Genomic DNA, 72,089 nt, shown 5'->3' on the forward strand with positions numbered 1-72,089 from the left:
CTGACCGTCTGCCTTGTGTGTAGAAGAACGCTTAGCCAACACCCACCCGCTGCGAAGTAATAGCGTGTGAACCCCAATGCCTGGAAAAGACACGCACCGCACCCCACAAAAAGCACATACAGAGCAATGGAAATCCATGTGGGATCTTCAAGCCCTGCCAGGGCAACGCCCGTGCACGATACATCACAGATGCGCTTACGCGCTAAGGGCCTTTGGTCCAATGGAATCGCATGCGGGTGCTGGCGTGCTCATGCGCAAAGGGCCTTTCCTCGAATTACATGCTGACGTGCAATTTTTTCACGTGCCAAATCACTCTGTATCAAGCTTGCCTGCTGCCCACGTGCCCTGCTAATTGATGAATGCACATCAGCCAGGGGTGCAGTTGCTGTGACCACCCCTGCCGGAACTGAAGACTGCCGACTGGGATACCATTGCTCCACAGCCCAGCCCCAGGACCCAGTTGCCCACCCACACCTGCCTCTGAGGTTGCCATGTCGGGCACTCCACCATCTGGCACCACTGGCAACCCCCAGCCAGAGAGGCAGAGGGCTACCAGCTTCACTGCCACCCAAGTTGGTGTCCTAGTGGAGCAAGTCCTGGGCAGTATGATGCCCCGGCGCCTCTTGAAGGCAGCGGATGCTAAGGGGCGACAGGGCCACCTGTCGGAACATCAAATGAGGGTCCTGGAATGCATATCCCCAGCGCTCCACGTCCAGGTCCTTGAGAGGCAGACCCGTCTGGAGTCGAGCGGTAAGTGTACATGCATACTGATTGTAAGCTGTGCGTGTGGTGGTGTGCCAGTAGTGTGCAGGTTGCACATGTGGTTTTGTAGGGCCATGTATGGATGTGTATGTACAGGGCCGTGAGGCTAACACATGCAAGTCCTCTCATGTGTGAGACACATGGATGGTTCATGTGTGTGTAAGCTTTCATGCCAAATGCAGATGTGTGAGCACACATGTTTGAATGACTGTGTATGTAAGTTGGCATGGTTGTGGTGTCACACATGGATATCGGTTCCAGCTGCATGTATCTGCACCGTGTCCATGTGCATGTGTGTGTATTTCACAAGGGTGCAACAGTGATGCAACATGGATGCTTGGGACACTGATAGGTAGAAGACTGATTGCCAGATGTGACATGGATGCCGATCTCATCACTGCGACACTTGGTGGAGGTGTACACATGCATGTAAGTGTGGTGGCTTGTGTGCATGTCTAGTGCACTCCCTGTGTTTCATGTGATGTCTGGCTCACCTTTGGCTGCTCATGCTGTTGTATGTGTATGGATGGTGCTGGCTGTTGCCATATGGCTGTGTAATTGCTCATGTGTGTGAGTTGACATGCCATGTGTGTTGGGGATTGTGATGCCATGTCTGAAGTTTGACACTGCCACTCATGTGCAACTGCATGTGTGTATCAGTCCATTGTACAGTGTCCTGATGTCTGTCTCCTATCTCTCCCTGTCTGCAGTGTCAACTGATGAAGAGGGCGGAGAGGGTGCTATGGAGCACAGCGATGGGGATCACACCACCAGCCGGAGATGCAAGGCCCGGCTCCCCTCCCAGGTTGTGATCTCATCAGGGAGTGAGGAGTCCGGTGCCGCGTCCCAGGATGCAGCTGCCGAGGGTAGGTCCAAGAGGCGGAGGTCAGAGTTGGATTCCTCAGCAGCAGAAGGGGCAGCTGAGACCCCACAGGGTCCAACGAAGGAAGATGGTACGGAGCCATCCAGGTTGGTGGGGGGTTTGGTGGAGGAGGAGGCCACGCAAGGGACAGAGAGGTCTGGAGGTGGGGATTCCTCTGGTGCCAGTGGTGCAGTGCAGGGGCAGAGACAGGAAGCAGCACAGGCCACGGCGGAGGTGCCTGTGTGTAATCCTGTCCCCGATCCTGTGACTGCATCATCCCGCACCAGCAAGGATGCCTACGTCCAGACCCGTTTTCAGGGAGGGGATCCGCTTACAACAACTGCCCTTCCTCTCCCTGCAGACGTGGCTATCCGGGACCCGGGTTGAGCCTGTCTTGGGTGGGGTGGCGTTGCATCAACGGGCCATGCGAGGTGATCTGCAGTCTTTACATGGGGAGACTGCACGTCATCTCGAATGGCTCGTTTGTTTGTTTGTTTGTTTGTTTATTTATTTATTGTGCGCACCAGACCCTAGGGTAGCAGGGCGCAAGAGAACAAGGAGGTTTACAGCTTACTGGGCCAGGTCACCCAGGCCGGATTCCTCCATTTGCTGAACCTTGCTTCGACCCCCTCCTCACCTGAACCCCCTATGCGGCAGTCGTCCTCCTTGCCATCTTCTCACCCATGTATCACCTGGGTACCCTGTGGAGCTGCCTCTGACCGTACGGCCAGGCTGGTGGCAGACACATCCCTGCAAAAGTCGTGAGTCGGACGTCCAGCAGGGGAAGCCACCGCAACAACTGCACCCCTGCCGGAGAAGGATGTGCAGGCAGCAGGAGCCAGGGCACGGGCACAGGCACAGCAGCAGCAGCAACAAGATGGGAGCCATGATGGCTCTGGGCCTTCGACATCGGAGGGGCAGGCATCGGCCGGAGGGCAGGAGGACCCACACGGGAAGTGTCGTCTGTGTGGCAGGGGTTGGGCCATGCAATAGATGCGGAGCGGCAGCGGGCGGAAGAGTCACGGCTCACGATGGTCAGGGCGGAGAACTCCATGCAAAGGGCTCTGAGGCGGGCCGAGTGCCCCGAGGCAATTCGCAGGGACCTGGAGGTCCGGATGTCATTGTCTCTGCGGACCCTCAGGGCCTTTAGAAGAGGACCGCCTCCAGGACATCGAGCAGGAGTTTGATGATGCCCTGGCCCGGGAAATCAGGATATGAGCCGTCAGACTAGCCTGCTGCCATTGTATATAGTTAATTAGTGTTAGGTTTCCTTTTTGTTTTCATTTCATTTGGGGCGCTTGGACAATGCCCCACCTTTTTGTATATAGTTGTTCATTAGGTAGGGTTTTTGTAGGTTTCCTTTCAATGGTTGGGCTCATGGACCCTGGATTTGTACTTTGTATATAGTTCAACACTGGATTTCACTTCATTTAAGTTTCTTTTTTACCATGGATCAATGGATGTCTTATTTTTACACTTTGGATTTGGTTGGACGGACAGACTCTTTGGACCCATTTGCTTTTGGATTGATTTGGATTCTGCGTTCACACATTTTTTAAAATATTTTGGACATGCAGCTTTTTCTTTATTATTTCCATTATTGTGTGATTATTTTTATTCATTTGGTTAATTATTGAATACACATTTATTATATACTTTACTGATGTGGTCTTATTTCATTTGTTTTGTGCATGTCACAATGTTGATCTTTTCACAGTCATGTGTCACCATTGCGTGGGTCTGAGGTACATTGATTCATGGCCATGCTGGTTATGTATTTTCTATCATGACTTTGGAAATTCAATGTGGGGTGTTTGGACTGGGGTGGGATTTGGGTGGCCATGAGGGGCATGGGTCTTGAGTGTGATGACCTGTCGGGGGGGACATGTGTTGGGGCCTGCTGGCAGGTGCCCTTGACTGCTGGGGTGTGGGGGTACATGGGGACATATGTGGGACATGTGTGGGGGCCTGCTGGCAGGTGCCCTGCACTGCTGGGGGGTGGGGGTGCTGGGGGACATGTGTGGGAGCCTGCTGGCAGGTGCCCCTGACAGCTGGGGGGTGGGGGTGCAGGGGGACATGTGTGGGACATGAGTGGGGGCCTGCTGGCAGGTGCCCCTGACTGCTGGGGGGTGGGGGTGCAGGGGGACATGTGTGGGGCATGAGTGGGGGACTGCTGGCAGGTGCCCTGCACTGCTGCGGGGTGGGGGTGCTGGGAGACATGAGTGGGGGCCTGCTTGCTGGTGCCCTGCACTGCTGGGGGGTGGGGGTGCTGGGGGTCATGTGTGGGGGCCTGCTGGCAGGTGCCCCTGACTGCTGGGGGATGGGGTGCAGGGGGACAAGTGTGGGGACCTGTGGCAGGTGCCCCTGACTGCTGGGGGGTGGAGGTGCAGGGGGACATGTGTGGGACATGAGTGGGGGCCTGCTGGTAGGTACCTCTGACTGCTGGGGGGTGGGGGTGCAGGGGGACATGTGTGGGGCCTGCTGTAAGGTGTCCCTGACTGCTGGGGGGTGAGGGTGCTGGGGAACATGTGTGAGGGCCTGCTGGCAGGTGCCCTGCACTGCTGGGGGGTGGGGTGCTGGGGGACATGTGTGGGGGGCCTGCTGGCAGGTGCCCCTGACTGCTGGGGGGTGGGGGTGCTGGGGGACATGAGTGGGGACCTGCTGGCAGGTGCCCTGCACTGCACGGGGGTGGGGGTGCTGGAGGACATGAGTGGGGGCCTGCTGGCAGGTGCCCTGCACTGCTGGGGGGTGAGGGTGCTGGGGGACATGTGTGGGGGCCTGCTGGCAGGTGTCCCTGACTGCTGGGGGGTGGGGGTGCTGGGGGTCATGCGTTGGTGATCATTAGTGCAAAGTGACATGTGGCTTGGCTGGGGGGCATGCCCATGGTGGATGGGCTGCCTGCGGGACATGACCAGGGGTGCAGGGTAGTCCCCTGTGGTGTGGGCTGCCTGCAGGGGCCGTGGAGGGTGTAGAGGGAACACCTGGGAGGACCCACACTGCCAATTCACGTGTAGGACTCCCCGGCACCCCCGAAATACACGTACCCCACTGAAATCGCGTGTGAGACTTCCCGCAAACCCCAGGAATACACGTACCCCACTCGCACAGGGCCAATCGCATGTGAAAGTCCACGCGTACCCCAGAAATACAAATACCACACTCGCACAGGCCCTTTCGCGCTTGAAACTTCCCGCGCACCCCAGGAATACACGTACCTGGATCCAGTCGCGTATGAAACTCCACGCGAACCGTAGTTATATACGTACCCCACTCGCCCAAGGCCTATCACATGTGAAACTTCATGCGAACCCCAGAAATACACGTTCCCCACTCGCACAGGGCCAATCGAGTGTGAAACTTGACGCGAACACCAGAAATACACGTACCCGGATCCAATCGCGTGTGAGACTTCACGCGAACCCCAGTTATACAAGTACCCCGCTCGCCCAAGGCCTATCGTGTGTGAAACTTGACGCGAACCCCAGAAATACACGTTCTCCACTCGCACAGGGCCAATTGCGTGTGAAACTTCATGCAAACCCCAGAAATACACGTACCCGGACCCAATCACGTGTGAGACTTCACGCGAACACCAGTTATACAAGTACCCCGCTCGCCCAAGGCCTATCGCATGTGAAACTTCCCGCGCACCCCCGAAATACACGCACACGCTATTTTTCACACAGCGGGTGTCCGTGTTTGTCGCGTACCCCTTTGCACGTCATTTGTCCTAGAGGGACACAGTATGGGACATTGATCATAGCTGTATGTACGTGCTTTTTGTTAGCGCACATTTTTTTCATGCGCAGGGACGCTACCGCCTGCCTTTGTGTGGCGGACGTGTTTAGGCCTGTGCGCATCTTTGCCCGTGCACTGGTTTGCCCTATTCGATTCCATGAATACGTGTTGTAGGCGAGCGTGTGGGCATCCCGCGCACTTGCCTCCTGTACTTCCCCCGTGACGCCCACATTTTCACGCATTGTTCCCCATTCCGCGTGGCACGCCCATGTTACGCCTACTTTTGTTGTGTGCGCCGTGCTATGTGCGCTTTCGCTGTGCGCTTAGCGCACGCTGTTTGAAGGCGTGTGCGCCAGCGTGCGCCGAACAGGATTTCAACGCACATCCATGGATTTCCACGCGCACGGACTTCCATGAATCGCTGAGCGCGGGTTTTGCTGCGATTTTCGCACTGGCACTGCGATTTGCGCGCTTTCGCACGCTTGCGCTGAAAATTTCAGTGCACATTAATTGCATGAATCGGCCTATTAATATCTTTAAAAACGGTTTCATCTCTCATTAGAAGTAACAAAGCGCAGTCTTGAATAATGAATACCACTTTGGGATAATCTATTAATTTTGTTAAATGAAAGAGTGAAGCTTAGCGATATATGGGCTAAGTGCAAGGCAATGTGATCTTTAGCATTCATTAATTGCAATAAATATAATCCTTTAGATCTGTTTATTAATTGTCAAACTTTGTTGGAAGCTATGTTTCATGTCAGAACATTATTCCTTAAATATTGTACTCAAGATTTTCATTTCTGCTGGAATCATGGCCTGTTAAGAATGATGGTTGTGTGTGGGAAATAAAAGCTATTGGGATCAAGCCCTCCTTACGATAACTTTCTCACAATCTGATTGGAAAAAGTGTCTTTCAGGAACAGCTCAAGGTCCCTCCCTTTCACATAATCCTAGACAAATAAATTGGGTGTTCCTAATTGTTTAGAACTCCTTATAAATTGTTCAGCAGTAGATGCAATATTCTGCAAAATATTGGTGCTTTAAATTTTGATGGTTCTCCAACCTATGTTATTTGTAATTCCAATCTAATAAATGACAAGAGGACTGGACAATTATGTGTTAGGTTTCACCAATTAGTTACTATCTTTAAACCTAAGTCCTACACTTTTCTACATCATTCTTCACAGATCAATCTCTTTAATTTTAGGCATCAGATCCATCACTATAATATGTTAGGATGCCAAAATAACAAATGTTCTCTATTGGTGGAATTCCGTAACCAGAAAGTCCCCTTTTAAGTTATTTTTTGGCTGTTTGAAAACCTATTCAGAAATAAGTACATTCTGGAAACATTCCCAGTACTTCTGCGTAATCTCTCAAATCATAATATGTGAATACGTTTTATTGAGGTGCTGATATGACATCCTTTATACATAGTGTAGGACTTCTTGAGTTATGTTTGATGTTATGTTGATTGCTGAGAGATTCTGTTTGGTAGTTCCTTTGTTTGCCATTCATTAAAAGTGAGTTAGATCCTAGAAATAGGGACAGGCGACTAGAATGGGTAATAGGCAGAGGAATGGAAACTAGCATGAGGAAAAGGGAAGTGGCACTAGGGGCAAGAAGAGAGATGAGCAAGAGGGACCAAGATGCAGGACTGGGATGAGAAAGAGGAAGAGAGATAAGAAAGTCTAAGTAGATTGTCTAGTTTGGGGAAAGGGAAGTGGCATGAGGAAAATTGACTAATATGAGATAGAGAAAAAGGGAATAAGTTCAGGATATGATATGATATGATGTGGCATTTATAACGCGCCTATACACAAGTGTTTCAAGGCACAATGAGGCAAGGGAGAGGGAACAGAGGGGAGACAGAGACAGCGATCCTACTAAGCCAGGTGTCATTCGGATCGTGCAAGTGCAAGGGAAGGGGCAGGGAAAAGTGCAGTACATGGGAAGAAATGTAAATAACAATAAGTAAAAATACAGCCTGCTAGTGGCAAGTGCAAAGATAAGTGCAGACATCAGGTGGTAGTGGCACTGTTAGGGATACAGAAAACTCTTTGTTGCTCTACTTTGTGGGATGGGTTGGATAATTGTCATAGGCCCTCATTACGACCCTGGCGGAAATGGAAAAACGATGGCGGAAATGCAATACCGCCATCGAATAGCGCTCGGTGCGATTATGACCCGTCACCGCAAAGTACGATGCCATTAGCGACACCGCAGTGAACGCCAACGCTAACTGCACCAAGTACGCGCGCGCGCGCCATGCCAAACCGCAATTACCACCATGGCGCAACGGTACGCGAATTCTGACCCCAGCGGACATGCACCTAACGCCATCAAGCACGGCGGAAAGTACCATTCCGCCATGGTGAGAAGTACGGCATCGCGAACCAACCGTAAACGGCCCTACTGAGTGCCTGTACACCGCTCCCTGGCCACATTGTACAACTCCCCGTAGGTGCAATGAAGCCACACAATGCAACCAGTGAAATGTACAAGTCATCCATGCCTGCCAACGAACAAATGAATCTCAAGAGGGGCCAATGGAAGCTGCAGGGCACAGATGGCACGAATACAGAAGCCACACAAATGGACATGACCTCAGTCACCCTCCAAGAAACGCACGCAAACACAGGCACCTGTGACCAGCCATATTCTGATAATCACATCATACCACCAATCCAACTGGCTGACCGGCATCTGTTACACAAAAGCCATTCCCCCGCCCCTGAGCATCACATCACCAAAACAGTCACATTGGCAGCCCTCATCCCTGACCTCACTGGGCTTCGTAGGCAAACGCGCCCAGCACAGTACCACGCAACTATACTCCGAAGCTGGAACCCAATGCAGATCTCCTCACAATACATCGCTCCCCAAATAGGAATATGACACATCACCTGCAAAGAAGAACGCTACACGGTTCATATCAGAATAGGAATAAATGCACAACAAATTCACCAAGCCCATACAGCCATCAGGCCATGAACTCCAAAATACATTTCATCATTGTGGGCTGCATCCGCAAGAAATGACCAGCTACTTCTTGTGTGACGCCCTGTACCCTCATGGCACACAGGGGCTACATTCTCGTACGAAAAGGCAACATGGAAGCGCCTCGACCCGCAGGGCCGTCCCAATAGGGAGGCACTAGTCCAGCTGAAAGGCCGAAATGTTGCTCCTAGCCACTAGTACAGCGTAAGGGCATGTGGCCCATTGGCGATCGTCCCATAAGATCGTAATGCTACTCCACTGATTAACACGAAGCAGCAGGTGTCGGGAGTAAAATCCATCTGCAGGAGTGGCATACAGATGGCAGTGGCAAAAGGGGAGGAGATACCTGTCACCCAAACGAAATGAAAAAGAATAGTATGGCCATCAGAACTACATTTGAATTACCCACTTCAATGATCACACCAAATCCACAGCCATATGCATGCTAGCCCACTCCAAAGGATCATCACCAACCAAAAACCACTAGCGAATCATAACTATCTATATCGAGGTGAAAACACTATCACAAACGCCTGCTTCCATACTCACATGACATGTGAAACTTCCATTGAGTCTGTGCGTAATGCAGCCTGCAAAATCCACTGTGCCCCAGCCCGTAATTCCAGTGTTGTGAAGCAACATGTAATTGGGAACGTCCGGCCTTATCGCCCACTTCGCTATTGCGCATCCCATACTATTCATATCAATCATTGCATCCTCGCCATGGCCCCTGTCCCAAGGACATTGAACAATAGAACGTTATATTCGCAGTCAGACCTGTGGCCATCTCCTCGCCGCTAGCTGAAAACCGAAAGCGCCGCCCTTCGAATTCCTCATTTGCAACATCACGTCGAAAAGGCATCTGTGGCCGCTTGAAATCACAAAATAATCCATCTAGTGCGGCTGTGTGTGAAAATGGCAACTGGCTACACTCACAAATGGGACGCCCCGCCCGTCGGTGAACCGCGGTACAGAGCTGCATGAGGGTCCACCGTCAATCGAGTACTACATTCCACTGACCCTTCACAGGTTTGTTCCCGACAGCGAATATAGTATGTGAAACAATGGGAGCATAGCAGAATTAACATATGAAGCGATATCTCACTGCCATCGGGATGAAATACATGATTGTAATAGCAAGATGCCATGCGTCGATTTGCAGCGTTGTGTGCGGGACGTGCTCGCCCAAAGGGGATTGCAGCTTGCACAGGTGGAATGAATCACCACAGGTGGAGGCTATACAGCTTGGAAACACATAAATTGCACACCCAAACCCCTCCCACAACCACACCCACTCCAAAATGCTGCCGGCAGGACTTGCGATGTTGGCCCTGGGGGACCTGATAGCACTGCAAGTACTCCAACTTCAAGAAGAAGACGAACACCAACTACTACAACAACCGGCCGCACAGAGGAGACGCAGGAGGAGGAGGATGGCAAGGCAGGGCCAGCAAGGCCCACCAGCACAGCCACTACCACCACGCAGGCATCCCGCAATCCCACGCCTCCGAGCACATCCGTCCAACCTCACTGATGAGCAGATCCACACCCTCTACCGTTTGGACCGGGACACCATAACCGCCATTGTGGACATGACACACGCTGACCTTGTCAGCATGATAGATAGCCCAACCGCCATCCCACCCCTACTGAAGGTGGTGTCTGTACTCCACTTCCTGGCCACAGGCACCTACCAGCACACAGTCGGACAGTTGCATGGCATATCACAGCCACTGTTCTCACGGACACTATTGCAAGTGCTCGATGCCCTCCTGAAGCACGCAGACGACTACATCTCTCTACCACGCTCGGAGCAGGAAATTACCAACACAAAAGTGGGATTCCATGCACTTGCCGGCATACCGGGTTGCATTGGTGCCATCGACTGCACCCATGTGGAATTGGTTGTCCCACATGCCATGGAGGCCCAGTACCGCAACCGAAAACAATATCATTCTCTTAATGTACAAATGGTGTGTGACTAAAACGGGATCATTACACATTGTTGTGCCCGATTTCCTGGATCAACCCATGATTCCATGGTCTTACGGAACTCTACAATACCACGCTACATGGAGCGACATGCAGGGAACAGATCCTGGCTACTCGGTGAGTCTCATTTCATGCATGATAATGTGGGGTATGTGATGCGGCAATGACCTGCCAGGAAGGGGGGGGGTGCTTACGTAGCAATGTCATTCCTCAAACATCCTTTATTGTCCACATACAGGTGATGCCGGGTATCCACTGAAGAGATGGCTCCTTACACCACTCCGGAACCCACAGGACCAGCATGAGGAGGACTACAACCATGCCCACTCACTTCCCCGTGTAGTCATAGAACAGGCATTCGGCCTACTGAAGGCTCGTTTCCGCTGCCTCAGCAGGTCTGGCGGGGCACTCCTGTACCGCCATGAGAAGGTTGCTAAAATGGTCATGGCATGTGTCATGCTACACAACATGTGCATACGTAGAAATGTGCCCATGCCCCCTGACGCAGAACTGCAACCACCAGATTATGGTCATGATGTGGGTGGGGATGTGGCAGAACCTGAAGGAGTCCGCGAGGCACAGGAGGGCCGTGAAATTCGTCAGATTATCATAGATTCATGCTTCTAGCACTCACGCCTGGTGGTTGATACATGGACACGGGAGTTGTGGCACTGTGTGTGTCCGGAACATGCACAATATGGACTGTACGCCTATGATGGCCTCGTACACAAAGATCAATGTCCACACTTCTCATTGGATGATTGTGAAATGTTTATAGCATATGTGAAATTGTGTTACACACCCCATCGACCCGCCACCCAAGTGAGCCCAACACACCCCCTCCACCCTCCTACCTCCCCCCCGAACACCAGTGTCCAAAGATGCTCATTGTCAGTGGGCAGTCGCTATTGCAAGCCCCCTCTCCGGGTATCAGGGGCACCCCTGCCTGTGGAGCGCAGGTTCCTCCCAGATCTACGTTGGGGGCTGCCCTGGACGGAACTTGCAACGGATGATGTCTCTGCCTGCTCACGTCCATGCATGTCCCTAAGGGTTTGTGAGAGCTCAGTGAGCACACGGCGCACAGCGGCAAGTTCAGCACATACGTCTTTGGACGTCGCATGCAGTTCCCCCCTCAGGCTCTCGGTGCTTCTCTCCATTTGTACTCTCAGGCTCTCGTTGCTTCTCTCCATTTGTTCTCTCAGGCTCTCGGTGCTTCTCTCCATTTCTGCCCTTAGTGTCTCTGTACATGTTTCTATGGCTGCCTTGGTACCCCCACATTCATCAGCATGCTCCTTGAGGAGCGTGGCCAGTTGCTGCTGTTGCTCGATCACCTGGTCGAGGGACTGTTGCCTCTGCTGGGCCATGGCCATTTGCGGTGGTGTCACAGAGGGGCTGATCACCTGATGTTGCCTTGCCACAGGGCTTGTGGGGGATGGCCAGTCGTCGTCTTGTGAGTGCCCCTGCGTGGTATCCTCATGTTGTACGGGATGAAACAAACAGGGGGATTGAGACAGGTCATGGATGGATCGTACATCGACATCACCGTTTTCTGTGTCGGAGCATGCTGCCATTAATGCAGTGTCACCTATGGTGCTGCTGCCACCAGAAGCAGTGCCTTCTGTGGCATCCATTGGGGGGGCCTGTGGTGGTGGTGGTGTTGTGGCCATGCTGGCTGCTGGGGTGCCTGTTGAAGTCCCCTCCTGTGTGCTGCCACTTGATTTGTGCTGCAGCCGTGTCTTGATGCGTGCAGCTGAGGTGGAGGGTCTTTGGCCGTTGGTCTTGGCCCTCTTTGCAGGTGTGCTGGTAGGGGTGTCCTGGAGCTCGTCGTTTGAATCGGACCCTGTGGTGGAGTAAAGGAGGGCGAGCGTTATTAATGGGTCTGTGGAAATTGGAATGGCAATGTATCACATGCATTGGGGTGGTACCTGAGGGTGATTTGGGTCAGGGCCTTGGAGGTAGTTTCATTTTTGTGTGGATTGAGGGTGCAGTTGTATTGCAGCCTGCAGTTAGGGGGTGCCTGCTGCACGTGTAGAGGGTGTTTTTAGGAATTTTAATTATTTATTTATTTAATTTGACTTTTAATGTCCGCTATCAGGCCAATGTAAGTGGACGTTCTCCTGGACATGTGTTTCTGTTGCACTATGTGGACACATGGTACTTCACATGATTGGACATTGTGGTTTTAGCATAGTTTTATTTGGGCCACCTACCTGATTCTTCGGATGTCTGCACTCCTTTCTCCATCCCTCCGACTCCCTCTATGGTCTCCATTCCAATGGTGGAGGCACAGATTTCTTCCCAGGGGGTCAGCTTGATGGGTGATTCCGATCCTCCCCCGGTAGCTGTGGCAATGTTTCGGTTTGCAGAAAGTATGCTACGGACGCGGATCCGCAGGTCGTCCCATCGCTTTCTGCATTGCTGTGGGTTGCGGGGTGCGGTCCCCACCGCACTTACCCGCTGTGCCACCAGGGCCCATATGGCCTTCTTGTTCGCAAGTGCCGTCCTGGTCATTTGCGTCGAGAAGACGACGGCAGCATTCTCCTGGAGGGTCTCTGTGAGCACCGTGAGTTCCTCACGTGAGAAGTGGACCTGCCGCTTGCGGTCGCACGCTTTTTTTGCTACTTTTCCCATTGTTTTGGTTTCACTAGGGTGGATGTCGGGTTGGGATGTCTCTCAGGGTAGTATTTTTAATGGTTGTGTGAATGTTCTGATTTTATAGGTGTACGGCGTGCTGTTTCCCGTTCCGGGACCATGTTTTTGCTTCCGTTTCCGTATATTTACGGTCACCGTATTTTCCGATTGCCGCTCTTTGCGGTGACCGCTATGTCCGGTGGCGGTATTGCACCTAGGTCGCCGTACGACGGCGGTGAGGGGCGTTTTGGGGACATTTCCGCCATCGCGGACTTTGCACTTCCGCCATGGCGTGGTGCTCGTGCCCGATGGATCGGAATGAGCCGCACTTTGCTCCGTCGTGCAATGGCGGAAACGCTATTTACGCTATGGCGGTCCGGTCGGTCGATTTCCGCAAGGGTCGTAATGAGGGCCATAGTGTTTAATGGAAGGTTTGTGGATGTTTGATGGTTATGAGTCTGTGTGACGATATGGAGTGTTTTAGTGAGTTATGAAGGGGTCTGTTTTGTTGTGTACTTGGAATGTGAAAGGGTTAAACTGTGTGCGGAAGAGAAATAAGATGCTAGCTAAACTTTGGAGGGAGAAAATTGATGTGGCGTTTTTACAAGAAACACATTTAGTTGATGGATCTGGTGATTCGCTGACCAATTCGAGATATACGAAGGTTTTCTTGAATTGCTACTCCTCTAACTCCCGGGGTGTTGGAATATTGTTGAAGAAAGGTTTGAATGCATGTGTTGAAAAAGTGAGTATGGATGGCGAGGGGCGCATCATTCTTATTGATCTTAAATGTGAGGGCTTGCTATTGACTGTGGTATCTGTGTATGGGCCTTGTGCGAGGAGGGGTCTTTTTTGAATCACTGAAGAGAATGCTTGGCGATATGGGAGGTGAAATTATTGTTTTAGGGGGATATTTTAATTGTGTGATTGATCCCAAGATGGATAGGTCTTCAATGTGCAAATTTACTGGACAGAAATCGAGTAAGGAGTTTCAGGACTTCTTAGATGTATGTGACTTAGTGGATACCTGGAGACATTTTCATTGGGGGGATAGAGCGTTCTCGTTTTATTCGCCAGTACATCATTCTTATTCTAGGCTTGATTACATATTGATGTCGGATAGACTGATTGAGAATGTACGGGAGATGACTATGGGGGAACGACACATTTCGGATCACTCAATGGTAGTGACCAAGTTGATGTTACTTGCGGAGAGGCAGGGTCCTAGTAGATGGAAGTTGAAGCCTGTTGTGTTAAACAACCAGGATGCTGTGGCCGCATTAATGAATTTCATACCTAGTTTCTTTGCTGTGAATGAGGGTACGGCGGACAACATGGTGGTGTGGGATGCTTTTAAAGCTTCTGTTAGAGGGGAACTAATGAACTGGACTGCAAAGGTACGTAGGGGAGGTGAAGCCAGATTGGTGGAACTTGAAAGAGAACTTGTAGGCTTACAACAGAGTTATGCTTTGTCAAGAGATGAGACTATAAAACTTAAAATCTTGGATGCCAAAGCTTTACTCAAAAATCAGTTGGATTCACAAGTTGAGAAGGGATTGTATTTCGTGAAGCAAAAGTACTGGGAGCAGGGGGATAAAGCAGGGAGGTTGTTGGCAAGTCGATTGAGGAGTTATTCGGAGAGGATGTATGTTCAAAAAATTGTTAATGAGTCTGGAAATTTAGAGATCAAGAAGAGTAAAATTGGGGAATGTTTTTGCTCTTTTTATGCTAAATTGTATGCAGATGATATTGCACCACTAATAGGTGATTTTGGCAGGTTGTTTGGGAAGGTTGAACTCCCAGTGCTTTCTGAGGAAGGTAGATGTTTCATGGAGGCGCCGATTACTGTCTTGGAGGTTTTGTCGGTGATTGGGGAATTGAATATAGGTAAATCTCCAGGGATGGATGGGTTGATGGTGGAATGTTATCAAAAATGTAGTGAGGTGCTGGCACCGAGTTTGTGTGAATTATATAACTGTTTTTTAAGGGAGGGGAGGTTGTGTGATTCCATGAAAGAGGCAATCATCACGGTGGTCCCAAAATCAGGAAAAGATGTAACCAGCCGATTTCTTTACTTAATGTAGACCTGAAAATCTTTACGAAAGTGCTGACAGTAAGGCTTAAAAAATAAATGGGTGATTTGGTGGAGCGTTCTCAGACGAGTTTCATGGAACGAAGGTATGGGTATGATAATCTTCGGACACTGTTGGATATTTTGAGTCTGCCGGACTCAGAGATTAAGGATGTTTTATTGATTTTTTTGGACACCGAGAAGGCCTTTGATAGGGTGAATTGGGGCTTTCTGAATTATACACTGTCAAGGTTTGGTTTTGGTCCCATCTTTATTAAGGCTGTTCGAGCTCTTCAGAATGAGATATTGGCGAAGGTGTGGATGAATGAGGGGGTTTTCAGCATCGTTTTCATTGTTTAGAGGTACTCGCCAAGGTTGCCCTTTGTCGCCGCTGTTATTTAATTTGGTGTTGGAGCCCTTGTTGGTGTATATACGTCAGATGGGATGTATCAGAGGGTTTGCGGTGGGTGATGGGGAAGTAAAGGCACTGGTTTATGCGGATGATGTGGTGATCGTCTTAAATGACCCTGTTGTTGGAGGTCCTGTGTTAAGGGGAGGTCTTTGATGAAGTGGGTAGGTTATCCGGGTACATGATCAATTGGGATAAGACGGTGGTATTTCCGGTGAGGGCTTCGCCGGGTTGTGAACAGCTGTTGGGGTGGGACTGTAAATGGGAATATTCTAGTGTGAAGTATTTGGGGATTTATATTACTCATGGCTTTGGAAAGTTGGTAAGTTTTAATGTTGATAAAAGCATTGAGGTTCTTAAGCGGGATATTATGAGATGGGGACGTGTAAATCTGACTCTTTGGGGCAAAGTCAATGCTATTAAAATGATTTTGCCGCTGAAGATTCTATATGTTGTTCAATCTCTGCCTTTACGTTTTACAAAGGGAGCATTGGTACGTATAGATAGATTGTTTCCGGATTTTTTTGTGGGGATTTGGGAAGAGGGCCAGGGTCCACCGGTTCATTATGGTCAAGAGTGTTAAGGATGGAGGATTTGGGTATCCGATTTTGGGAAATTATTGTAGTGGTTTCTTGTTGAAGAAGTGTCTTGTTACTCTGCTTTTGCTCTGCACCGGATGCCGTGGTGGGTACAAATTGAGATGCAGCGGTTTTTGCCTTATGATATTGAATGTTTATTTTCTTTTGGGAAGTTGCCTAAGAAGGTATAGTGTTTGAAGTCTGTGTTGGCTACTAAAGAGGCGTTGTCATTGTGGATTGTTGGTAGTGGTCAGGGATTGTATCTTTATGAGGAGGCCTCACTTTGGCATAATCCTGGTCTGCTGTTGGATAATAAGGTGCTGTCTTGGAAGAGTTGGATTCAGAGAGGAGTTTTGACTATTGGAGATGTGTGGAATGAAGCTGGGGTGGTGACTTATGAGAGTTTAGTGGAGAAATTTGTTTTGGGGAACATGGAATTGAGGAGATATAATATTTTGGTAGCTTTACTTGTTGAGCGGAGAGAGATGTTGGATGCTCCATTTCTGAAAAAGCCGGAAAACTTTGGTATTTTGGAGATGAGATTTCAGAGAGTGTCTACGTTTACGCAGTTTATGCTTCCGGATAGGCAATGGTTGGATTTGTGGGAAAAATTGAGGTTGTCATGGACAGAAGAGTTGGGCAGAGAACTAACATTGGGAGAATAGGATAGGATTTTGAGAGTGCCGACGACAACCAAGGTGGATTTGCAACTGCGCTGCATCCATCAAAGGATAGTGGGCAGAGTTTATTGGACTCCAGCGCCTATGTGCAAATTGGGTTTTGTTGATGATGCTTTGTGTTGGGGTTGTGGGAAAGAACAGGGTACACTGTAGCATATGTTATGGCATTGTGAAAGGGTGGTAGGCTTTTGGAGGGAGGTTCTTGACAGGATTGACCAGATTTGGAAGATTGCCTACCTGCACAATCCCTTAGCAGTTATATTTTTGTCTTATGGTGATGGGAGTAATGTGAGTTGGGTGACGCTGTGTGCAGTGCGTAAAGTTTTGTTGGTGGCAGCTAAACAGGTGTTGAAGGTTTGGAAGACACGGAAAAAGCCGATGGTGGAGGAGTGGATTTTGGATGTTAGAGCTTTGTTGAGGTTTGAAAAGACGATGTTTTGTAAACAGGATAAGGCAGACCTTTATGTTGAAATGTGGGAGGATTTTGATGACCTTTATGGATAAGGCTGGGTTGTGTTATGGAGTGGAGTGCAATAGTTTATTTTCATATTCTTAGAGGTGGAGGGCTTTGTGGTGTTTGTGTGGTTGTTTGTGTGGTCTTTTTTGTATGTTATTTGTTTGATACATTTGATTTGGTTTTTATTGTTTTTTAGGTTTGGTATGGTGGGATACAGGGTTATGATATATCAAATTCTGTTGTATTGTTTCCCACTATTGTATGTTATGCAGTTCAATGATTATGGATGATGTTACTGTTGTTTGTTACCTATTGTTGTAAATTAGAAATAAAGAGTTTAGGGATACAGAAAACAGTCCCCCAGTGCGGGCGTTGCCAGGGATGCACTGGCAGGAGGAGGGGACCTGGGCCTGAGATCAGAGGGTGGCCAGGTAACCAGTGTAGATTCAGTTTCAGCCAGGAAGTCAGCAGGGGAGAGGAGGAGAAGGAACTGGACACGATTCTCCTCAAGTTTCAGGGAGGCTGTACCAGAGGGAGGCCTCAGTCGAAGAAAGAGATCTACCACCAACTCGTTGCTTGAAGAAGCGACTGACCCTGAGGGCGTTGGAGGCAGATGAGCGAAGAGCTCGAGAAGGGAGATATTTAGGAAGTGAGAGTTGAAGGTATTGAGGCCCCGGGTCCCAGAAGGCCTTGTGGGCAATGCAGAGGGCTTTGAACTTAATCCTCGCAGCCACTGATAGCCAGTGCAGAGATTTCAGTCCTGAAGAGATGCACTCCCTGGGCCTGAGGCCAAGGACAAGTCTTGCAGTCTTACCAGGTTATGTTGAGTGGAGGTGGAAAATATAGAGGAACTGAAGCAGGAGCAAGTCGAAACAACAAGAACAAGGATAACACAAAAAACAAGGAAGGTTAGTAAGGGATTCTTAGCTCAGGCGGCACTAGGGGTAAACTAGATCCAGGATGAGGGATGTGGAAGGGGGACAAAAATTAGGAAGAGGAACAAGGAAAAGCAAGGGGGTTAAGGAAAAGGGAATATGACTAGGTAGAGGTTCTAGGAAGAGTGACTCATTTGGAGAAGGGGAAGTGGGATGAGGAATAGAGACTAGTATGAGGCAGAGGAAAACGGAAAATGATGAGGGATGTGAGATGTGGAAAGGGCAATGATGATAAAGAGGGAAAAGGAAGAGGGAGTTGAAGAAAGGCTGGATCATGGGACAAAGATGAGGGACTAGAAAGAGGGACTTGAACCATACGGCAGAAAAGGTATTAGGGAGAGGTACATGGAAGAGTGAGTATATCGACAATAAGGGATAAGGAAGGGGGACTTGGATAAGGAAGAGGACTAGGTTGAGGGCCTAGGAAAGGGACTAGAAAGAGGTACTTGGATAAAGGAAAGGGACTTATATTAGGATGAGGCCCTAGGAAAATAAGATACACTAGAATGAGGGGAAAGAAGGCCTTGGCCAAGAGATTAGGGTAGGGAGGAGGATGATGGACTTGGAAGAGGGTCTAGGATAAAAGACAAGGAAGAGGTGCTAGGAAAAGGTAGTGGGACTTGGATGAAGGACCTGGGACAGGTCGAGGGAGAGACAGACATGGCAGAAAGCCTATTTTTTTAAAATTCATTTTTAATTAGGATTGTATTGGTAAAACTACCATTAACCCAACTAGTAAAAAACTTAATTATAATAAACACATTACAATCCATTAACAAACATAAGATTAATCACTCACCTACATACATTTAAGCATACATTTTCTACATTGTCATCAAAATATCACAATCTACATTTTTTTAAAATAGCTTTTTCTCAATTATCTCCCTAATGTAGTAAATCGCATAACTCAGCTTCGTATTTTCTGCTGAATAGACCGTGGCCCAGAATGTATCTGTCTGTATACACAGCAAACTATTCACAATTTGATAATATCCTTTGTTATAAATTATATCTCATTTGGGACATGTTAATAAGTGGTGTGTGGTCTCAATCTCACATTCACATAAACAGCATGTTCTCTTTGCATGGGGAAGTTCTTAGCCAAGCACCATGTCATTCTGATTAGAGTAATTGTCCGAATCACATCATATCACTGGTCGGTATGGTGTTTTCAGCCAAAATCCGACCTTTTACCTTTTGATGCTCAACTTTATTTTGTTTTTCCATATTGTGCTGGTCCTGGACATTACTCATGGGTTGAGTTCCACTTTGGGCTGGCAATTTCTGTGCTATTTCTCCGTTGTTTGGCGCATCTGGCTTTTCCATGATTCGCGGCACCGCTGCGTCTGCAGATTGAGGGTCTAGCGTTGTTGACAAATCTGGGATGACTCTGCTTTTATGATCGAATTTTCTTTGTTTTGCCGGGGGTAGCAAGTCAGTCTCTGCTGCGAGCATTTCTGCGTCAGAGATTTCGTCGCACATGGTAGTTTTTGCTTGTGGCTGAATTTCAAAAAAATCAGTCAACATTCGCAAAGAATGATTTTTCCGAAGTTTTGTATATGTTAAATTTTTGATCGTGCCGCTTCTGATAGCTTGTTGTTTTCTAGCTTGTGGTAGCTTTTTTTTGATGCTTTTTGTGCATTTGTCTCTCGATCTCTTTTTACAATTGTGAGCATTTCATAGTTTGTTGACTGCACAGGTGCTTGTTTGCAGTTCTGGCAGTGACCCTATCTGATCTGACGGGACTTGTGCATTGTCGGCGTCACTGTGGGCGTGAACTTGAGCCCTCGTGTTGTGTGTTGGTACTGAAATAGACTTGTCTTCTTTATTTCGCTGCGGCTTTGTGCGCTCAAGACTGGATTCGTTACACTCATCACTGGTTGACGAGGACTCTGTTCTCCAGTTCGACTGTGTAAGAGCATTACTGCTCGTGCCCAGTGCAGCAATAGAGTCTATGTCGCGCTTCTTGGCGTGTGCAGGGTCGCAGGTAAGACCGGGAGACTGCGACTCGGCCAGTTTCACTGCTCCGTGTGTTGCCACAGAAAGCGCTTTGATTCGTGTAATCTCAGCTGTGACCTGGTTCTCCCCCCCCCGGTCGTTTCCTTAGCCACCCCTGAGCATGCTAAATCAATGGGGATGGCACTCAGTTTACCGTTTTTTGGGGGGGTGGTGGAGCTGGTGTTGGCATCCCCCACTCTTGTAGACTGGGTGTGCATGGGGTATGAGGACGTGGGATGTGCTTTATAACAGGCCTTATGTCCTCATTGATTTGGCACTCTTCCCCTTGTTTGGAGCTTCGCAAGCGCATGTCTTCATCCATACGCAGCGCTGGAGATGCGGAATAGAGATCAATTACTTACGCCGTGTCTACTTACCACGTGCGTCTAAATCTGTAGAATGTCTTTGTGGTTCACGGTTCCCACTGCGATGTTAAATGGGCAGTTGCTGCAGCTCCTCTGTTGACAAGTATGTATACCTCTGCTGTACCGTTATAATATATTCTGATGACGCAGGGTATGGTGCGCTTTGTATTCAGGCCAGGATCAATGAGGTTACCCCTCCGCAGACTCCCAGTCACTGGTCACGCCGTCAGCGCCGGACAGCCGTTGAACAGCCGGCGCCCTTTGCACCTGTCGGGCTTAGCGCCGCAAGGGTAGTGGCCTCGGTGTTTTCTAGCAGCAAAAAGTCACGTGCCAGGTCACGTGACCAACCCAGCTCCACCTCCTCCAGGAAGCACGTGAGACAGCTGGTGAGAGCCCTTCGGTGGCTCGCAGTGCAAGCATTCAGGTTTACCACTCGTCGCAATGAGATACACCGCTCTGCTGGTGGCCTCGGTGTTTTCTAGCAGCAAAAAGTCACGTGCCAGGTCACGTGACCAACCCAGCTCCGCCTCCTCCAGGAAGCGCGTGAGGCAGCTGGTGAGAGCCCTTCGGTGGCTCGCAGTGCAAGCGTTCAGGTTTACCACTCGTCGCAATGAGATACACCGCTCTGCTGGTGGCCTCGGTGTTTTCTAGCAGCAAAAATCACGTGCCAGGTCACGTGACCAACCCAGCTCCGCCTCCTCCAGGAAGCGCGTGAGACAGCTGGTGAGAGCCCTTCGGTGGCTCGCAGTGCAAGCGTTCAGGTTTACCATTCGTCGCAATGAGATACACCGCTCTGCTGGTGGCCTCTGTGTTTTCTAGCAGCAAAAAGTCACGTGCCAGGTCACGTGACCAACCCAGCTCCGCCTCCTCCAGGAAGCGCGTGAGACAGCTGGTGAGAGCCCTTCGGTGGCTCGCAGTGCAAGCGTTCAGGTTTACCACTCGTCGCAATGAGATACACCACTCTGCTGGTGGCCTCAGTGTTTTCTAGCAGCAAAAAGTCACGTGCCAGGTCACGTGACCAACCCAGCTCCGCCTCCTCCAGGAAGCGCGTGAGACAGCTGGTGAGAGCCCTTCGGTGGCTCGCAGTGCAAGCGTTCAGGTTTACCACTCGTCGCAATGAGATACACCGCTCTGCTGGTGGCCTCAGTGTTTTCTAGCAGCAAAAAGTCACGTGCCAGGTCACGTGACCAACCCAGCTCCGCCTCCTCCAGGAAGCGTGTGAGACAGCTGGTGAGAGCCCTTCGGTGGCTCGCAGTGCAAGCGTTCAGGTTTACCACTCGTCGCAATGAGATACACCGCTCTGCTGGTGGCCTCGGTGTTTTCTAGCAGCAGAAAGTCACGTGCCAGGTCACGTGACCAACCCAGCTCCGCCTCCTCCAGGAAGCGCGTGAGACAGCTGGTGAGAGCCCTTCGGTGGCTCGCAGTGCAAGCGTTCAGGTTTACCACTCGTCGCAATGAGATACACCGCTCTGCTGGTGGCCTCAGTGTTTTCTAGCAGCAAAAAGTCACGTGCCAGGTCACGTGACCAACCCAGCTCCGCCTCCTCCAGGAAGCACGTGAGACAGCTGGTGAGAGCTCTTCGGTAGCTCGCAGTGCAAGCGTTTAGGTTTACCACTCGTCGCAATGAGATACACCGCTCTGCTGGTGGCCTCGGTGTTTTCTAGCAGCAAAAAGTCACGTGCCAGGTCACGTGACCAACCCAGCTCCGCCTCCTCCAGGAAGCGCGTGAGACAGCTGGTGAGAGCCCTTCGGTGGCTCGCAGTGCAAGCGTTCAGGTTTACCACTCGTCGCAATGAGATACACCGCTCTGCTGGTGGCCTCGGTGTTTTCTAGCAGCAAAAAGTCACGTGCCAGGTCACATGACCAACCCAGCTCCGCCTCCTCCAGGAAGCGCGTGAGACAGCTGGTGAGAGCCCTTCGGTGGCTTGCAGTGCAAGCGTTCAGGTTTACCACTCGTCGCAATGAGATACACTGCTCTGCTGGTGGCCTCGGTGTTTTCTAGCAGCAAAAAGTCACGTGCCAGGTCACGTGACCAACCCAGCTCCGCCTCCTCCAGGAAGCGAGTGAGACAGCTGGTGAGAGCCCTTCGGTGGCTCGCAGTGCAAGCGTTCAGGTTTACCACTCATCGCAATGAGATACACCGCTCTGCTGGTGGCCTCGGTGTTTTCTAGCAGCAAAAAGTCACGTGCCAGGTCACGTGACCAACCCAGCTCCGCCTCCTCCAGGAAGCGTGTGAGACAGCTGGTGAGAGCCCTTCGGTGGCTCGCAGTGCAAGCGTTCAGGTTTACCACTCGTCGCAATGAGATACACCGCTCTGCTGGTGGCCTCGGTGTTTTCTAGCAGCAAAAAGTCACATGCCAGGTCACGTGACCAACCCAGCTCCGCCTCCTCCAGGAAGCGCGTGAGACAGCTGGTGAGAGCCCTTCGGTGGCTCGCAGTGCAAACGTTCAGGTTTACCACTCGTCGCAATGAGATACACCGCTCTGCTGGTGGCCTCGGTGTTTTCTAGCAGCAAAATGTCACGTGCCAGGTCACGTGACCAACCCAGCTCCGCCTCCTCCAGGAAGCGCGTGAGACAGCTGGTGAGAGCCCTTCGGTGGCTCGCAGTGCAAGCTCTCAGGTTTACCACTCGTCGCAATGAGATACCTGTTACTCTGTTTATTCTCTTTGTTGCCGGAGGGATACAGAATTAATATGTCGTACGATGGCTCCGTACAACCTATTGTTGCCTCCAATTCATTGCATTTACCCTTCATGGCAATGTTATTCATGTTCTCTTTAACTGTAATTTATTTATTTGCATTTTTAAAGCGCACAACTGCCCTAGGGCATTGTGGCGCTGTTACAGAGAGCTCACTTGTCATGGCATAGTATTGACGTTGACATAAGTACAATATTGAAGAAACAGTAAAGAGGATTAGTTAAAGACATTGCTCATATTCCAAGGTTACATGGGAGCAGTGTAGAAGGAAGGAAAGCTCATTTGAATAAGGTGGTCTTCAATGCCTTTCTGAAGGACAGGAGCAATGTTTCAGACCTCAATTTAGGTGGTAGTGAGTTCCAAGATTTTCGTGCTAGGACTTCAAAACTCGACCAACCCGCCTTGGTTCTGTTGCAGGTAGGAATTGAGAGTGTGTGTACATGTCTCGTGTTGGTCTGCGTGTTATAGCGACCTTAGGTGGTATGTCCTGGACTCGAATGCAGTCAATGCCTATTGTCGTAAACTCTTGGGAATTACCCATGACTAATTCAGATATTATTGGAGATGTGAAATGTATTATAGCTCAGTTGGCTTAATTCATTGTTGCAGGGATTTCAACTTGTATCAGGTCACCAGAGGCAATACATTGTATTTGTTTAGAATTGTGGAGAATTTGCACTACATGTTGATGGTTCAAAAATGGGCTAATATCACTGGCATATAGTTCTGTTATTTGAATTTTGTTGCCAACTGCATTATTTTTGGCCACTTTTAGCACTGAGGTTTCACGTGACACTGCTATTGCAGTTTCAAGAAAGTTGTGATCCTGCTTTGTTCAGGGCAGTGGTGGGTGTGCACTATATTTTTCTTCTGCCACCACTACAATGCCTTTTACTGTTGCATTTGCATGTAATTTGCTACAGCCACATTTTTTGAACGAACAACTAGTGTCTGCTGTTTTCCTGTTATTTAGTGTGCTAGCGCCTGCACAGTTGATATAATTTCTTAATTGCGGCATAATAGGAATAGTGCAATTAGCAAGCTCTTATCCACTCACGACCTTGAGTCAGCATGGATTTATAGACAATTCTCTTATTAAACAGCTGCGCCCAGACACTTGAAAGGTCCTGTCATTTGGTCATCAAGGAGAAGTTGGGATTAAAGTCCCTTCGTTGGCCCGCAGCGGACTGCTGCAGACGGCTAAACTCTCTGGCAAACTCTGTGGCGCTCCACGCTGCAGCGGGGTGTTTGAACGAAACCCTGCGTTGTCCTGGAAACAGTGTAACAACTGTGAAAAGACTGCAAGTACGGTCCAAGAAACACCAGGGACTGCTGCAGATTGCTAAACTGCTGGAAAAATCTGCAGCGCTCTGTGTCACAGCAGGGTATTTGAATTAAATCCTGCCTCTTCCTAGACACAGTGTAACAACTGTGAAAAGGCTGCAGGTTCAGCCCAAGCAACACAGGGGACTGCTGTAGACTGCAAAACTCTCTGGCAAACTCTGCATATGATAGGAGGAAAGAGACTTGGACAAGACTGGCGAGGAATAGGGAGAGGGATTAGGATGAAGATAATGCTAACTCAGAATTGTATCTTGCATTACAAAGTACACAGAAAGCATGCTATGTTGTAGGGTGTACATAAACACAAGAAAATATAATGTAAATTATGGTACTACACCTTATTTGCTATGCGAGTGGGGAATAAAATAAACTGTACATTGAATTTGTTTGTATTCTGCAAGGATTTCATACACAACACAGTAATTACCAACTCCACAAGAAGTCTAGCACACGTATAAACAAAACATGCATTTTATGAGATTCTCATTCTGAGTAAAAACAATGTAAATATCACATTTCTGTTACATGGGACAAAGTGTATCTAATGTAACTTTTACGCTCTTTGAACCCAAGCTATGAGATTTGGTTTACCTGAAATGGTATGTCTGTGCAAGTGTCAGCATGCAAAGCCTTCATTATTCATCAAATTGATCATGGTGTTAAAAAAGCTAATTGCACAAGTGAATTTTCATGACACAATATGGCTGCTTTCCATATATGAAAAAAATAAGTAAAAATGAAGAGTGTTTATGGTCTTATTTTTCTAAACTAATATGGAAGGCCACAGTGGGAATAGCTTGATATCTGTCTGGTGGACACTAGGTACCACTTCAAATGAAGCAGATGATTGCACCGATGTAAGCATTGCCCTTGGCAGAGCTGTAGGTTTTTGTGTAGATTGTGTCTGCTCCATTAGGACTCAGCCATAAAAGAACAGGTTACCAAATTGTGCTTTTACTAAATGACGAAGTTCAAACAGGTGTTTGGTGTTATTACAGCAACAAGCCACTCAAAATGAAAATCATATCAGATGAGGTATGTCCAAAATAGACCTTTTAAAAATGTTCATATACAAAAGACCACAGCAAATACATTTTTAGTTATAACTTTGGAATTCTTGGTATGATTCAAAAACCAGATCCAGATTCAGTAGAATAGCACAAACACAATGCGAATATTTGAAAATGTACAATTTATAAAATACATTCTCATATTTAAAAAATGATGTCATGCATGCAGTCCCATAAACGTACAAGATATCTCATGTTTCTGAATATTCTTGTGAATCCGAATATGTAATTCTTATTAACATCACATATCCATACTGGGAATTGGAGTGAAAATACATTTTGCACATTAATTTGGATTATGCATGCCTGAGTGGAGGGTTAACACACAGAAAGCACATTACCTCATAACAAAGCAAATTCAATGGGCTAATGGAAGAAAGGAAGCTTGCCCTGGAACAATGTGAGTAAGTGACATGAACCAGGCACTGTCCAATTAAAAATGCTATGTCAATTAATGTTGCATGGGTGAAGTTTGCTGAGTATTTACAAGCAAACACATAGGAAGAGGGGAGAGTTTTGGGAAAGCAGGAAAGAATGAGAGCCTGTTCAAATGGAGAAAAGCTGAATTAGCTGATAGAAATTCTCCATAAGAGGGCCATTTCCAGATGGCACTGAATGCAGAGGTTTGAGAGAGAAATGTTGAGGGCAGGCAGACTGAAAGGAAGGGCTGATCTAGCTGTAATGCCCAAAGACATTTGATGCCTCCACACATACGTGTCCATTGAAAGACAAACTAAAAGGGATTATAGTTAGCCCAAATTCTCGAGACAAATGTCACTGTGAAATGTTAACAAAACAAGAAACCACATAGGTCTCCCTGTCTGAGGATAGAAATGCAAGTTGGACAGAAGTAGATGATACCACTGTTGTCACACTTAAAATAAATGCATGAAAGTGTTGGGTAATACCCTGTCATACTCTGTGCAGCCCCTGCGCCTATTACAAACAGGTGCACATGGATGTCTTAGTTTTCTGCACATTTGAAAGTGAATCCCGTCTGTGATATTCTTTAAAATGCATAGAGGCACCCCCTGGTTTGTGCAAATGCCATTTGGATGTCCTTTGTGGATTTGAATGCCTCCTTTTCTTTAAGCACAGGTGATGAGATGAAATAGTACATTGCATTGCTTGCACCAAACTTCACCTATTGATTAAGGGTGTGTGGATTTCAGGTAAACACCTGTAATTCCTTACTTTAAACTGTGTGAACCAATCTTTTGAATCAAATCATTAATGTCAATCTGAGTTTATACTAGGCAATATTAGAAGATCCCATTTTGTATAGAATAGCCATTTACATTTAATTATTTGTATATATTTGTTCTTTTTATATTGTATATATGTATGGGTTTGTGTGAATTAGACTGAAAACATGAGACAACATCAAGCAGATTGCGTTTTCCTTTCTGTAAACAATCTGCATCTTTTTAATTCCTTGATTTATTATTTTAAATGCACTGAAACATTAAAATTAACACCTGTTTCATATGCCAAATTGTGGCATGTTATTGTTGCTGTGTGGGGTATTAGGTGTGTACTCAGTCTCCATCATTTACAGGCTCTTAAGTTTTCTTTTGTTATGTCCTGCCAAAGCATATGCTGTTGAGTGGCAAGGTACAAAAACAAATGATGTGCGATGCATCTAATGTATGCCAATAGTTTTGCCATTTGCAATGCTAATCAAATATTCTCCAGCATGGGGTCTGGCATGGATACACATGCTCATGAATATTCCCTGTCATCAGGCTGGGAATCCTCGGTAAAGAAAAAATCTGTTTCAGCTTTGTTTCTGAACTGTCTTTCTATTAATAACCAATCACTGGTCTTTGGGTCATACTGCCCTCAGCCAATGACTGCCCTCTACCTAAGCCCCTCCTTTGGCAGCCATCTTCAGATTTTTACTGCACGTTCAAGTGTTGGGAGTCCTCGTGCTATAGCTCTCGAGCTTTTACTGCATATTGCGTTTTTTCAAAGAGTTTTGCTCTCATTTTTCGGTCAATTCGAGCCTCAAGCTCCACAAATTCTTCTTCTGATTAACGGGGACCCGTTTCAGAATTTTCTACACCCCCCCAAGGGTGAATTTGCATTGAGTTTTCACTTCTTGGAGGATTCCGGAAGATCTTTGAGGCCACCCTGCATGGTCATGGCCCAGGACAAAGGACACACAACTCCTATTGGATCCAAGCTGTTTAGGATCTGCCCTGGATGTGGATTACAGAATGTCTTCAAGGAAGATGAGCACTCCAGGTGCCTCTACTGCCTTCACGATGACAACTTGCACATGGAGAAGGACTATGCATTCTGTAAGAACATGTCCATCCAGACAATGAAGGACCGTAGTACTCGGCTCACTAACTGGCTAGAGGGGAAGAGCCCAGCAGCAGGTGAGAAGAAGAGGTCTGAGCGGTCTTCTAAGACCTTTGAGGGCGCTCCGGCCATGGGGGCCCAACAAAATGCTAATCACCGCGAGCACCGTTGGTTCGGGCTCCTCGGCTGACAGGCAGGGCGCAATGTCACTGACGCCATCATCCACGAGCCAACGCTCTGGCTCGGTGACGAGGAAGTCGGAGAACCCGGGTAAGCTTCGGGAGAAGCCCCGGTCGATCCCGACGGAGACAGCCAAGGTGAAGGCCTCAGACGTGCCCAAAGTCATGAAGGCCCAGATTCACCCGGCAAAGGCCTCGATTGAGGGAGTTGTGGCAGCCTTGGCGAAGCCTGCGGAGGCTACCCCAGTGGAGACGACCTTCGGGCCTAGAGTTTCCCTGCCACCCAGGAGGGAAACATCTTTCCAGCCTATTGATAAGACCCCCGTGAAACCCCGGGATGAGAAAGAGGGGGGCACAGTAGCCCTAACGAACACAGATACCACCTCTGAAGATGGCTGGCGTCAAAAAGATCCTGGGCAAGAAGTTTGTGGAGGCCAGGTCCTACGGGCGGGATCCCGACGAGGCAGACATAGAGAGCAACTGTGGGCCCGATGAGGAACCGCAGACCGTGGAGGAAGCGGAGGTCCCCGCGCCCCAGCCTTCGCTCCCATTGCAACCGATGCCACAAGACGATTCAGGAGCAATCTTGATGGCTTTGCAGGCCCTGTGTACGGAGATAAGGACAAGGTTGCCCTTACCACCAGCGGATGATCCAGTGGCACCTGGACCGTCGGGGAGCCCACCGAACAAGCAGAGGCGAATCCATCCTCCACCTCCCTTCCAGTCTTCATCCCATCCCCTCTTCCGAGGGACGGAACTGGGGCGGAGACGGCGACGACAGTGGTGACGATGGGACTGATCTCCCAGCACCCCCTGCCCGGGCCTCCCCACCCGACAAAATTGGCTCCTTTCATGCCATGATCACCAGAGCATCAGAGCTATACCCCCGAAGAGCAGAAGAAGGAAGGGTTCCTCTACCAACGACAGGAGGCCAAGAGAAAGACCGTCCTCTCCGTCCCCTTACTGGACGACATCTGGGACGAAGGACTGTCCCTTCTGAAGAACCTGTCCATGGCCCCTGCAAAGAGGGACACTTACGAGAAGAAGTACTGGGTCCCGGACTCCGCTCCTATGTGCCCCAGGGCACAGCCGTCCCCGGATTCAGTGGTCTCCGCGGCGGCCAAGAAGAAATCGACAGGGGCGACAGTATCAACTTCCACTTCCCCTCCAGATGCTGAGGGGAAGAAGCTGGATGCCATGGGACGACGGCTCATCTCGTCAGCAGCAACAACCATCAAGGCGGCCAACGACCTCGCAATTATTGGTGCTACGACAGGGAGCTGTGGTTCAAGATTGCTCCCATCCTGGACTTCTTCCCAGATGACAAGAGGGCAGAAGCCCTTGAAATCCTGCAGGAAGGTGAGGTGGTGTCAGACACGGTGGCCACGGACATCGCCGACATCGACTTTCGCCAGATGGGCAACAGCGTTTGCCGGCGCTGGTTGGCTCAGGGCCACTGATTTTCGTCAGGACGTGCAGACCAGGGTATTAAACATGCCCTTCGACGGGAACAACCTGTTCGGCAAGGCAGTGGACGAGTCACTGCAGGCCATCAAGGCGGACCCCAAGACGGTCCGGGCCCTGGGTTCTTTCCACCAGCGACGGCCATCCTTTCGCACTTCCGGGGGCAAGTTTCAAGGTGCCTCCACCAGGCAGCCCGCTCCTCGTCTCAGGAAGCCTACAGAAGCCGCAACAAGACAGGAGTACACCGTTGTCATCGCCAAGGAGGCCAAGGTGGCAAGGCCTCGGCGAAACAAGACTGAACCGGCCATGACATCGGGCCCCCACCAGAGCACCCCGGTGGAAGGCCGGCTAGCGAAATTCGTCAGCGTGTGGGAGTCCATCTCCACCGACTGTTGAGTGCTCGATGCCCTGGCCCATGGGCACTCCCTGGAGTTCCAAAGAAAGTTTCCTCATTTCCCGCCTGTGGTCAGGAAAGAAAACCACGTGCCACTGCTGCTTCTGGAGGTACGAGCAATGCTGAAAAAGGGCACAATAGAAATCATCCTAAAGAGGCTTCGGGGCTCCAGAGTATACTTGCGGTACTTCCTCGTCCGAAAGAAGACCGGCGGCTGGCGGCCCATCCTAGACCTCGGCCGCCTCAACAGATAAATCAAATCCCAGAAGTTCAGGATGGTCACCCTTCCGCACATGCTGGGACAATTGGAGGAAAGCGACTTCCTGTAGTCGCTGGACTTGGAGGATGCTTACTTCCACATCCCCATACGCAAAGGACATCGAAAGTTCCTATGATTCATGGTCCAAGGGTGGCAATACCAGTTCAAGGCCCTGCCCTTCGGGTTGAAGTCAGCGCCAAGGGTCTCCACCAAGTGCCTGGCACCGGTGGCGCGCGGCTGCGCCGGCAGGGGATCCACGTATACCCCTATCTGGACAATTGGCTCATCCGAGCAAAGTCATGAGAACTCGCCGTCGATCACACAGCGAAGACTGTCCGCCTGCTCACCGAACTGGGATTCTAGATCAACTTTGCAAAGTCCCACTTGGTACCATCACAGGACGCCCTGTTCCTGGGAGCCAGACTCGACACAGTGGCACGGTTGGCTTTCCCGTCGGAAGAGAGGACGAAAGCCATCCTGGGCAAGGTACAACGGCTGTTGACCATGGAAGTGGCCAGGGTGAGGCCCATCAAGTCCCTGCTTGGCATGATGTCATTGTGCATCTTCCTCGTACATCTGTGCAGTTTGCGGATGCGGCCACTACAGGAGTTCCTTGACGCCCGTTGGATACAAGCGGCAGGCAGCTTCGAAGACGAGATCTCCCTCAACGAGACTTTCCGCCAGGCGATCCGGTGGTGGGGCACCCACATGCATCAATCGGCATGCATGGACTTCCAGACCCCGGAACATCAGGAAATGGTGACAACGGACGCCTCCCTGGAGGGATGGGGGGCAACCATCGGAGATCTCCACGCAATAGGCCTTTGGCTCCCAGAGGAGAGGTCACTAGACATCAACGTCCTGGAACACCGAGCCATGTTCTGGGCCCTCAGGTCTTTCCTCCCGTCCCTCAAGGGCAAGGTGGTGAGGGTCTTCACCAACAACACAACCACAATGTTCTACATCCGGAAGCAGGGGGGCACCAGATCCCCAGCCCTATCCAAGGAAGCGCAGGATCTGTGGCACTGGTCCGTGGCCCTGGCGATGTTCCTGGTACCCTTCCATCTGGCAGGAATAAAGAACACCATTGCCGACTCGCTCAGTAGGGAGCTGCGCTCTTGCCATGAGTGGGAGCTTCGTCAGAATCAAGTGGATCTCCTATTCCGACGATGGGGCAATCCCCAGATCGATCTATTCACAACGGCGACGAACACCAAGTGCCAGAGGTTCGCCAGCAGGTTTCCCCAGCCGGGGAGCATGGCCGAGGTGTTCTCATTCCCCTGGGACGGCCTGTTCCTGTATGTGTTCCCGCCGTTGCTGCTGTGACTCATCAGTCAACTCGGACGGTCCCGGTGCAGGATGATCCTCGTGGCCGAGGCAGATCTGGTTCCCAGACATTTTGGACATGTCAGCATCCCCCCCAGTCCAAATGCCGTAGACACGGATCTTCTCGCCAGGGAAGGAGGCGCCATCCTACATCACGAACCGTGATTGCAGAACCTGCAGGCCTGGCTCCTGCAGCACTAGAGTTCGGAGGGTACGATATCCTGGCAGAATGCAAGTAGGTGCTTGCAAAGGCCAGGGTGTCCTCGACTCTTAAGTGCTATGGACACAAATGGAAGAGGTTCTCTGTCTGGTGTCGTGCACAGAAGATCAACCCTCTATGGATTACGGTCCCTCAAGTGCTACCATACTTGCTGTCGCTGGCCAAGGCCGGGCTGGCACATGCCTCCATCAAGACCCATCTTTGGGCTATCTTCCGCTACACCAGAACTCCGGGGTGGTCGTCGCTGTGGTCTCCCCGCTTGGTGAAGGAGTTCATGAAAGGACTGTTATGCTCGTTCCCGCCGGTAAAGGGTCTGGCCCCGGCATGGGAACTCAACGTGGTACTGACCAGGCTCATGGGTCCCCCATTCGAGCCCTTGCATTCGGCACCGCTGCAGTTCCTATTGTGGAAGACAGCGTTTCTTGTGGCCATCACCTCACGACGAGTGGGAGAGATCCAGGCCTTCCCCTGTAAACCTCCATACCTGACATTCCACGAGATGAGCGTAGTGCTAAGGACACACCCCTCCTTCATGCCAAAGGTGCCGTCAGACTTCCATCTCAACGAGCCCTTGGTGTTACCTGTTTTCTTCCCGTCGCCTTCGTTGCCGGCTGAGAGGACTTTGCACTCGCTGGATGTGGCTAGAGCGCTGAAGTTCTACGTGGACCGCACAAACAGCTGTTTGTGAACTTTGACCATGTGAACCAAGGGAAGGCCCTGTCGAAGGCTTCCATTTCCAGATGGCTCTCCGGCTGCATCATGCACTGTCACCGGTTGGCAAACCGACCGTTGCCCGGCCGTCCGAGAGCCCATTCAACCAGAGCGATCAATGCTACTATGGCATTCCTGTCTAGTGTGCCCCTGCTGGACATCTGCAGGGCTGCTACATGGAGGTCGACACGCACCTTCACGAGATTCTTCTGTGTCGACCGGGATTCCAGGGAGGAGTCCAGAGTCGGCCAGGCAGTGATGCGCAACCTGTTCGCTTCAAGGTGAGCCTGGTGAGGAGGTAAGAGATGCTTAATGTTGAGTTGTTGAAATGCTTAATGTTGAGCCTTGCCACCTCCCGTGGTTGTGCATGTGTGTACTGCTATGTATCCTTGTATTCATGAGCATGTGAATCCATGCCAGACCCCATGCCGGAGAAGGAACAAGTTACTTACCTGTAACTGTTGTTTTTCAGCATGGGTCTGGCATGGATTCACATGCAAACCCTCCCTCCAACCCCTCTGTGGCTCTTCTCTTGGTCCCACTGCCACTCTATGTGCTACCAACTCTGAAGATGACTGCCAGAGGAGGGGCTTAGGTAGAGGGCAGTCATTATCTGGGGGTAGTATGACCCAGAGACCAGTGATTGGTTATTAGTAGAAAGACAGTTCAGAAACGAAACTGAAACTGATTTGTTCTTTACTGAGGATTCCCAGCCTGATTACAGGGAATATTCATGAGCATGTGAATCAATGCCAGACCCATACTGGAGAAAAACAGTTACAGGTAAGTAACTTGTTCCTTCTGCATCCCAAACATGTTATGTTCTCCTCCTCTCAGACATTGCTTTTGCCACTGGGGGGAAATGAAAGTGCCACCACATCTTCCAAAACCAATAACAAGATGGCCCATTTATTAAGTATCATTAATTTCCAGTTGCTTTTTTCTTGATACAGATAGAAGGAACGAGCCACAATGGAGAAATGGAATGGAAGTGCGGTGACTGAGTTCATTCTGTTAGGACTCTCGGACAAGCCACAGGTGAAGGTAGCGCTCTTTGTGATATTTCTGGTTATATACCTGATTATTCTCAGTGGGAACATCATCCTGATTACTGTGTGTATCCTTGAGCCTCGTCTTCATTCTCCTATGTACTTCTTCCTCGTCAACCTCGCTGTCTTAGATATTATGTACGCATCTGTGTCTCTACCAAACATGTTGCCGCACCTCTTGATGCACACATGGACCATCAGTTTCTCTGGATGTGCAGCGCAGATATTCACTTACTTGTTCCTGGCGATTACAGAGAATTTCATCCTGTCAATCATTGCATTTGATCGCTATGTGGCCATTTGCTTCCCGTTGCATTATTCAAACTTAATGAATGTACCAATATGTATGAAAATGGTGTCTGCCTCTTGGTTGGCTGGCCTCCTGCTGTCTGTTGCACCAGTTGTTATGGTCTTGCAGTTGCCCTTATGTGGACAAAATGTTATTAATCATTTCTTTTGTGAACCTACAACTCTTACAAAATTAGCATGTGTTGACACGTTTCCCATACAAATAATGACTGTATCATCTGGAATATTTGTGTTGCTGTTGCCCGTTGCCGTCATTATCATTTCCTACATCTTCATCCTTTCAGCTATCATGAGAATCCGCACCACTGAGGGCAGGTCCAAAGCCTTCTCCACTTGTGCTTCACACTTGATCAACGTCACCATAATTTATGGAACTTCAATCTTCATATATATGAAACCAGTGCCAAAAAACTCTGACAATAAGGAAAAAATGGTTGCTGTGTTTTACACAGTGGGTCCCCCAATGTGGAACCCCTTTATCTACAGTCTGAGGAACAAGGAGATGAAGATCGCTCTTCAGAGCCTCATGAAGAAGAGGTTGGTTCATTAATCAATATCAGCACAATGAGCAGAATCACCCAAACCAGCAGAGCTAAGACAATAATCAGAATGCGGTGCTGGTCAGAGGCGGTGCTTCTCTAAATTTATAGGGGTCATGAAGAGTTCCAGTACTACTGAATTAGAGTTTATGTCAATGTTAATGTTAAAAGATATTTTATACCGCGCACTATCACCACCGGAGTGGTCCCCTGGCACTCTGGTGGCTCTTAAAGATAAGAGGGTGGGGCAAAACAGGACAAAAGTATAGTGAGGAAGAAAGTGATGTACTGTTGGCAGCTTCAGTTTGGTTTGGCACCGTTCGCTGATCATGGGTGCAGTTCATGGATCAGTAGATTCCCATGTGCTGTTGTGCGAGACTATGTGTGACTTGTTTTGTTGTTGCAGTGTAGTGAAGTGGGTGCGGATTGCTGCAAAGGAAATTGTTTGTGTGTGTTCAGCGTTTGAGAGGTGTATGCAGAGCGGGGAGTTGAGGTTTGGCAGTTGGGTTCTGGTGTGATTCTGTTTGGTTCATTCCAACTCTTGTTCTCCTATTGCGCTGTCCTGTTCTTTTTGTGACATATTGGGTCCGTAAGTTGGTTTTAGTTGTTTGTTTGTATTGTAGAGAGGTGGTGGTGCCTACTGGGGGATTCCTTACCCTTTATCTTGATTATCATGTGGCGAGTAGACGGGGTGGTTCCAAGCTTTAATCAATGTTGGGTATGTTATAGGGGTATCTGCAATGCTTGGTGGAGGGTCTTCTCAGTGTTAGGGTGATGTGGTAAGTGTGATCACACCTACATTTGAGTTACCTGGATAGTGGGAGAAAGGCCTAGGATACAAAGCACAACAAATAATGTGACCACACCTATATTCGAGTTACCTGCATAGTGGGGATAAGGCCTAGGATTCAAAGCACAACAGGTAATGTGAACACACCTAGATTTGAGTTATCTGGATGGTGGGAGAAATGCCTAGGATTCAAAGTAAAACAGGTAATGTGAACACACCTGGATTCGAGTTACCTGGATAGTTGGAAAAAAGGCCTAGAATTCAAAGAAAAACAGGGAACGTGAACACACCTAGATTCAAGTTACCTGTATAGTGGGAAAAAGGCCTAGGATTGAAAGCCCAACAGGTAATGTGAATACACCTAGATTTGAGTTACCTGGATAGTGGGGGACAAAGGCCTAGGATTCAAAGCACAACAGGTAATTTGAACACGTGCACAATTCTGCTACAGATACCTAGTGTATGGTTGAGGCTGTGCTAGGGTGTTGAGATATGTGTTGCAAGGAAGTAGTATTTCATTGTCTGGTTAATAAATGTAGTTTTGTGGTTATGGCCCACTGTGATAATTGGGATTGATTCCGGTGGGGGCCAGTGTTTGATGTTGCCTGCCTTGTTAGTTGCTGCCAGTTGATGGTGGCCAGGTTCCTGCATCCCTGCTAACACCTGCAGACACCATCTGAAGCTGTCTCTGCAGAAGCTGTCCTTTGCCTTCGGGTCCTTCACCACAGGGCCTGCATGTGCAGCGGGCTGCCCTCACGCCAGGGACCTAAGTGTGCGACAACTCCTTTCTGCAAAGGTACACCTAATGCATGTAAAAAAATTGAATCCAGTTGTGCATTTTATAGCACTAAAGACTATAGGCTACAATGGGCATTGAAGGGTCGGAAAGTTGAAGGCCTGAGTGAATCGAAGGCATTTACCAACATGTCTGAGACTTAATCAGCCAGTAGGGCTCATATTTGCATAGTTGTCCTCAATTCATCTATCAACACTTGTACTTTTAAATTTTCCAAAGGGGCATGATAACAGAGAAACACGTTAAATAAAAATATATCTTTACAACTACAAGACTGGCCTTTTCTGTACTGTCTTCTGAAATAGTGGTAAAAACAAAACCTTGTCAAATTAGAGTCCATGTAAACGGTTTGCAAGCTAAAGACACTTTGCAAGCTCCAACTATATTTTAAATTTAAAAGTCTAATAATTTGACGATGCACATGTCCAATTTTAAAAGTGCATTGGAAAGCCCACAGTTACAATGTTTACTCCAATAAGCATTTCCAATAGAGTAGGCTTAATACCATGTTCTGTTTGCTCCAAGCTACACAGGTCTGATTCTCTTGAACAAAAATATCAAACACCTATTAAAGTGTCAACTTTACAATGTACATGTGAAGAAACAAGCTTTACCAAATACAGCAGAGTTTGAACACATGCAATTAGGCAACATTCCTTACTGATATTAATACACACAAAAACTATTACTCTAAAAAAATGAATATGGCTCGATGAAAAATCAGGCAGTTACAAACAGAACAACCAGTCCATGCAACAAGGGCAAGTTCCCGGTTGAAAAGTCCACCCACTTATGCACTCAAATATCTGCCTTCTGAAAAATGTACATGACGGGTGAAAACATGAACAAATATCACAAATCCCTTCCTAATAATGAAGATCTATGAAGATAAACAAAATGTAAAAAGCCTGAAGCATACTAAACATTTCAGTGAAACGTGTAACCACAGAGAACTTAAAACTTTGTAAAGGTTCTCAACAACGTTTATTCAACTCACAATCAAACAGGTTAAGGTCTGCACACTTTATGTTCTGATCTCTTCCCACCTCTTCCCACCTCCTGGCACAATAATACCTCTTTGGAAGAAAACAGTCACGAACACGCATTTGGATTTATAGTGACCCACAATGCAATTTGAGCAAATGCTGGATGTTTTTTGTCTACTTCCTCCTGGCTTCCATTCACCAATCTCTCTTCCTCCTACGCTGTACCTTCTCTCCTCTCTTTCTCCTCTCCGCTCTCTTTCCTCTCCTTCAGCTCCATTGTGCTCTATTCCCTCTCCCACTCAATTTGTTAAATTTCTTTCTTTCTTCCTTTCTTTCTTTCTTTCTTTCTTTGTTTGTTTCTTTCTTTCTTTCTTTCTTTCTTTCTTTCTTTCTTTCTTTCTTTCTTTCTTTCTTTCTTTCTTTTTCTTTAAGCGTTCTACAGTACGTACTGCACAGACACAGCAGGAAGTGAGGCAAGCTGCTTTTCCTCTCTTTTTGCTCCCCTTTTACCCAAGCTTTTACTGCTCCCTTACTTTTGTACATTATTTACATTGTTAGCATTGGCAGTGCGATTGCGATGGACACAGTGAGGTAATGCAGTTACAAGGCAGGAGACAGTCAAGTACAATTACGAGAGACAGATCGATAGAGTTACAAGTTGATCATATCTGCGATAATTACAATAGAGGTGTCGGTTACTGGTCATTGTTCTTTAGCCACTTGATGTAAATGCGTCTAAATTGGTGATAGGTTTGTGGTGCTCTAACGGAAGGTGGTAGTGTATTCCAGTGTTGGGCTGCTTTCACTTGGAAGCTATTACCGCCCATTTTCGTTCGCTTGAATCTGGGAACAACGAGCAGGTTAGCATTGCTATTTCTGGTGTGTCTGTTGGCCGTATATCTAGTCATTCTGTCGGCTAGGTAACGGGGAGCTGCGTTGTTAAGGCATTTCTCCAGCATTGGATCTTTCATGGATTCACATGCTTAGAATATTCCCCGTCGTCAGACTGGGACCCCTCGGTACACATATATAGCCTTTTCCTATAGGAAAACTTCCGACACTTTTGTGTCCTATCTACGTCCTTTTAGGACCCGCCTACGCATGCTCCGTAGGCCGTCCCAGTATAAGAGGCCCGCCCCCGCGGCTCCCCTTCAGATTTCAACCGTCTCCAAAGTAGTGGGATCTCCTCGCGTTGTCTTACTATTTTGTACAAGGATGTATACCTGGAGTTGGAGTTAGAGAAAATGTCCTCCATGTCAGGAAAAGCGCTGTTCCGTCCATGCGCGATGTGCGGCTTGAAAAAAGTTTACGAGGGGGACGGACATATGGATTGTATATATTGCCTCCACCCTTATCATTCGGCGGATAACTGCGACATATGCAAAGGGTTTTCTCAAAAAACCCTCAAAGACCGGAGTCGACGGCTGGTGGCATGGCTGAATGATGGAGCGGGGGCATACCCCCCTTCGGAGGTAGGCTCCACACAATCGGCGAAAACATCACGCTGCGCTACCTCGTCGGAACTACCGGCGAAGAAATCTCGACCGACGGAAAAAGAGTCATCTGGGAGTCACTCAGCTAGAGACTCCTCGTCAAAAAAATCATCTTCATCAAAAAAGCATGAAAAGGAAAGGCCGAAATCCTCCTCGGGCGATCATCATAGATCGACCACGAGTCGAGAGTCGAGTAAAAGCAGGCCAAGTGGGGAAAAGGCGGGACCGCCTAAACCACCTGCTAAGTCACCGTCGTCGACGGCGGTCCAATCATCGCCCTCCACCCTGCCACTAACGCCGGTGGCATCCACCGTCCCACCGACAACGGCGACGAAGATGGCCTCGTCGACGGGGGTTCTACAGGAGGCCTGGAGGCCTGAGGTTTTTGATCCGATCCCCCCGGATACTTTACTGCAAGAACAGGCTGTGTCGCTGTCCTCGGAGGACGAGAGCGAGAGAATAGCTGGCCCAGCAGACCTAGGGCTACGAGTGGCTGACAAGTCGTCGACGAGGGGATCCGGTATACCGGGATCTGCCCCTCTTCTCAATCCTCAATCTGCTTTGTCGTTGGAAATTCTGTCCACGCTTCAGTCCTTGCTACAGTCGTTGGACCAGAGACTACCTCAGGCAAACCTGCCACAGTCACCCGTCGACGAGCCGGGCCCTTCCCGTCCACCGACGCACCTACGCACGCCAATCTCAGCACTGGCACAAGAGGAAGGTGAGCTGCCAGATTCGGAGTCTGGCAGGGGAGCCATGTCGGATATCTCATCATCCCCCTCCAGGGATCCAACCTGGGAGTCAGAGGTGGAGTTGGAAACCCCTAGAAGCCGAGCTCACCCGTCCCCTCCGGACGACATTGCATCATTCCATTCTATGATGGACAAGGCGTGTAAAGAATTTGGTTTGTCCCAAGAAGAACAGAAAAAGGACTGTTTTTTGTTCGACCACATGGGTAAGAGAAGGAGGTCTGTGTTCTCAATACCAATACTAGACCACGTGTGGAAGGAGGGGTTGCAGACAATGCGTCACCCTTTTTCAGAGCCGGCAGTGAAAGGACGCCTCGAGAAAAAGTTTAAGGCTCCAGAGTCTACCCCCAAGTGTTTATCCTCCCAACCAACGCCAGACTCGGTGGTGTCGGCGGCAGCGGCGAGGAAGGCGAAGGCCCAGCACAAGTGCACAACTCCGCCTGAAAACGAAGCGAGACGCCAGGATGCCTTTGGCAAAAAAGTGCTATCCGTGGGAGCAACCACAGTAAAGGCCGCAAACTCTCTGGCGATTGTAGCCAGATACGACAGAGAGATGTGGCACAGGCTAGCTCCGTTGCTTGATCATCATCCGGAAGAGCATAGGAAGGCAGCGATGTTACTTGTCCGAGAGGGTGAGGAAGCCTCAAATCACGCAATAAACATCGCGGTGGACCTTGCTGAGTCAGGCTTCAAGCAAGGCAATAATGGGGTCGTATTACGACGACAGTCATGGCTTAAGTGTACCTACTTCAGGCCAGAGGTACAATACAAAGTATTAGATATGCCGTTTGAGGGAGACCTTCTATTCGGTGAGAAGGTGGACGAAGCCCTAAAGGGAATGAAAGAGGACTCGGACACGGCACGTTCATTGGGTGCCCTCCAGAGTGGCTGAAGCTACAAGTCTTTTCGTCCCTTTAGAGGGGCTTCAGGTAATTCGAGATTCTCTGCGTTTGGAGACAGATCCTTTGGCAGGTCGGCTTACCCCTCCCAGGGATACAGGCGTGCCTCCCAAACGGCAAACCGACGCCGTAACTTCCAGACGTCCAGGAAAAGACCATCCTATCCGTCGTCATCGAGAGACAAGCAAAATAAAGACCAGCAGTGACCTACAACACACCGTTCTGGGGGGAAGATTGTCAGCATATGGCGACGAATGGGAACGAATAACGAAGGATCAATGGGTGCTGGACACTATAAGAAACGGACACTCTCTACAATTCAAACACAGCCCTCCGCACATTCCACCTGCGTTCACCGCTCATTCCCATCTGAGGATACTGCAACAAGAGGTAACACTCATGTTAGCAAAGAGCGTGATAGAATTAGTTCCAACATCACAGAGAGGTCAAGGAGTCTACTCAAGATACTTCGTCGTAAAAAAGCCGAACGGCAAATGGCGTCCCATTTTAGACTTACGCGATTTCAACAAGTCTTTAAAGAGCCTAAAATTCAAAATGCTCACTCTGCAGGAAGTGATCCGCGCCGTTCAAGAAGGGGATTTTGTAGCGTCCCTGGATTTACAGGACGCGTACTTCCATATTCCAATGTGTCGGAAACACAGGAAATTCCTGAGATTTGTAATAGGGCGGACTCACTACCAGTTCACGGTTCTTCCCTTTGGGCTCAAGACCTCCCCCAGAACGTTCACGAAATGCCTGGCTCCAGTAGCGGCCTGGCTAAGGAAGCAAGGCCACCATGTATACCCATACCTCGACGACTGGCTGGTAAGGGGATCCTCCCCAGTGTCGACCGACACAAGTTTACAAGCCACCATGCAGCTTCTACAACAGCTGGGATTCGCCATAAACTTCAAAAAATCCTCTCTGCGGCCATCGAGAACGCTGGTATTCCTGGGGGCACAGTTTGAGACCCAGTTAGGGCTAGTGAAGCCTTCTCTCGACAGAACCTCAAAACTCAATCAGCTGCCGATCCGACTACGTGAAAACACCAGGGTCTCAGTGAGAAAATACGTTTCGGTCCTAGGGGCCATGGCATCCTGCATCCATCTGGTGGCAAACTGTCGCCTATTCATGAGGCCAGTCCAGGAATTCCTCGCGGACCGATGGACGCAGGCCCAAGGATCGTGGTCAGACAAGATAACCATCGACGACGACAAGCTGCTTCGGACCCTTCAGTGGTGGCAGAGTTTCCACAATCTGAACAACGGTGTACCCCTACAGGAACCGGAGTTTCAGCGAACCATAGTCACGGATGCGTCCCTAACCGGATGGGGAGCTCACATGGGTGCTCTCCAAACGCAAGGTCGCTGGTCTCCAACGGAGTCACTCCTACACATAAACGTGTTGGAGCTCAAAGCAGTACGATGGGCCTTGAAAGCATTCCTACCACACATCAAGAGATTGCGAGTACAAGTACTGACCGACAATACAACAGCCATGTTTTAGCTGAGGAAACAAGGAGGGACGCGATCAAGAACTCTTTCCATAGAGGCCCAGAAAACATGGCATTGGGCACTAAAGCACGAAATTTCCATCGTGGCTCACCACCTCCCGGGAGTGAGGAACTCGCAAGCAGACTCCCTCAGCAGAAGCATGACCCAGATACATGAATGGGAAATGGACACAGTTCAACTGATGGAAGTGTTCGAGAAATGGGGTCACCCACCTCTGGACGCCTTCGCAACCAAAGACAACAAGAAATGCGAGCAATTCGCAAGCAGATGGCCTCAAGAGGGTTCCATGGGGGAGGCATTCTCCTTCCCATGGACGGACATGTTCCTTTATGCTTTTCCCCCGTTCCCCCTCATACGGTGGACAATACAGTGGATATGCAGATACAATTGCCGGGTAATTCTAGTGGCACCATACTGGCCGCGGCAACCGTGGTTCTCCGACCTGCTTCACCTGTCGCTGGAACATCCTATAGCGTTTCCGAGAGTCCCGAATCTACTATCCCGGGACAAAGGCACGGTGTGGCATCACGACCCGGACAGTCTCAACCTTACAGCCTGGCTCCTGACTTTTCGGAGTTCGGTGCTTTAGACGTTTCGGAGGATTGTCAAAAAATTCTGCAGGCGGCTCGAGCCCCTTCTACAAACAAATTTTACACCTATAAGTGGCGGAGGTTCTGTGAATGGTGTTGAGGACAACAAGGCCTACAACCGTTGTTGGTGACGCCGGAACAAGTTCTACCTTACCTGCTTCTCTTGGCGGAGAGGGGTTTATCCTTCACATCGATAAAGGTGCACCTGGCGGCCATCTCGAGGTTCACGAGGAAGAGACAGTCGTCTCCTCTATTTAGCGACAGACTTGTGAAACACTTCATGAGGGGTTTATTTCGAACTTTTCCCCCGGAAAAACGTTTCCCTCCAACTTGGAGTCTCAACACAGTGTTGGCAGGCTTAATGAAACCGCCTTTTGAGCCTGTGGCCACGTCCGACATAAAATTCATATCGTGGAAGTTGGCATTCTTGATTGCTATCATATCAGCTAGGAGAATCTCGGAACTGCAAGCGCTGGTCGTAGACCCGCCATACTTAAGATTCTCTAAGGACAAAGTGGTCCTGGCAACTAATCCGACGTTCGCCCCAAAAGTTCCGACAGTGTATCACAAACACTCGACCATTGTTCTCCCTACTTTCTTCGCCACCCCATCATCGACAGCAGAAAAATCTCTTCATACCTTGGACGTTAAGAGGGCTCTGAAATTTTACCTACATCGTACACAGGAACTCAGGTCTACTCGACAACTGTTCATCGCATATGGTCCGTCGACGAGAGGAAAAGCAATCTCTAAACAGGGATTGGCTCGATGGGTCTCATCGACGATTGCGTTTTGTCACTCCAAGGCCGGAAGGCCACTGCAAGGACATCCTAGAGCCCATTCTACAAGATCACCGCCTCCTCAGCAGCATTATGGGCAGGAATTCCGCTGACGGACATATGCCAGGCTGCGGCATGGTCAGTGCCCCACACGTTTACCCGCCACTACTGCCTTGCCAGGCAGCATGCGGACGAGGTGCAGATGGGAAGAGCTGTCCTGCGCCATCTGTTTCAGTAAGGTAAGCTCCACGCTGTGGAGAATCTGTTTTCTACCTTTTGATGACAGTATACTTTATGTGGGTAAGGTTATATGAGTTAACTTATTCCTACTGTACATATGCATTGTGTATTATGGTGAGGGTATATTACATTACATTCTCACCGCCGTTTCAGGTGTTACTGCTATACAATCTATTCTAAGCTTGTGAATCCATGAAAGATCCAATGCTGGAGAAGGGAATAGTTTCTTACCTGTAACTCCATTTCTCCAGCATTGGTATCTTTCATGGATTCACATGCGCCCGCCAGCCTCCCCGGAATGCAATGTATTTGATTGATAAGTTTAACCCTTCCTACTTTGGAGGGGCCGAAATCTGAAGGGGAGCCGCGGGGGCGGGCCTCATATACTGGGACGGCCTACCGAGCATGCGTAGGCGGGTCCTAAAAGGACGTAGATAGGACACAAAAGTGTCAGAAGTTTTCCTATAGGAAAAGGCTATATATGTGTACCGAGGGGTCCCAGTCTGACGACGGGGAATATTCTAAGCATGTGAATCCGTGATACCCAGACCGCCGAGATCATAAAACAGGGGCTTAGTGAACACGTTGTAAAGTGTGGGGTAGACACATGACCCCTGAGGGACTCCGCAAGTGATGGGGATGGGGTTGGCGGAAGCCGTGGTGGAGAAGATGCACATGGATCTATTGCTCAGGAATGACTTGATCCAGCCAATAGCTTCTTGGGAAAAGTGGGCCACCGAATCTAAATGGCTGCATAAGATTTTATGATCAACAAGATCAAATGCTGCGGAGAGGTCTAGGAGAAGCAGTAATGCAGTTTTCCCATTGTCTCTCAGAGTGTCGATTTGGGCCTTGAGGTCGATGAGAGCGGTTTCTGTGCCATGTTGGGGTCTAAATCCTGATTGTCGGACTCCTAGGAGATGGTTTTGTTCAAGAAATTTTTGAATTTGTTGATAGGCTGTCTTGTCAAGGATTTTAAGTAAGAAGGAGACAGTGGTGATGGGTCTGTAGCTAGTGGGTACTGCAGGGTCTAGTGAGGGTTTTTTTAGTAGGGGGAGGACCCAGGATTCTTTGAGGTTATTGGGGATGGTACCTGATGAGAAGGAGGCGTTGATAAGTTTGGTAATGAATGGAGATAGGTCTCTAGCGGCATCTTTGATAATTTGAGGTGGGCATAGGTCACCTTGGCTGTTGGAGGGTTTAAGGCTGAGTATAATTTTTTCCACTTCGAGCGCGGAAACTTTAGAGAAGCTGAAGCGGGTGAGGGGGTTGGGGGGAGGGTGTTGAGGACAGGTGCGCGGGGGGGTGTTGTTAGGTTTGGACGAGTTGGATAAAGCTTCTTTCTTGTTGTTGATTTTGATTTGGAGGCCTGCAACTTTGTTGGACAGGGCATTCTGGATGTTGGTGCACCATTGTTTATCTTTCTTGCAGGTGTCTGGGGCAGGAATGGGTGTTTCTAGCTCTTTTAGTATGGTAAACAGTTCTTTAGTGCTGGATTTGGCCTGGAGTATTCTCAGGTTGTACGATTCTTGTTTGGCCCGGAAGATTTCTTTTTTGTAGGTAGAAACTATTTTGTTGAGGATCAGCTTATTGCTGTCTGTAGGAGCTTGTCTCAATAATTGTTTTTTGCGTTTCTCTAATCTAAGGGCTATTAGGTGGGCCGTGAACCAGGTGTTCAGGTGTTTGATCGGCTTGTATTTTCTCAGCTTTAGAGGAGCGATGGCCTCTAGGGCTAAGCGCATGCTATTGTTGTAGCTTTCAACAAGGCGATGGGGCTTAGAGTTGGCTGGTAGTTGGTTCAAGGTTGGTAGAATGAGAGGGATGAGTTTTTCCACAGTTATGTTTTTCTTGCTTCTAGTCGGGATAGCTGAGGATAGAGAGGTGTTAGAGATAGGGCTGGACACTTCAAGTGTGAAGGAGAGAAGATGGTGGTCAGACAATGGTTGCAGGGTGATGGCAGTGATGGAGATCACGCAGTTGTGATCTGCTATCCAATCAAGGGTTCTCCCTTTGATATGAGTGGGGGTAGACACTCTTTGTGTGTAGCCTAGTTCTGACAATGTGTTGTTAATGACGGACGCTTGGGGGTCTTTAGAGTCATTGTAGCCAAGTTTAAAGTCTCCTAAGAGAAGGCTTTGGGAGGTATAATAGGTGGAGGGTGATGGTTTGGGAGTTAGAGGTGGGGAGCTTGGCAGTGAGAAGTTCACATGATAAGTAGTGGTCAGTAGTGTCAGGTTTAAGGTTAAGGTGGGTTTTGGCGATTATGGCGAGGCCACCGCCTCTGGAATCTGTTCTGACTACTCAGAGGATGGAGAAGTTCTCAGGGATGGCTAATGTAAGGGAGGGGTCAGCGGCTGCATGAAGCCAACTCTCCGTAATGGCTAAAAAGTCTAGTTCTTCTGTTAGGATGAGGTCTGCTATGTCAGTTGTGTGAGCTACTGCAGATCTCGCATTCATTAGAGCACCTCTTATGGGTATAGTGGTTGGTTTACTAGCCGTAGGTGAGGCGGTAGATAACCGGGATTTGTGATTGGTCGTGGTGCTGGTTTGGCTAGGCTTAGGTAAGTCTGAGCGGTTGTTGGGGGGGGTAGCCACGATAAAGGGCTGCGCCCAGTTAGAGGACTTGGCCTGGATGGTATCCCTAGCTCTGGGCTCACAAATTTTGGGGAGTCTGGTGCGTAGTTTGGCGTTTCTGGAAGAGAGATTGCAAGGTGTGGTGAGGTACATGGTGGGGGGGAGGCACCCATATTTGTAGGGCCTGGGGGGGTTGGGATGACTAGATACGTGGATAAATTGAAGGGTAACTCTCAGCAATACTGAGTATATGCCAGGAAGGTACATTTTGGTGGAAGGAGGTGAGAACAGTGGACATGTGTCTACTATCGGCTGGCTCCTAAATTGCTAGTTGTCTGGGCTGGAGGTCTGGACTCTATGCTTTAGAATCACAGGAGCAACAAAGTCAGCTAGGGTTGTGTATGCAGGGTGGGGTGTGGCTTCGACTAAGTATGAGAATCACAGAGTAGTTAATGTTGCAGTTGTTTCATTGGCTAATTTGGGTAGAGAATCACCTAAATGCGAAAATCAAATAAGCAGCTGAAAGCACACAAGTTTGCACTGGCTAATTTGGGTAGAGAATCACCTAAATGGGAAAATCAAGTAAGCAGCTGAAAACACACTAGTTTGCACTGGCTAATTTGGGTAGAGAATCACCTAAATGGGAAAATCAAGTAAGCAGCTGAAAACACACTAGTTTGCACTGGCTAATTTGGGTAGAGAATCACCTAAATGGGAAAATCAAGTAAGCAGCTGAAAACACACTAGTTTGCACTGGCTAATTTGGGTAGAGAATCACCTAAAATTGAAAATCAAATAAGCAGCTGAAAGCACACTAGTTTGCATTGGCTAATTTGGGTAGAGAATCACCTAAATGCGAAAATCAAATAAGCAGCTGAAAGCACACTAGTTTGCATTGGCTAATTTGGGTAGAGAATCACCTAAAATTGAAAATCAAATAAGCAGCTGAAAGCACACTAGTTTGCATTGGCTAATTTGGGTAGAGAATCACCTAAATGGGAAAATCAAATAAGCAGCTGAAAGCACACTAGTTTGCATTGGCTAATTTGGGTAGAGAATCACCTAAATGCGAAAATCAAATAAGCAGCTGAAAGCACACTAGTCTGCATTGGCTAATTTGGGTAGAGAATCACCTAAATGCTAAAATCAAATAAGCAGCTGAAAGCACACTAGTTTGCAATGGCTAAATACACTTACAGTATTCACCTAAATTCGAGAATAGATAGGCAGCTGAGGACACACTGGATTGCAGTGACTAGGAGTGGTAGCGTTTCAGTAGAAAGTAGGAGTACGCTAGGAATACACTGATGGTATGCAGCAGATTGTATACTAGGAATGCACTTACAGTAAGCAGCAGGTTATACACTTACATCTATCTTACATGACAGACTTCTCCCAGCCCTCAGTCAGTGCTTTCTTACTGTCTATGTTGAGCAGATCTGGGGGCCCATATTCCATTTTCATATTAGTTTGTATTACAACTTCAATCAACCCTTCTGGTAGTTGAAAGGGCTAAGGAATGAATGACAGCCCATTTGACGCTGAGTTAGCGCAGAGTAAGAGCGGCTTAATGCTATTCTCCTTTGCCTGGTTGCGTGGAGAAGAGAAGAGGAACAGCACTGGACTTTTAACCATTATACAGCTAATGGGTGCTTCATGACTATGCAGAAGCAAATGCTCACTGGAGAGTAATGAGATAAGTCTGGTAATCCCACATTTGATTTTCTCAATCTCTCCCTATTTGAAACTTTGTGATAATCTGCTTCTCCTGAGATATTGTACGATATTATAGACCCGTGGAAGCTGGTACTTGGTATCTCAGGGGTCCCTTGTTAATGGACAAATACCAACCATCTATTGGTATCTTAACCATCAAACTAGACCTGCATTTTGCAAATACCTACTCTGTGTAGGTATTTGAAGAGCAAGGCTAACAAATCCTCGATAGGGAAACTAATGAACAATGGTAAAAAGTAGTTGAATTGGATGTGTAAGGAATAAGGAATAAAGCTCAGACACAAGTTAGCCATATTTTGGTTAGACTTATACTGAAAATAAAAAGGTTGGTAAAAGGCCTCTCTGACCCTGCTCTAAGAGGAATTTCCCTACCTGAAACACCCAAAACTAAGGCTCAGTCAGTGTTAGGATGTCAAAATCAAAACTGTCCTTTTGTCCAAAAGTTATATCCTGACCCTCACACTATGAACTAAACTATAAGGGGAAAAGGGAAATGTCTTTAAACTTAGGCGCTTGAAAAAGAGTTTGTAAAGGAAGAATAAATGGTTCTAATACAAAAGGTTTTAAAATGACAGTCTTTCTTCCAAAGGGTGATCCCCATCGCCTGGATTCTTCTTTAATGATGAAAAGTTCTCAAAAATGAAAACAGGTCCTTATTTCAGAGGATGGTTCCCTTCCCCTGGATTTCCTCTTCAACACAAATTATTCTTTATCTAACAGTTCCTTGTGTCTATCTTGGGCCACAATAGCACAGTAACATACTCATTTGATTGTCTTTATAATTGTATGTCTTTCAGGGATCCTGCTATCCCTTCCTTCCAGGACATTACTCCTTGTCTTTCTAATCAACAGAGTCCTGATCGTTCTTCTCAGGACTTCTGATATCTGTAGTCTTCCAATTGGCTGGTATGTCTTCCTACCAGGGTTTTTTACATTTGTGTCTTTCAGATTGCCTTGTATACTCTCCTGCCAGGGGGTTTGTACTCATGCACTTGTAATGTCCTGGTATGCTCTCCTGCAAGGATTTTTATTGTGTTCACTCAATTGTACTTGCCTGGTATACTTTACTGCCAGGGCTTCTTGTGTTCATGTACTTGCAATGGCCTGGTATGCTCTCCTGCCAGGGCATCTTGTATTCACATACACTTGCAATCGCCTGTTATACTCTCCTGCCCGGACTTCTTGTATTCACATACACTTGTAATTGCCTGGTGTACTCTCCGGCCAGAGTTCTTTATATTCACATGTTTCTCTCCACTCTCCCAGTTGTGCATCCCCTTTGTTGCATAATAATGTTCTCTTGCTATATCATTCGATTTGGGTTCCCAATGTATTTACATTCCATACATTCACAACCTGATAGGGGTCCTGTTTGTAATACACTTTCTTGTTTAACCATTAGGCTCTTTGCTTTCTCTCCTTTTGCTGCTCTAATTATTATTATTCCTTTTTGGTGTGATAGCCGATACGCCACTGGGACCCAACTATCTTTCTAGTATTGTTCTGGCGCTCCCGCAGGTTTTCTTCAGCATGCTCACCTCAGTTCAGGTTCTGGTAGGTAAGGGACTGCTTTCTGGAGTTGGCGAACACCCAAGAGTCTTCCACCAGCTCCTGGCATTTCTGCAGCGCGTCCCATTTATGTAGCGTTCCCTTGTCGCTGAATGGCGAGCCGCCTGGCCCACCACGGTAGCCTCTAACACTCTGCCTCTGTGTTAGGCAGAATGATATGCAGTACCCTTTGGGAACACCACACACAATTAAGACTACAAGTGCAAGTACAAATTCACCTTTGGTACAAGCCTGTACTACACAGTAAAGGGGTAGCGATGGCTGAGCAGCCAGACTTATCTCAAGAGTAAAGTGAGCAGTATCAGAAGTTACACAAAGGACAGCAATTAATATGGTTCAAACAAACACTGATTCAAGGTTTCTGAGTAAAAGAATATAGATTTATTTACACCATCAGTTATTAAACAAATTACTAAAGTAAAGCAGCAGAAAATCACAATCTTAATATACTACACAACACCCAGTGTCTAACTCGATCCTCGCGGCTTGGTAAAATGCCTCGCTACGATCTACTCCACTTTTGCCATTGCACCTGTTCAGGTGTCTACTAAACACATCGCACTCTATGGTTTCTACATGACATTCTTTCTCTACCTAGTCACCCCTAGCATAGCCTGCCTTACCTTGTTTAAGCATTGTTTGGGTCAGTAGAAGTGCATCTAAGTTCGTAGACATCAGTCAGCCAACACTTCATTTTTTACAGTATAGGTTTTGCAGGTGCTTTGTTGTAATGCAGCTTCTATACAGATATACATACATAAGTGGCTCATCATCATTTGGATTAATATACTGTATGTTAACCGTAAACTAGGTTCCACATTTTAGCATTATGCTACCACATCTTTCACCCATCTGTGTCTGTGCAACTCCTTCATACTTTAGATTTTTTTGCAAACTGGTGGTATACATACATACAGTCTGCCTAGTGGATGACACCTATGTTTAGCTACTCAAGATTACGATCTTTATTGACAGTGCTTCTTTTTCACTGATCAGTGTACCAAGCTTCTAGAGGAAACTGTGTTTTATCATTTTATGTATGATCATTTTTTCATTATTCGCCAGGCTGTTTATTGCTTCTCTTTCTTTCCTAGAAGCATTTTGAAATTTTTTATTGTCTTTTCCAAATTTTCTAAATCAGCCAGAACTCTTTTCTCAAACACTATGGCTTCAGCACTGTGGGTATGCATTGGGGGGGGGGGGTCTGAAGGGTTCCTTGGGCCAGACTCATTGGGTATTGTCTTGCATGCTTCATTTTGAAAGTATTGTCGAAGATGTATTTCTTTCATAAATTGCTGAAATTCGACTCTGAATTTATCATGTTTGTGGGTACCGAACCCAACCCTTTGTTCAGTGTTGCACATTCTATAGGTGTGAGAGTGTGGGTAGAGAGGTTCACACCAAAGTTTGATGGCTCCTTGTTATCCTTGGTTCCATCGCCCATACTATGTGGTCCTGATCTAAAAAAGATCTTTCTTCTTGGCCTCTTCTTCCTCTTCCTGGATACCAAAGTAGTTCAACTGCTCTACGGTTTGGCGGTAGATCCCCTATCAACCCTCCCAGGGTCCCTCCCCCAGTTGATTCCACACCAGAATCGACTGCAACTGTGCTGTCACAAAATATTTTTCATAATTTGGGATGCCTAGTCCCCCTTCTTCTCTAGTACTCTTCAATGTCTCTAAGGATAACCTCCTCCTCCCTGTATCACACAATAGTTCCCTGACCTTAACTTCCAGCATTTTAAAGAAGATTTTTTTTCACCACACAGGGTATATTAGTAAAGAAGTAAAGCAATTGTAGCAGGATCACTATTTTATATAGTGCCACCCTGCGCATCAAAGAAAGGGGTAAAACTTTCCAAAATTGGATTGAGTCTCCAATTTATGACAACACCCTTCCTGTATTCTGTACAAACGTATCCTCCAATTCATGGAATACCCTTATCCCCAGATACTCAAATGATTCCCGCTCCAATTTTATTCCCAACTCTGGTAATTCCTCCCATGGACTCTCTCTTAACCCCCCTAACGGAAACAGCACAGATTTTCCCAGATTAATGCGAAAGCCAGACATGAAGCGAAAATTGTTCAATATCTCGAGCAGCTCTGGAGGATACACCTTAGGGTTTACCACATACAACAATAGATCATCCGCATAAATGGAAACTATATGCCGTTGACCTCCCTCTTCAATCCCTGCCTCCTACATTTCCTGCAGTAAAAATGCTGCCAAGGGCTCCAGGGCCAAGGCAACCAGAATCGGAGAGGCTGCACACCCCTGCTGTGTCCCCCTGCCCAGTTCCCATGTCCCAGACACCCATTTGTTAGTCCTCACCATAGCCATCAGCTTTTTATATAACCGGGCCAAGCATCTACATATGCTATCCCCAAACCAGAATTCCCTCAGCACCCAGAATAGCCATTTCTACTCTAGGGAGTCGAACGCCTTCATAGCGTCGAAGGAGGCTATCGCCATGTCCTGCTTCTGCGACTACACTAGATCCATAACATGGCGAAGGCGAGAGATGTTACCAGACGTGTTTCTTCCTCCAACAAACCCGCATTGGTCCGGGTGGACCAAGTTCAGCGCTACCCTCGCCAGTCTAGCGGCTAGAATCTTCCCCATAATTTTACCATCAACATTCAGTAGGGATATCGGTCGATACGCCGCACAGTCCATCGGGTACTTCCCCTCCTTCAAAATCACAGTAATACTGCCTCTCTCATCGATTCTGGGAGGCAACCCGTCTGAAAAGCTTCCTCATATACCTTCTGGAGCTGCGGCGCCAGGAGATTGACAAATGTGGAGTAGAAATCCACTGGGAATCCATCACTACCCGACGCTGTGCCTTTCCTCATTGTGTGAATCGCCCAGCGGATGTCGGCCTCCTCGATTGGGGCCTCCAATTCCTCCCATAACTCCTCCCCCAGTTTCGGTAACCGTAACAATTCCATGAGGTCCTCTACATCGACATCCACGGACCCACCCTCACTCGTATACAGCTCCTCATAGAATGCCACGAAGGCTTCATTAATCTCACTCTGGGTCCCAACTATCTCCCCCGAGTTCATCCTAATCTGGGTTATAGCCTGGCTCAGGTTTTCCTTGCTGAACAGCCAAGCCAATAACTTGCCCACCTTATCCCCCTCCCCATGCAGTCTAATGTCCCGCCTAGTACTATCGAAGTGTGACAGGTCTGCCAGGATTCCTTGGTGGAGCTCCAACTTCTGTGCCAGGTCTTCCCCCACCACAGCGCCCCGTGCTGCCTCCCTATCCAATTCCGCCACCTGAGCCTCTGTTTGCTTAAGCGTGTCAAGGAGACACTTACGCATACCTACTGTCATGGATAGGCATTTCCCTCTTATGGTCGCCTTAAAGGCTTCCCAGAGCAACTCCCTGGACTCCACCAAACCCTCATTCAGCTCAAAAAATGCTATAATCCCTTCTCTAAGCTCTTTGACGAACGCCCCATCCCCCAGTGCCTGTCTCTGCAGTCGCCATAACCTCCACGGGGGTCTCTCATTGGTCCCAAATAATGTGCCCACCAAGGGGGAGTGATCTGACAGGCTGCGCCCTAGGTACATTGCCTCGTCAAAGTACTGGCAATGTTCCCTCCCCATTACACTATAGTCCAGGAGCGATTATGAGTCATGTACGCCCGAGTAATAGGAGTATCCCTTTTCCTCCCCATGTCTCTCCCTCCATACCTCTACCAGATCTAGTTCCTTCAATATCCTATGGAGTGACCTCGTCATACCCTTCTTAGGCAACCCTCTACCCCCCGACCCAGCCAATCGCTCATCCAAGTGACAATTGAAATCTCCACCCCATACTAGCATTTCCCCCTATATGCCCCCATCATGTGTAACACTGACGGAAAATATTCCTTATCATCTACATTCGGTGCGTACGAGTTAACCAAACAAATTGTCCTGCCCTCCCATAAACCCTTCACTAGCACCGTTCTACCAATCTCATCCTTCAGCACCGCTTCCACCTTCAGTGGCACCCCCCTCGCCACCCAAATAAGCACTCCCCTAGCTTGGGTTGAAAAAGTCTTGCCAACTACTTGTCCTCCCCACAATTTCCCCAGTTTCCCCAGCTCCTCCTTACCCGCGTGCGTCTCCTGTATCAAAGCCACTTGTATCCCTTGCCTCTTCTGGAACTCCCCCACCCCGCCTTCCTCGTCCCTCTGTATCTGTATCCAGATTCTCTGCCGCCCCGGTTCCTTCGGTCTGGGGGTCTGCCATATGTGCCCTGGCGTCCAGCCAATCCCATACCTCCCTTGGGGACATGCAAAACCACAACCTTCCCCCCGACAGTACCTTCAACTTCGCCGGGAAAAACATCATATACTTTAAGTTGAATTCTCTGAGTCGGCGCCTCACCGCGTCATATGACCTTCTTTGACACTGCACATCCAACGTAAAGTCTGGAAATATCCTCAGCTTCGCTTGACCAATTTCATAATGGCCTACTCTATGGGCGTCCTGTAGGATAGCATCTCGATCCCGAAAATTCATAATTTTTGCCACCATCACCTTCGGTGGGGCACCTGGCGGTGGGGGCTTCCCCAGCACCCTCTGTGCCCTCTCCACTGTGAATAACTCGGAGATGGCTTTGATCCCCAACACCTTCAGGATCAGGTTTCCACAAATAACTCTGCACTAGGGCCTTCCTCCCTCTCTGGGAATCCAACCAGACGGATGTTACACCGCCTGGCGCGGCACTCCGTGTCTTCCGCTCTTACTTCCAGCGTTCGGGTCGCCCCCACCAGACCTGCCACTTGATTCTTGAGCTTCTTGATGTCATCCTCCACCGTACTGATCCTCTGCTCCACTTTCGTAACCCTCTTGCATACTTTGCGGAGATCTGCTCTCAACAGGATGACATCTACCCCCACCTCCTTGATACTCTCCTGAAGCATAAATCTAGAGGCCTGTATCACCTCCATTAGCGAGTCCAGAGTCACTCCACTCTCCTCCTCCGGTAGTAGGTCTCTCTGCCGTCTGTCACTCTGGTCCATCCTGTTTGTGCATCCTATTCTTCGCTTCTGTATTCTTGACCATTCGCTGCTGGTTTTTGCCCATGCTGAGTAGGGGATTGTGAAGCCCCCCTCCCTCGGGCGTCAGTTTCTGCCATGTCCTTCCTTGTGTCTCCAATGTCTGTACCAGTATTTCCCCACACCGATCTCACTGCGTTGTTTATCTCGCTTACTGTCTGCCAAAGGAAAGATTCCCCAGGACCACGGTGTCCGCCGCATATGTACTATTACTATGTTATTGGATCTGTGAAGCCTCCCCTTGGGTTCAGCCGTCTTCACTCGACCTCCTCTCCTCAGCACTCCCCTCTCCTCCCCTGTGCATGAATGTCCGTGTTCCACCCCACAGGATGGGGTCAGATCGCCGGCCTTAATGGGACTCCAAGATCCCAGGTCACTGTATAAAGCCCCAATTGGGGGGGTGGGGGTGGCTTGTGATGTCCTCCAGACCCGAGCCACCAGATTGCTCAGCCACAACCTTGGTGCTCACCGTAGCTCCACAGCAGCCTCCAGCGGTCGCTTCATGATCGGGAGGGAGAGGGATCCTTCACTCCATTTAGCCCTTCCTCCTGCACTCAGCAAGCACCGGCTCCCAGTACAGGCTCTCACTCAAGCAGGGCATCCGTCCGTGGTACCCCCAAAGTGCAAGCAAAGTGATGCATTCGCCATGTAGCCCGCTGTCTCAGCAACTCTCATACATGGGGGGAATCTCAGCTCCCAATCTCCGCAGGCTTCAGTACCCTGTCCTCTGGCTTACAGTTCAGGCCATCCCTCTAATAGGGCGTCTGAATGCAGCTCTCCCAAGGTGGCAACACGGCGGTGCTCCTCCCATGCAATGCCTGTCTTCTCTGCTCACGAATACGGCCGCCGTCCTCTTCCTTCACAGAACTGCGTCTCGTCAGCCTGCATGCGCTGATCCACTGCGTGCGGAGGGAGGGGGAAAAGCTTCTCCCTCCTCGCCCTTGCAGGCTCTGGTACCTACCGCTGCCTATCCGATGTCCACCGCTGGATCGGGCCACTCAGGCAGGATGTTGCTGCTGCGTGTTCTGCCCTTGCCAAGACCCAAACAATGCAGCACCAGGGTCGGGTGCTCAATGGTCCCGCTCACTCCTACTCACAGCAATAATGTGTAAGTGATTTCAATCCGGCACACACCTAAGTCAACGCTAGCGTGTAATGCACAACTGAAATCCTTATTTATTGTTTAAAAGTTATTTTATTCTGAACGATGTACCACTCATATCACAATTCAATCACACTATGTTTTAATGGGTACACAATAATCACCAATGGGGTGATGTAACACTGAATAATCTCTTTAATACACAAGGAGAAATAGTGAGCAAAACAATTCAGCACAGAAATAATACTTTTGTGTGTGTTCAGATCAAATAGCAGTGTGGTTACTAGTTCCCCCTGCACACCCTTCAACCCCCAACAGGCAATGTAAAGAGTTGAGAAGAGAGAGCAGGTATTCAGCAATGGCAGAATTCAAACAAAATATCAATCCCAATTTCGCCCCAGCAACACAAGAGAAAAACAGAATTGATTGGCAATCAGACAGAATGGTTTTAAAGTTATCTTGAGAATGGATTGTGCAAAAACACTAAATATGGTCTAAACTGCTGAAATTGTATAAATTCTTATGGGAGCCGCTTTGGATAGTTGCACACAAACGTTAGCAATGACTTGATACTAAGAAACAATGTGAAATCTTAAACTGAAGGTCGGAAGCTATCAAAAGCTGTTTTACACGTGTCAGAATTTCCCTAAAGCGAAATTTGCGGCAAACCTTTCAGTTCACGGTAATCGCGATTACAGGGGAGAACTATATGGATTTGGGATGCAAATTAAAGCTGTGAATGTTAGCTACAAATAGACGTTGACATTTTGTTTCTAGCACAATAACTGAGGAAGTGGAGGTCGTTTTTTGAGTTGGACGCAAGAATGGAGAACAGGAATGCACTTTTAAAATGACAAAAAGGATTTCTTACACTAGAGGATGACTATGAATAAACGAATACCGCACAGGAACGCAGCCACTTGATCAGAATGACTGCCTGCAGAGGCGCTTGCCTTCTTCAGATGATAAATTATCAGCGCCAAGATAGTTTTAACAATACTATTACAGAAGGAAGATAGGAGGGATTGGATGGAGAGTTCAGACAATTCAAAAATATTTCTAACAATGCAGGTTCTGAATATAAGATAGGATGGATTTAAGATAGGGCTTGGACCAAGCAAGGTATATATGCTAGTGACACAGTTCTATCTATAGATACTCACTAGATATGTTTCAAATGGAACCGTCAGGATTCTGGTCAGGGATTCTGGTCAGGACAAACTGCTGGGCACATCAGATTTGGGCAGTGTCAAGGCGCTCTGGACACTGCATGGCACAACTGGACTGGATCTGATCTGCAATGGCTCTGGTCACAGCACGGCACAGGATGGGATTGAACCGCCCTTCTTGGTTCTGAAGATAATTATTTAGCAGGAAAGCAGTACAGCGCAGCCTGGCTGTATATGATACTCCCCTTAGGTGGTGGGATTGGTCCTGGTTCTGGAAATTGAGGCCTAGCTGAGGATTGTTGAGCTATGTAATGGGCCTTTCTGCTTTGGCAAGTTTCTGGAGTCTGGAGCAAGGAAGATGGAAAGTTCTGTAGCAAGGTGCTCCGCCAGAATCAGGATAGTGGGTGAATCTGCCTCTCCTCCTGAGTGTTGAGCTGTCTCTATTTATGCTTATGATAAAGGGGGGTGTGTGCTGGTTTATCCTAAGCTCACCCCTTTGACAGGGATTGGTCAAGGTCTCTTCTCTTCCTTGATAGGAGGAGAGAAACAGGGTGTCACCTTTCTGGTGTGGGTTTATGAGGCTTAGAGTACACCCTTTGCCCCTTGAACACAAAATCTACTTTTGGTACAATACATATTTACACATATGCAACCTCTATAACAACCACATATATAGATCACACATTTTGAGTAGCAGATACACCTCAACACCCTGTCGCTGTAGGATCTTGTGTCTGCTTTTCAATGAATTTTGCACTTTTTTATCAGGAATAAAATGTCCAGTTTATCAGCAAATTTGTACAAGTGTGCGCGTATAACCTGGGCATAAGTGTATAACGTTTCATACTTCTAGCAGAAATACATGTCGTGTAAAACCACATTTTCTGCCGTTTCGTCCCAGAACATGTCAGAGTTCTGGCGCCTTTTCACCTGTGCATTCAGAAATTACATTAACAATGCTGTTATTTCTATGTTTTGCACAATTTTACATCGTAAGTTATATGTATTTAAACAAAATGTTCTTTGTGAATGTTCATCCAAAGATGGCTGTTTGTCTCTGCCTCCTTCTGTCTCCCTGCAGTTCAGAGGCAGCCTCCTCCTGTTTCTCCTGGGCAGAGACCATTTACGACCCTTCACACTTAGCCCTTCCTTTAGCTGGAGGATGTCCATTGTCTCCTTTTGCCTCTGTCGCCCAAATTCTTCCCCCACCCTATAATTATCGCTTAGGTGTGATTTCCTGGGGGAGAGAAGCTGGAAAGAGAGCTGTTATTCCAGTTTGGGTGGCTCTTGGACAGACTTACATTTACTGTTAATTCTGTTGCATTTTTCCTTAGCTTAAAAACAAACTTGTGATTTCAAACTAGCAGCTAGAACACTTATTTCAGATTATAAACCATGGGATTAACAATTACAACATAGGTTACTCTCAGGAACAGGCCACTTAGATTTCAAACATTTGATTCCAGTTTATACAAGTTTTTAAAGTTTATCATACAGGCTTCTGACAGCTGTCATTCAGGCGGCCGAGGGTACTATGCCCAGATTTTGACAGATTCCCCAGGCAGGCAACTTTTGCTGTGAATGTTTCTTTGATACTTTCAGCTTTTCAGTACATTGTAAGTTCAAAATGATTTCTTGAACTTAGTGAATTGTAGCACCCCGCAAGAATTCTGGATGTTTGAGGGTGTTTTGTACCGGCATTCTGCAGTTTCAGCAACAAAGAAAAAGGATTTAAAGCAAGGTTTTTGGATTTCCTTTGGCAGAGCACTGCTTTTCCCTCTGTACTCCATTTTCACTTGTTGTGGAGCCCAGTGACACATTTCAGGAGTGAGATCTCTGTTTCACCACTGACAACATGTGTGGTAGATTGGGCAGCCATCTTTTTTTGCTTTGCAAAGCGCGATTTCCAGAGGTTTTGGCACGCACAAGGGTTTTGCAGCCATTTTGACATTTCTGGCACCATCAGAACACAATGATGCCGCATGGCAGAGCAAATGTGGGTCAAGACATCCCACAGAGCCCCCCTGCTGACTTGAGTTTGACCGCCCGCCAAGGGGAAGTCGAGAGATTGGTATGTTTTTTCTTTTATTGGTCCAGGTGGAGAAAGTCATCTGCTTCTCCCATCATTGCTGGATCGACAGGTTCTGCTCGCCGGTTCTGGATGGGAGTATGGAACGATACTCCGGGCCCCTTGGGTCTTTCCTCCTGGTCCCCAAGTGGTCCTCCTTGGTACTTAGTGCTAGGCAGAAACCTGTGCAGTTCCCTCTGGGACCACTGCAAAAGATTTAGGACTACAGGTGTTTGGCAGTAAACCCACTTGGTAGCAATCTGTACCATACAGATTCACTTGGTAGCTGTGGCTGAGCAGTCAGACTTCCCTCAAGAAGAGTTAGGCAGTATACAGAGTATTCACAATAGGTCAAGAGAACACAACAGAACAAGTAAAGACTGACCAGGGCTTGGTGTAAAAGAGGTATAAGTATTTATTTAAAACCACATCTAGAAAAACACACAGGCACTAATAGTAAGCAATTCAAAAACACGGTCACTAAAAGATATACACTCCCTTAAAAGAATATTAGACAAGTCTTAAGTAAAGCCTCACTTATTTTCAGACAGCGGTGAGCGCTTAACGTAGATGGCACTCTAATAATTTGTTTTAAAAAGGGAGAGAAAAACAGAGAATAAATTGGAACAGATCCCAACACTTTTTCACAAACACAACAAGAGAGGAAGGCAAAGTAACACAGTGAATTCAGAGTCAGTAGGCCGGATCTGCTTTAAGAGGATCAAAACAAAATGTGTCCAAGGTCACACGGTTGCAGTGCACAAAAGTCTTGTAATGGTTCAAAAAGGAGTTGGCCCAGTTAGAGGGTCAAGGCGGCCAGCCCAGTCCAGAAGGTTAAGTGGTTATTATTACCTTGTAGCAATCTTTAGAAAGGGAGGCCTGGCGGACACGGTACCTTAAAGTGGTGAGAATACTCCAACGGGGGCAGTTGTTCCTGGCAGCGGATCCAAGTCAGTGCAGCAGATCCAAGTCAGTGCTTTGTCCGGCGGAAGAGAGGATCTCGTCGGGGAGGAAGACAGGAGTCCGTTGTACTGCCAGGGAAGAAACCAGCCGCAGAGTTTCTCAGGTACAAGGAGCGATCCGTGGATTCGTGGTCCAGTGGTAAGTGGCTATCTGGCTGCCGGGGTGCATGGCACGGGCAATTTGACCACAGACCGGTCTGGGGTGTGAAGAGAAGAAGGTAAACTGGTTGTGCCCACCAGTCAGGGGAAGAAGCCTCTCCAGCCGGGAGATCTTCTCTGTCGTCGGGAAGTGGTGAGTCGGTTCCGCAGGGCTCCACCGGTGGTGTCGTCGTGGTAGGTCAGCTTCTCCCTCGTCGGATTCTCAAGTCTTGTGGCGACTTCTGAAGTTCCAGTCCCCAAAGCCCTGCTTTTCTGCAGCATACCCCCATTCACTCAGCCTAGCTGTCAATCAAACATGCTAATGGTGAGCCGGCCGGCTCACCACTTGGGCCAATCACACAAGAGTGCGACTTGAGTTACCAAGGTAACTCAGTCCAGGGTGCCTAAACCCCCTCCCACACTCCCTGTGGTACCCAGACAGAGTGGCACCACTTTTGGTGGCTTCTGTGGAGAAGCCCGCCAAAAAGTGGAACAAAGGGCTCGACTTGGGTTGGAGTCACAGAAGAGAACACAAACGCCATTTTAGAATCAAGTCCTGGCAAAAAATACCAACCGGCGAATTAATATTAATTAATTAATAAACCAGCGGTATGTTCGAGGCAATGAGAATTAAATAATTAAAGTTGGTAGCCTCGAACAATGGGAAAATCCCATAGGGAAATATTTGCGGTCGAATATAAAAAGCATTATCCACTGCCACCAGCCAAAACTCGATCAGGAAGGAAAGGAGACGTGCCCCCTCGACTAACAGACCCCGGGGCAATCGAATTGCCCCGACCAGTACATCCACAATATGATGGTTTGTACTGGTTTCTGTTAATAAGTTGGGACTAGTAAAGCCAATGGTGACTTTACATGCCCTGGGAGACAGTAGTCAGTCCCAGGGTATGGAGTCTATGGTGGGGTGTCACTACGACACCCCTGTGTTACTGCACAGAGGGTGCTGTGTAACACACATAGTAAAAACACATGAGACCCTATGGAGTAAAGGACCCCATAGCCCATAAAACACATAAACAGTCAAAGGAACACCATAAATCATGTCCAAGAGTGGGAGAAAAAGAGTCTCACTCTTGGCAGGAGAAAAAAACAAACTCCAGAAATCCAGCAAAGCTGCTGGGGGACTCACTAGGTTAGGACATTCAGCCTAAAGAGAGAATTCTCCCTAACACTTAGAATCCTTGGTTTCAGTGCTATGAGACAGAACAGCGCATGGTTATGAAATTTTCCCCACTACTATTCATGTAGTGGGGCAGATGCATACATTGAATACTGTTTACAATACCCCCCATCTGTAATTCCCAATGATTTTGACAGCTGGAATGGTTTTAACAGTTGGAATTTTCTAGGGATCCGGAAAGTTCCCCTCTGGGTTTCCGGATGGCTCCTCTATTTGCCACAGAGTATGCCTAGGACGGCAACACTTCAGCTGGTTGATGTGGACCCACTTGTCTTCCCCTTCTGCCAAACTGCCCTTGGGGATGCAGATTTTGTAGGTGACTGGCGAGATTCTGTCTACAATTTCAAAAGGACCCCGCCAAGTTGGGAGGAATTTGAGCTGTTTGGCTTGGTTCCTTTGGAAATTGTACAAGTAGACCTGGTCTCCTACTTGGTATTCTTTTTTAGTTGTCTTAAGGTCATAGTGGGTTTTCTTATTGTCTGCAGATCTTTCGAGATTCCGCTGAGCATAGGCAAAAGCATGTTGAAGGTGTTTTCTCAGATTCTCAACATACTCATGAGTTGTGGAGGCATTTATCAAGGTCTGCTCTTGGGTTCTGTAGAGCAGATGCTGGGGAAGCACCATCCTTCATCCAGTCATCAGCTCAAACTGAGACATTTTTGTTGCAGAAGAAGGGGTAGATCTAATGACCATCAGGACAAGAGGTAATCGAATGTCCCAACTTGGCCCAGAATCTGCCACAAACATTTTCAATATGCTCACAATAGTCTTGATGTATCTCTCAACTCCACCACTAGAGGCTCGCCGGTAGGCAATGTGTAGTTTCCTTTTCACCCCATGTATCTCCCACATCTTTGTCATCACTTTGCTAGTGAAGTGGCTACCTCGGTCTGACTCAATCCTTTGGGGTAGTCCAAAACGCGAGAAGATGTGATTGATCATCAGGGCAGCTGCTGTTTCTGCCTTGCAATTTGAGGCCAGGAGAAATTCCACCCATTTAGTGAACAAGCATGACACGGTCAACATGTACTTGGTGCCCCTAGAGGAGCGAATCACGGGCCCGATGAAATCGACTTGTAAATCTGACCAAGGCAGTGTCATCCCCCTCTTTTGTGCGTGATGTTGGCTGAAATTGTGCACACACAAGACACCCCTTCAAGTACTGGTCGAGGTCCTGCCCCATGTGTGGCCAGTATGCAACCTCTCACAAGATTTGTAGTGTCGTATGAAACCCCCGATGACCGGCTGTGGCCGCATCATGGGCATGACTTAGCATCAGGCTTCAGGATGAGGTGGAGACCCCCCCACTGGTCATGACCAGCTATGGATCTCCTCACCAACAAATCGTCTAGGATTCGGAACATTTTTGGACATTTCATCAACACTCCTCTTTCCCAATGTAATCTGTATCCATCAGAGGAAAGTTCTCAAGGTCCTCAATGTGTTGATAAAACTTAGCAATTATTGGATCCCCTTTTTGTGCCGTAATCAAATCAGCATCTGGGGTCTCCTTACTCCATTGTGCAGTTGAGAGTTCATTGTGAGCATTTGTGTGGGACCTAGTGATAGCAGTGACCTGGATTTCCCCCAACAGCGACTCGATCTCAAGTAGATCCCCTTGGATGGCTCCAGTTTTGGCCAGCTGATCAGCTAGATAATTTCCAGTTTTGTCTGGTCCCTCTACTTTAGAATGACGCTTGATCTTTTTCCAGGAGATGGTCATCCCATTCAAGGTACCAGATCATCAATATTTTATATTAATTGTCCATGTTTCAATGTTTTATTATTAGCACATAGCATGCCTCTGGTTTTCCAGTTAACCAGGTGCTCCACGAACCCGTTCCGTATATAATCTGAGTCTGTGATTATGACCAATTTGTGGAATTGGTGTTGGACAGCAGTGAGGATGACTTCATGCACAGCCATCAGCTCTGCCACTTGATTACTTCAGTGACCAATTGTGTACCCAGCGGAGGGTTCTGGGGCATCATTCACCCATGCATTCCATATGCCGGCCACAAGTTCTTTTTCACCATTGTTGTCAACATGGTAGGAGGACCCACCCACATAGACAGTGGGCATTCCCTCACACTGGTCCTCTTCATAGACTTTGTTTGGGGAATTAAGGTATGCCTCCATGTTGTCCTTGATTTTGAGAATTTCGTCCTCGGGACAGTTTTCTCTGGCACAATCATGCAAGTCAGCCAGATCTTGCGCGAAGGCACTCTTCTTGTTTTGGCCTTATCTGACCTCCACAAGAAAGTCTTGCATTGACAGAATCCAGGAAGCAATTCAGTAATTACTCACATTTCCGGCCCGGATTCTGTCACTCTGAAGATATTGCAAAGGTTGGTGTTGAGTCTCCACTATGATGTGTTCCCCCCGGGCGGTAATTCTTCAATGCCCACATCGTTGCCAGGAGTGCCTTCTCACAATTGTTGAATTTTTCCTCCACAGAGGATAAAGTCTTACTCGCATAGGAGATTACTTTATTGACCTTGTTATGCTTTTGATATAATACTGCAGTCAAGCATGTATTTGAGAACCCTGTCTCCAAGAAGAACTCCTTGATTTTGACAGGGTAAGCTAGGCAAGGCGCTTGTGAGAGGCTTCTTTTGAGTTGTCTTACTGCCTCAGCTTGTTCTGGACCCCACTCCCACTTGACCCCGCCTTCAAAAGATGGATCAGGGGCTTTGTGATCTCTGCGTTGTCCTCAATGAACTTTCTGCTGCAATTAGTTAGTCCAAGGAGGCTCCTTAGTTCCCGCAGAGTTGTGGGGTCTTTTATTTTCTGGAGGGATTCCACTTTTTTTTCTGGGGACAGAGACCCTGAGGAGTTATCTCATGCCCCAAGAAATTGACATGGGTTCTGTACCACTGTGCCTTTTGAAATGAGTTTTGCTCCGGCAGCCCTCAAATGTGTCAGGACATAACGGATCTCCGCTATGTGTTCCTCCACAAATGAGCTTTTGACTAAAACATAGTCTACATAGGTCAGGTTACTCCTTTCACCCACGTCGGGTGTTAAATTCATTGCCGAAGTTGATGTATCCGAAGGGAGTCTGGGGTCCAAGTGTATTGCTGCCCCCGAAGGTAAAGGCCAGCTTGTATTGGTCCTCCCTACTGACAGGTACAGTCCAGTACCCACTGGTCAGGTCAATGGCAGTGACTACCTTTGACCCCTGGATCTGGGCCAGTCCCTGGTCAATGTAGGGAAGAGGCCATCAGGAAGTATTGACCCGTTTGTTGAGCTCCCTTAGGTCAGCACAGAGTTGCCACTGGTCATTTGGTTTCAAAATCCCCAGCACCGGATTATTGAAGGTGCTGTGGACTGGACGAATTATCCCATTGGACTCAAGGACCTTAATTATTTCAGTAAGGGACTCCATTAATGCGAGAGGCAAGCAATATTGCCTCACAAACACTGGAGTCATGCCAGGGTCCGTGGAAATTGTTGTGGTGTGGATGTCGGTGCGACCACAGTCATGAGTCCACTGCAAAGAGATCTTAAAAATCTAAGAAAACTTGTTTTAATTTTTGCTTTTGCTCCAGAGTCTCACAGGCATCAGCTAGGTTGACCATCTGCTTGAAGCCTGAAAAGACTTCCGGTTTGGCTATCTCAGTGGCCTCCTCCAGCTGGGTGGAGAAGTCCCTGGTCAGAGTGCTGATTTGGACCGATGACTTCAGGTGGGGAAGGCAGTCCTCGTGGACTTGAAAGATCACCTCATCCCTCCTGAAGTCACAGGTCACATCTTCCTTACCATAAGGGCAGGAAGAGTACACCAGGAAATTCCCCTCATGCCGGCTGAAAATCCTGTCTGGTGCTGTTTCATCGTCACTACCAATGTTAAAACAGTCCTTGGGTATTGGTCCTAACAGTTCATCACCTAAATCTATGGAAAAATGTCGGTCATCAACCACCATTCCAATAATGGTGCCTGCGCCCAGGGTGATACTCTTTAGGGCGCTGTTATCCACCTCTATTGGAATGGTGTTGTGTTCTATGTTGACTAGTGGTGTTGGGTTTACCTCCAACCCTTGGTGTTGGAAATGAGCATTGAGATGGACATAGGTGTCTGGGTTTTTCAGTTTCTGTCCTCTTTTAATTTTTACTTCCAGTGAAAATTGTCGGGTCCATTCTGGGATGGTGACTTCCTCTCCAATCTGAATTTCAACTGCATATGGCAGAAGTTGAGCTGACCGAAATGCTCTCACTGGGTCATCAAAGTCCATGGGATTACCCACTAATCGGGACCAGGCTTTGAAGTTTATTAGGTCCAAACTAATTTGCAATGCGATTGCAAATGTCACTGCCTAAATAAAATGCAGCAGGGACATCTCGCACAACCCAACAATTATGGACTATGCTCTTGTTGCCTATGGACATTTTGAGCATACACCTGCTAGGCAGGAGATGTTTGGAATTGGGTGTTTCCAGGTCCATTTCCCATTTTTCTAACAGTTTAAATGTGGGAATGTCTGGATCTTTTGGGAGTTTGCAGAACATGGCCTCGATGATGAAATTCTTACCGTTGTTCACACATATTCGGGTGCAAACAGAGTCCTTCCCCTCATTTAACTGAATGGGGATGAACAACTGCTCTCCAATTATCTGAATATCAGCCAAGCTTTGAGCTAATTTCTCATCTTTTTGGACTATAGGAATGGAATTTTCTGATTGTGAATTTGTATAGAATTTCAGAGTGTTTCCTTCCAGTGTGGAATGCCACCTTAGACTGGAAGGAAGGTTGATTTTCAGAAATAGAGAGGACTCCCCATCACCAGTTTGTTGTCCTACTGCAATTACTGTCACATCTGGGATTTGATTATTCTGGAAGTGAAATTCTATTTGGTCAGGTTTTTGTTCAACCATGTGGCATGTGCTATTTAAACTAACATGGTTGACACTCCATTTCAATTTTATTGGTCGGCTAGTCTGGATACAGAGGACCTTGTTTACACTATCTATGAGGGGAGACAACCTACACAGGATGCCATTCCCTAGTAAACAAGGTGTGCCTTCTGGAGTCACAATTATGCCCGGGTGCTTTACCTTGTGTCGCCCAATTTTAATGTCTACATCCGCAGTCCCCTCGACAGGAATTTAATTCCCGTCGAAGTTCTGAAGTTGTCCAGGAAGAGGGGTTAGAGGAATTTGATACTTCTCCCCCCCGTCCCGAATTCAGTTGATCAAAGGCCCTTTTTGACAGAAGGGTGGCTTGGGATCCAGTGTCCATCAGTGCCAAAATTGTACATTGCCCCTGTATTTGGACCGGGGCATACAATCTTCCCTCCTTTTCCTCAAGGGGGCAAAGATAATGCACATTTTTGGCCAACTGGTGGATTAATTTCTTTGCTTTGGATACTGATAGAGAGGTGATTTAGGAAGGATTCTGTTTGGGATCTTGGGAATCTGTAAGAAAAAGGTGACAGCTAGATATGGGGGAAGTTTTGGGTTCCCCTGGTTCTGATTCTGGGTTGCACCCCCCCCCCCTTTTTGCTGTCACCAGGATGGGTTTGAACCAGGGGATTTTCGTGCTGGTCATCCTGGGGTTTGATGATGGGCGGTTTTAACCTGGTCCCCACATCTACCCAGTCTGGATTTGGATCCTTTGGGACCCATTTTTCTTTGGGAGGAGTTCCCCCATCCCTGAAGGAGAAGATACTTTTCCCAGAATCCTCTGAGTATCCCTCTCCTTCAAACTGGAAGATTTGTTCCTCCTCCACAAAATGGGCCTTTTTGGGCTCGTTATTTCTCCTACCCCCCCTCTGCTCCTTGGGTTGCAGACTTTGGGGGCAGGAGATTTAGGTTCCGGTTCCTGGGTTTCCAGAGTTTTTCACAAGTGGGGAAGGAAGTTTCCTCCAAGGCTTTACACCCCCCTTCCCCTTGTGCCTCCTCCCTGGGAACCGGTGGGTTGTCGGGGTTCTTCCCCCGTCATTGATCTGGAGCACCAAACCCTGGATTCGAGGAGTTCTGAGCCACCATGCTCATCTGAGGGTTCTGTTGAGCCCTCAGCATGCGACCCAGATCATGTGCCATGTTCTGGACCCGGCGCTCTAGTTGGGACACCCGCTCTGGCTGGTACGGGGTCCTCAGTTCTACCCTGTGTTGATCCCAGGAAGGTTAACTATCCATTCTCGCAAAATCTCCCTGGTTAGGAATGTTCGGGTACCCCTCCACCCTTGGCCTCCCCTCTCCCAGATTGGGCTGTCTGGGCTCAGGAAAGTGGTGAAAAAAGGATGGGTTATTTTGGGGGTTGAAGCTTGGCGGGTACTGGGGAAAGAAATTTGCTCCAGCATTTTGGGGATTACTGCCCTCCTGGGAAAAATGAGGGAAGTTTCCTGGGTTTCCTGCTGTCTGGTTGGATCCCCCACCTTGGGCTCGAGGAGTCAACACATAGCCCAGGATGGGTCTATTTCCCTTGAAGCTTGGGCTGATGTAATCGGGGGAGTTAGGGGTCCCATTGGTGGGGTTAGCTCCCTGGCTCCCTGTTTGGGATTGGCCCGAGGGCCTTCTGGGTTTGGGGTTGGTTGGATTCTGCGCGGGAAGGTTCTTAGGCCCCCCATCCCCAGATCTAAACTGGGGGCAACCTTCACCTCTGCCACCTTAGCAGCAGCAGGGGTGTTGGTCGGTTTGGGGCTCTTGCTAAGAATTTTTGCTTTCCAATGGCTTCTGTACTTCATAGATGCGCGTTGCTTGTTCAATGACCCTGTCTAGTGATCTTTTCTCATGAAAGTCCCTCACTAGCTGGGTCATAATATACTTAGGGAGGGCATGAAAGAAGGTGTTCACAAATTCTTTACTTTCAGTGCGCACCCTTCTAGTGGTCTGCGCAAAGGCGTGTTTCAATTCCTGAACAAATTCTTGTGGGGCCTGGTCTTCCCCTCATTGTAAGTTGTAGGCTGCCATGCGATCCTCTTGAGGGTTCCTATGAAAGGAAAAATGTTTCAGGATGGCCCCCCTCTAGGTGGACCATCTGGAGTGGCTCTGATCCTCCAGCCCCGCAAAGAAGATGGAGTACTCAGGAGAAAATGTCCACTTTACATACTGAATGCAGCTTTGGCTGTCCTTCAGATGGAAAGTTTCCATCGTCTGTTCAAATAATTCAAGGTGCTCCCAAACTGAAAATTTTGCATTTTTGTGGTAGGGCGTGATGACGCTCCTAATAGCCTTTATTTGTTTCAAGGGATCCTTGAGTAAAACCCTCTTGACTTTGTTGGCCTTTTTAGTTCTTGTCACCCTGGTACACTCATCCTCTGACTCAGAGGCACTGCTACCAGAGGTGGCTGTCTGGTCTTCTAGACTCTCCCGGATTCTGCGAGCTTGAGAATGGCTGGCAGAATGTGGGGGCCTAGTTCCTTGGATCCTGTGGCGCTCATAAGGGTCTTCTGACTCTTCCTTGCTCCCCGGATTGGTCGAGTACCCCCCCCCCCACGGTCCTAGCTGGGAAGAGGTTTTTAGTATGCTCTTAGTGGGCCTAATCTCATGGAATTCCCCACCAAATGTCACTGCCTAATCTCTAGGTATGTGATATTTCTGAAGATCCAGTTTTCTGATTCTCCCCTCACTGGAGTCTCCCTGATCAGAGAAGATGGCCCTAGTACTTAGGAACCTCTACATAGATGCCTGCCCATCCATTTCTGGGAGGCGCTGACCTATTAGCCCCATATTCCCCATTGGGTTGAAGTCTTCCATCCCTGTGGCCCTTGGTTCATGTGAGCCAGTGGACATGGGGGTGGCAGAGTCCATAGAATTGAATAGATTCAAGTCTCTGGTGCCCGGGTTCCTGAGGTTATGCTCAGGGGTTTCCCTCTCCCATCTGATCTCATCTCTCCAGCCCCTACTCCCTGATGGCATGCAAGAACCCAACCCTTTTGTTCTTCTATTAAGGCCTTACTGGTCTCTATTAATTGTTCCTGCATCGCTACCTGTCAATGGAGCCTGTCATTTTTCTAACAGTCAGCCTCATTGTCTCTCTGTGCTTCTTGCCTGCATTGGGAGTATTGGGCCAATTTCTGGTGCGGGAGACTCACCTCCTGAATTATGTACTTACTGGCCTGATTATTCTTTTCCAGAGCATCTTCCACCCGCCTGGTGTGCTCAAATATGCTTTCATAGTCCATTTTGAGTTCATCTAGTCCCTGAAGGGTCAGGTGATTTTCTTCCACCTTTGTTTTTATATAACTGACTTCCTGGCCTAAGGCGTAATTAGAGTACCCATCTGTGCAGCCAGGTCGTCCCTTTGTTTTTTGAATTCACCAGCTTTCTGGCATTCTTCATCAAATTCTGTTTGGGATTCAAGGTCTTTGAGAATTAATTTATTATTTTCCTCTTTTAAGGATTCTAGGTGGTTTTGCAGGGTGACTATCTGCTCTGCACAGACTCTATTATAGTTTGATTGCTGCTCTAGCTTTTGTTGGCTCTGTTTGACAGAGTCCAGCCTTTCTTGACACTCTTTTTGCAGTGTCAGTAATTTGGTATCCTTCTCTACCTTCTCTTGCTGCAGGAGATCCAGATCTTCCTTTACATTTGTCAGGTGCTCTCTGGTTTCTCTCTCTGCATCTTGGCTATTTTGTAGCCTTTGCTCTGCAGAGTCCAGATCAGTTTGGGTCTTCTCTAGGGATTGTACTTGCCTTGTTGCCAGGTCTAGGTTTTCGGCATATTTTTCCTGTATTGCTACAATGTGGAAGTACAGAAACGCTGCTATTTTGGCAATTTTACATTGCTCTTCTTTTACCCTTGGGGCCATATACAGTTCACTGAGTGCCATGTGTAATGGACCCTGGTCCTGCCATGTATCTGATCCTGTGGCAGTGGCTTGTTGTTTGATTTTCCTGCAGCCAAACATTCTCATCCTGCTCAACCCATTCACCCCTGACAAACAATGTGTGCAGTAGGTGTTCTTTTGCCATATTAATTTCCACTGGGTCGCCATTCTGGAAATATTAATTTCCTTCTGACTTATCTCAGGGTTATTTTACTTTTGCAAAACAGGCCCAACTCCTTTGCGTATTTATTTTGAAGGGTGTTTTTACAATGTAGCACAGTGTGGTAGCCCAACAAGGTGTATGTACCCCGTCAGTTAGCACGCTGTGTTAGACTGTCACAAGTGGTATGTCTAATTCAGGATGTCGTGACGAGCCCCCAATCTGTAAGTGATTTCAATCCAGCACTTCACCTAAGTCAACACCTAGCATGTAATGCACAACTGAAATCCTTATTTATCTGTGTCTAAAAGTTTTTTTATTCTGAACGATGTACCACTCATATCACACCCCTCTCCTGGAACCCCCCCCCCCCGGTCACACTGAACCAGGAACCAGGCTGGTTTGCAAAATTAAAATATTTATGTATGTATTCACAATTCAATCACACTACGTTTTAATGGGTACACAATAATCACCAATGGGGTGATGTAACACAAAATAATCTCTTTAATACACAAGGAGTAATAGTGAGCAAAACAATTCAGCACAGAAATAATACTTTTGTGTGTGTTCAGATCAAATAGCAGTGCGGTTAGTAGTTCCCCCTGCAAACCTCTCAACCCCCAACAGGCAATGTAAAGAGATGAGAAGAGAGAGCAGGAATTCAGGAATGGCAGAATTCAAACAAAATATCAATCCCAATTTCCCCCCAGCAACACAAGAGAAAAACAGAATTGATTGGCAAGCGGTCAGAATGATTCTAAAGTTATCTTGAGAATGGATTGTGCAAAAACACTAAATATGGTCTAAACTGCTGAAATTGTATACATTCTTATGGGAGCCGCTTTGGATAGTTGCACACAAACACTAGCAATGATTTGATACTAAGAAACAATGTGAAATCTTAAAATGAAGGTCGGAAGCAATCAAAAGCTGTTTTACACGTGTCAGAATTTCCCTAAAACGAAATTTGCGGCAAACTTTTCAGTGCACGGTAATCAAGATTACGGGAGAACTATATGGATTTGGGATGCGGTTTTAGATGCAAATTAAAGTTGCGAATGGTAGCTACGAATAGACATTGTAATTTTCTAGCACAAGAACTTAGGAAGTTATGGACATTTTAGTGGAGGTCGTTTTTCGAGTTAGGCGCTAGAATGGAGAACAGAAATGCACTTTTTAAATGACAAAAAAGATTTCTTACACTAGAGGATGACTATGAATAAACGAATACCACACAGGAACACAGCCACTTGATCAGAATGACTGCCTGCAGAGGCGCTCGCCTTCTTCAGATGAAAAATTATCAGCGCCAGGTTCTGAATACAAGATATGATGGATTTAACATAGGGATTGGACCAATCAAGGTATATATGCTAGTGACACAGTTCTATCTATAGATACTCACTAGATATGTTTCAAATGGAACCGTCAGGATTCTGGTCATGGATTCTGGTCAGGACAAACTGCTGGGCACATCGGATTTGGGCAGCGTCAAGGCACTCTGGACACTGCACGGCACAACTGGACTGGATCTGATCTCAAATGGCTCTGGTCACAGCACGGCAAAGGATGGGATTGAACCGCCCTTCTTGGTTTTGATGATAATTATTTTGCAGGCAAGCAGTACAGTGCAGCCTGATTGTATATGATACTCCCCTTAGGTGGTGGGATTGGTCCTGGTTCTGGAAATTGAGGCCTAGCTGAGGATAGTTCAGCTATGTAATGGGCCTTTCGGCTTTGGCAAGTTTCTGGAGTCTGGAGCAAGGAAGATGAAAGTTCTGTAGCAAGGTGCTCTGCCAGAATTGGGATAGTGGGTGAATCTGTCTCTCCTCCTGAGTGCTGAGCTGTCTCTATTTATGCTTATGATAAAGTGGTGTGTGTGCTGGTTTATCCTAAGCTCGCCCCTTTGACAGGGATTGGTCAAGGTCTCCTCTCTTCCTTGATAGGAGGATAAAAACAGGGTGTCACCTTTCTGGTGTGGGTTTATGAGGCTTAGAGTCCACCCCTTGCCCCTTGAACACAAAATCTACTTTTGGTACAATACTGTTCACACCTATGTAACCTCTAAAACAACCACATATATAGATCACATATTTTGAGTAGCAGATACTTCTCAAACCCCATCACTGTAGGATCTTGTGTCTGCTTTCCACCAATTTTCGTCCTTTTTATCAGGAACACAATGTCCAGTTTATCAGAAAATGTGTACAAGTGTGCGCATATAACCTGGGCATAAGTGTATACGTTTCATACTTCTAGCAGAAATACATTTTGTGTAAAACCACATTTTCGACCGTTTCTTCCCAGAACATGTCACAGAGTTCTGGCGCCTTTTCACCTGTGCATCCAGAAATTACATTAACAATGCTGTTATTTCTATGTTTT

General features: G+C 47.9%; 1 protein-coding gene across 1 annotated transcript; it reads left to right on the forward strand.

Annotated features, from left to right (window-relative positions):
- Positions 1-33,431: 33,431 nt before the first annotated feature.
- On the forward strand, positions 33,432-34,367 carry LOC138452745 (putative olfactory receptor 2B3). The gene has a single exon (XM_069605094.1). It carries the CDS (start codon positions 33,432-33,434, stop codon positions 34,365-34,367), a length of 936 nt encoding a protein of 311 aa, XP_069461195.1.
- Positions 34,368-72,089: the final 37,722 nt, after the last annotated feature.

This window comes from Ambystoma mexicanum, chromosome 4p (assembly GCF_040938575.1).
Source record: "Ambystoma mexicanum isolate Mex_15411 chromosome 4p, UKY_AmexF1_1, whole genome shotgun sequence".
NCBI classification, from domain to species: domain Eukaryota; kingdom Metazoa; phylum Chordata; class Amphibia; order Caudata; family Ambystomatidae; genus Ambystoma; species Ambystoma mexicanum.

What these genes read in the sequence shown, in the direction of transcription:
- LOC138452745 (XM_069605094.1), top strand. Translation starts at nt 33,432, where the DNA reads ATGGAGAAATGGAATGGAAGTGCGGTGACTGAGTTCATTCTGTTAGGA.